Consider the following 58367-nt stretch of genomic DNA (forward strand, 5'->3'; position numbering starts at 1 on the left):
GGCAAAGGTATGCCTTGAGCTATTCTTTCACAGCAAACGCTTCACATTTGCCTGGTCCACTTACTACCAAACTGGCTATGACAGTCAAAACAAGAAATTACTTCATTTCGGAAGTCTTGCGGACATAATGGCCTCCTCCAAGGCTGGCTCTGCATCCCTTTTCCACGGCCTGTGAACAGTGCCTCAGTGCACCCTCTCTCCACATGCTATTTGAAAATCCTTCTCTCTTCTTCATGCCAAAGCCAGAAGCTTCCCTGATGTTCTTTCCCACTCTCTCCTGGATTTTATCTCACTTTTAGGAGAAAACTGATTGACTGGAAGGGATGGGAGCTTTTCTCACCCAGCATTTTGGAGCTTCTGATGGTGAGACCTCCAAAAAAGTCATAGGCTCACTCCTTGCTCTCTCCAGTGCCACTGTTCCCCCCAGTCTCCCTTTTTACCCTATATATATATATATATATGTATGGGGGAGGGACTGCCATGGCATCAGCTTTTGCTGATTCTCTTTTGTTTTAAAGGCCCTTACATACTGCCACCAAGATAAAGTCGTTTTTGAGGAATGACACCAGGAAAATTACCAGATTGAGTTGTCATCGCTTTGCAGTGTAATTCATTTTTGTTTACTTGCAGCAGATGTATCATGAAATTAGACTTCATAAAGCGTTTAGCAGGTCATTTCTAATGTTACTCCATATTTGTCTAATCTTTACAGGGAGATTTCCTTCCTTTCCCTGGGTCCAATTTAATTTAGAACAAAAATAGCCTGGATTTTACAGGACAGAAGCCCTAAAAAATTTAATTTTTTAGGGCTTCTGGATATGACAAAAAATTCAGTCAGGCACCTTGTGAGCACATTGGTCCTTCCTCTGCAGATCTCCTTTGCCATATGACAGTATAATTTCCAGATACTCCTGCTTGGTTGGAAAGGAGTGAATCACATGGAAAACCAATGTAATTATTAACATACAGAATTTTATTGTGACACCATTAAAAAACTTTAATCTTTTATAAATATTATATATATATTTGCATTTATTATATATAAATACAAATTTAAAATTAATAAAAAATAAGTATATAAAAGTATATAAACAATAAAATGAAGCCATTATAAAATGGATAGGCTTAGCAAATGCAGGCAGTGGAATGTGTATGTTATGCACACAAACTTTCTGCTGTCATCTCCCCCTTTCCCTGCCTCATCTTCCCACTCCCCCCTTTGTCCCAGTGGGGCTGGTTTCAGCAGCAGGCAGCCATCAGCCCCCCAAGTCCTGTGCAGGAGAAGAGTACATCAGTGGTGATTTCTTCCTTCTCACTTTAGGATCTGCTTGGCATCATTTCTGTATGTGCTGTACGCCTCACTTTCTTCGTCAGTTCACAAGGCTAATTAGCATCTGAATAAGCTCTATATGGTGTGTTTTACAAGGTGGATACTTGGTGGCCCACATCTGCACTCCTCCAGGCTGCATTTTTATTCTACAATCACAGATAGTTCACTCTGCACAGAATAACCTCCTGTCACTATCAGCTACAGAATTATGTAAAAGCTAAGGAAAAGCTAAAAAGCAGCAGGTTGTAGTTACCTGGTCATTAGATATTTGCAGCTACAGCTGGCACAAGTTAAAACAGAACCCCAGGTGGGCTGAGATGAATCTGCAGAAAGCCAGGGGTCTGGAGGACTGTGCAAACGCTTCTCACATCTCTGAGCAAAAGCTAACTGAAGGTGTGCTAAGAGGCATGGTATTGCCTCTGCATTTCAAGCTCAGCTTTCATAGTTAACTTGTTTTATGTATTTACAGAAAGACCTGAAAATCCCAATTAAAAAGAGTAATTCACTTCTATTTCAGTAAAAATGTAATTTCATCCAAATGGTTTGGAGCAGAGTAAGAGGTTTATTAACAAGCATAAAACCCTGTTTCATTTTTCAATAGGAGATCTGCAGTGCCCTTTTCAGAAAAAAGAGGCTATCTTGTTCACGGCTCCCTGTGAAGATATTAGACTCTTGCTAGCAAAATGTAACATAAGCACATATTAAAAAAGAAAACTTTTTCTTAAAACAGGAGAATTTGTTAATAACTAGGTGCAAATGTAGCCAGTTCTAATAGCTCATAAAATCATTGCTTTGTAGCATTATTACTGTATTTATCTACTTGATATGCTACCATTATATTGCTAGTATTTTCCTGGATTTATGCTGCAGTTTGCAGCTTTTCAAGTGCAGTGACGCTGTTCCTGATTTACATTGCTCAGAGCAACTGGAGAACAGGCTTTTAAAAACTCTCCCTGTAACTAAACGTATACCACATGGCTTCTAACACTGCTACATGAGTGAGCAATGGTATGTTTCTACTCACGAGGCTTCAAATTTCTCCATAAACTGAAAACGATGTTACAAAAAATGTTTTCAAGTAAGCTTTTTGCAGTTGGCAAAGCCCAAATTTCTTCCACTTCTATGGCATGAGATTGCCCTAAGAAGTTTTAGAGATTGCTTTGCATCCAAGAATTTGTGCTTTTTCTGCTTTCTTTAGGACAGGAACAAGAATTATCCCAGAAAGCTCAAATATTCACTGTAATACCAGTAAGTGTGTTAAAGATGCTTGCTTTCCAAAACGTACATTTAGGATGTTACAAGGCATGGCACTGAGAGTTGTGAGGATGCTCATGAAAAGTCTGACAGCCATGAAACCGAAGCAAATAGTGTGTGAACACAGGAAGCAGCAGAATAGTTGCATATTTCAAGGGCAACTGCAGTCCTTGTTGGAGAGCTTTGCCTCTGCTGGGAAAGCAGTGATAAAGCGCTGTATTCTTGTTCTGGAGTTTAGGCTCTGAGCACAATAGGCTTAGAGGAGAAGTGTGGTGAGTTTTCTACTCACCTTTCAGGCCTGATAATGAATTACACACTATTTTCAGGCACCACAGACTCAGCAAAGCCTTCACTCACCTGTTCTGTTCCTGGGTGGGCTTCTTAAGTTGTGGCTTTCATTCTGCAATAGACCTAAAGCTCCTGCAGGTGTGAGGAATATTCATGGACCATGGTTCATGCACCCACGGTGGTCAGCTATTCCCCTTCCCTCTGTCTCTCCCTCCTCCCCTGCACAAATACCTGTTGCATTGCTATTGCAGGGAACCAAAACCTAGGTGAGCCCCCCAGTGTCATGTAATTCAGACTGCCCTGGGAAGTGTGGTTTGGATGCTCTCCTAGTAGGAGATATGGGTTTCTCAGCCTGAAAGGATCTCCCCCATCTCCATGTTAGGGCTTTCATATAAAGCAGCCCCTGCACAGCTTTGTGCAGTCAGGTTGCAGGTTTTTGCTTATCTGTCCAAAAGCAAAACCACAGATACTTAGAAGTGTCAGCACATGGCTACATCTCGCTACTCAGAATTGAAGCACTCGCTGAAAACTGGAAGTAGATTGAACATCTCAGTAATCAATCATCAGAGGTTTGTTAACTATGAAGAGTCTTTCAAGGATGGGAAGATGATTGATGTTACCTCAAGAGCCATCTGGGAAGCACTGTAGGCTTCTAGAGCCAAGAACTATGGCTAAGATTTCATATTTTGATTAAAGACTGATTAAAGAGCCCAGAGAACATGAAAGGAAGAGCATCCTCTACAAACATAATTGTTCTGGGTAATCAGAGCAGCCTCAGAATTTATTGCTGGTATTTGCATGCTAGTACTGTAACTAATACTGTACCTTTATTTTCTTCTTCATTTAATTTGTTGGGAAAATACATCTATATTTCTCAAAGTAAAACCGTATAGATACCTGCAGCTGTCAGGTGAATTCCTTCCCCTCACAAAGCAGATGGTCTCATGCAATTTTTTAGACTGGAGACAAACACAAATCAGAAAATTGTGTGTTTTTTTAATTCCTAGTGAGTGCTAGCTTGACCTGCTTGTATGTTGCTGCATAAATGCTGATAGAATCCATAATTATAAAAAATCTGTTTTACTAAGCTCTAGCCTGGTACTAGTGTGAGTGATTTGATTGATTTGGACAGGGAGCTGGTCCAGTCAGTTATTACTGAAATAATGGCTCTTTATTATGATGATTGCTTTTTATTAGGGTTTTTTTTTTTTCTGTATTCAGGTAGTGCTGATGTTGTGTATATGGCCACAATACATATACAGTGAAAATGAGAGTGAAAATGTCTAAGAAATAATATTAATTAAGAAATTCTTGAGCATATTTTAGGTTGGTATGGAAGAATTGTAAGTATGCTAAAGTTGCTAACAAACCTTTAGCCAAAACCAAACAAATGCAAAATTTTAGAAAAGAAATGCTTGACTTCAGAAGTCACACAATTATTTGGAATTAATCACACAAATTTTGTGCTCAAATGTAGTCATCCTATCCTGGTGTTCAAGCTACAGTATTGCACCATGTGAGACAAGGGCATCATGTCTAATTGGAAAACTCTTGTCAGAATTCATTTTATTAGAAGGGAATTCAAAAAGTCAGAGAAAATGAATCATTTCCTAAATTAATGTATCACTTACTGTCATTAAAACCTTGTTAATTTGATCCAGTGACAAAGCTAATTAAGAAGATATACGTGCTTCTAAAAACTAATCAATGTTTTAAGCACTTTGCTCTGTTAACATCTTCCACTATTGTTTTAATAGACAGCAGCAGCATCATGTCATCCTGTGCTGGCCAGAGAAGCCTTCGGTGACCCAGCACGGAGCGGTAATGAGGTGCCGCCGGCAGATCTGGTAGCAGGCAGCCCTTCTTGGAAGTGACAGCTCTGTTGGCAAGCCAAAGGGGGAAAGCAGGACTCCTGAGCTAGGGCAGATCTTCCTCATCATTGGCACATGGCTGAAGCCAGAGACTAGTAATAAGTTTGCTAACTTAAATGCAATAAAGCAGCTACGGAAACAGGAGAAGTCTTGTCTCCCCGTTTACCTATTTAAAATGTTTTTGTTAGAGGATTTGTTCTGTTGCCAGCAACAATTTCAACAGCCATGTTTTCCTATGGGATACAGGTCCCTCTCGGGTGCCCAGCCTTATGCTCTTCGATTGCCTTGTAAAATATTTCTTTTACCTGTCAAACCGTACAGTCTAATTTGGGATGTTTTGTCAGAAATGTAGGTGGAGATTTTACTCTAACAGTCTCTCTATGTGATTATTTTCATAAGAATTTAAATATATTTATAAACACAAAAATACATGCGACTAGCAAAATCTCATATGCAGTTTTGCAGTGCAGCCATGTAGAAATAATACAACTATTAAAACAAAAAAATTCCCTTACTACATTTCCACAATAATTTAAAAGCCCATTCTACTATTATTCTCCTCTTCTCCTTTGCCTACTCTTTTTCCACCCCCCCCCCCCCCAAAAAAAGTAATGCAACTCCACTCTCATCAGTCTTACAGGTATTACTTATTGCTTCCTGAACCATTTTTTTGGGAGATTTGATATTATTTTGAGCCTGATGGTCAAATTGCAGATAGTCTTCACAAAATTTTACGTACCTAGAATAGCTAAGAGATTATTTTTATACCACATGCCTTCCATCTTGCTAACATCTTCAGGCTTTTAGTCCAAATGTCTTCATCGCCACTGGCTGAAAATGCTTTTTAGCTGGTGAAGGTCTCTCCACAAAACTCTGAGTGCGTGAATGTATTGTGAAGTGGATGTTTAAGAGAACAGCCTAACACTAAGCAGAAGTGTAGGCTGTTTGTTATCAAGACAATAACAAGAAATTAGTGTAACTGTTACACACTGAAACCAAGAGAATTTGGCCATTACCTTATTAAGGAAGTCTTAGAGGAAGAAGTGAATGTACAACAAGGAGGATATCCCCGTGATATAGATAAAATGCGATAGTGAATGGGTCACTTCGTTGTTTGTGCCATATGGCTGGGGGATGGAAAGGTCTGGCAAATTGAAGTTCCTTGACACTTTTCAAGGTGTCTCACCAGGTAACCCTAGAAGTCAAAGATGTAACTGGTCTCCTTGAGCTCTAAATCAAGAAGGTGAGAGAATGGCCTACAAAGCCAAGAGTAACACCCAGCCAGACTTTGATCCAAGCGCGGTGGCACTCCTGTGCTCTCCCAAGAGCCTTCCACCACTCTGCACACAGGTAGGGGCAGACAGGTCACGAGCAACCTTGCAGTCAGGGCTTGACCTGTAGGAGCATTTGAGGTCTGCTGCTGCTGCAGCATGAACTGCAACGTGGGCCACAAGCTATTTCTGCACTTAGTCATCAATTTCTGAAAGCAGTGGATTCTACCCCGCTAACTTTCTATATGCCACTGCAGAGCATTTTATAAGACTCTAGAGCATTACAGAGATAGCTGCAAGCCAGAATCTGTAGAGTTTTTAGGTTGAAAGCAATTGTGTTTTATTGAGAAGTAAAATAATAAAATGCTTTCCCCTGTGAAGCTTGTCAACATGCATTTAGGCAAATTAGTTTTAAAACTTCTTTGCTCATTAATGGAATGGAGAAATTGTTTTTAAGTGCTCAGCTTTTCATTAATCTGGGGAGTGTTTTATTTTCATGTCATTGTTAGATTTAATGCTGAAATCCCACAGACAACTTTAGAGGAATTTACATTCTTCATCTAACTTCTTTTTTTCCTTAGTAGCTGTTACTGCTGAAATGAAAGTTGTTTTAACTTCACTCATCCTAGCACAGCAATAGCAAAATGAAGATGGCAGGGTGCTTCAGAAATACCACTTGGGAAAATGTTCCCAACTGTTCATGTGTCTTTAAAAGTCTTCAGTACTTTACGCATCTTCTATATATTTACTGATTCTGCTGATTAATACTTTTGTGAGTCTGATTCTTATTGACCACATAAATCACTACATTCCACTGTGCAGCATTTTATAAGTCTCTAGAATGTTACCAAGAGAGTAACTGAAAACATTTTTGCTTTATTGAAGAGTAAAGTAAGAAAATCCTTTTCCCTGTGAAGCCTGTCAACATGCATTTAGGCAAATTAGTTCAGAAACATCTTTGTTCATTAATGGAATAGAGAAATTATTTTTAAATGTTCAGCTTTTCATTAATCTGGGGAATGTTTTGTTTTCATGTCGTCATGACTGCTTTCACAAAAACAAATACAGGCTTGACAGACAGGATTTTTAGAGATGTCTGTACAGTCCCTGGTGGCTTTAGATGGGAATGTGGCTGTTTGGTGTAGCTGAGACTTCACCCAGCTTCAGAGACTAACACTTCTGCAGGAAAGTGAAGAAAAGAGGCTGGGGTCTTACTATTTACTAGTGAAAACCCCTAGGCTCTTCACAGCACCCGTGCGCACACACACAAATATCCTCAATGTACAAAGACTGAAGTAAAAACTAGTAGTATAGTCCTTCTTTTAGTAAGTATAAAATAGCGGAGAACAAGCACTTTAATTAGAGACAAAGATTGTAAACAAAATGAATATTTACTAAGTTATTAACATTGCACATATACAAATCTAAAAAACAACTTGATGCCAGGCTTCTATTATATGACTGCTGTGTCAACCAGTATTATATCTTAGCTTCCTTGTTCTCCCTGAGTGTTTTTTTATTTTGTTTCTTTGTAATTTTTCCACTTTCAAAGTGGAAGTGTTTCACTTGCCACAAATCAGCCCTTTCCAATCAAAACAAATATTCCAGACAAAAATAATTGCTTCCTTTCTGATTGTCAGCATTTCAACTATGGACCTTGTTTGTTTGGCACTTGTACGAGGTCTTGGAAAATGGATCAATTGACAAACCGAACAAGAATTACTGCACACATTGAGACACTTTCCTAGGTCCTCCGGCATGGGTTGTGGAGTGACTGCAGCTTCTCACCATGGCTTCTGCTACCAGTTTTCTCAGCAGATGATGCTTTGTGTTGTATTGTTCAAATGACTGACACGTTCAACACTGACTTCAAACTTGCACTACTGCATGTCTTAGTTCACTATATCATTATGCCAATTTGTGCTAAATACCAAAACCAAGTTTTGCAAACAATCCAAATGCTCCAATCTAAAAAAATTAAAATGCACAAAAACATTTGTGTAATTTATTTTTTTGTTTTAGCTAACAAATGTGATTGGTATAACTCCCTGGAAAATAAAAGTTGCACTATTTTCAACATTCCCACCTTCCCAAAACAAGGCAACATTAATAGATGTTTAAATACAGATTTTGTCTAGTTAGCTTTAAATTAACAACAAATCATTTATAAATTAAATTACTGAATATTTTAAGGACTTCACGAGAAGTAAAGGAGAAAGAGGATTTACCACACATGAGTTTCTTACTGGTGATGGCTGATAGCTGGGCATACATGTCACAAGGCAAGAGCAGACCATCTCTGGTTTGTGTTTCTCTGAGCTAGCAGCATGGCAGAAGTATAAGGTAAGCTTGAACAACAGGTTTTTTTTCCTTGAAAAAGTCATTTTAATTCTTTGTTTCCATTAAGAATGTTTCCATTGACTTGTCTTAGCAGTTCAGCCAGGTTGGACAGTTATCCCTTGGAAGCTGTGAGATGCAATGTGTATGTTGAGCAGTGCTGATATCTGCAAGGTCTGAATATGGAACATAAATAATGTAGCATGAGACACGGACTGAACAGCAGAGGGCAAAGGGGTTAATAACCTGGTGGCTGTCATTCTCCAAGACACAGCTGATCAGTATGTGCTAGTGGTTCCTGGGGATCTGCAGCTGGAATCAGTGAAAGAGCAAGCAGGAAGCTGATTTCTGAAACCAGCAATTCCCATCACAACACTACTGTTTTAACCCTCCCATCCCTGCAGCTGAGAGGTTGCAGAGTGCACCAAGAGGGTGCTGGATGGCTGGCCTGGCCTCTTGCTCTCAGTCCCCAAGTGTCCAAGAGAGTCCGTCTGAAGGCTCGCACAGCACAGCAACCACAAACCAGGTGTGAATCGTGACTTCTAGATTCCTGTTGTACCAGTCTACATCTCTTTAAGTACCCTTGAGGCTCCTTTTTCCTCCTCTGCACTGTGAATAAATAACAGCTCATCCAATTAATGTGTGAAAGAAAATTAGGAACCATCCTACTTCAAAATAACATTTTCTTTGTTTCCACTCCATCTAGCATTAGCTTAGCCTACCTCTGTAGGGAGCCATAATACCTTCCTAACCACCACACTTAAAGCACCTTGCTGTGCTGGTTTAGCATCTCAGATGTTTCACATGCAGTTGGAGACATATCTAATGCCATGTGATGGATTTCTGAGTTAATTGCTGTTTGGCAGGTAAAAATTATTTTTCAGTTATATCCCATTCACTATTTTATATTGTCAGGTGCAAAACCATCATGTAAGTGCATCATAGCCTCTGTCTTCACTGCCTTAGGTTCAGACTCTGTACGTTATGTCTTTATTTCAAAGCAGTGCTGTGGGTATCTGCTTCAGGCAATCACTGGGCTATCCCACCAGTGCAAATTGTCATCCTAACTGGGGAAGAATCTGACTTGCTGAGGTCAGCAACATTTGGGGTGGATCAGCATTTGACTACACTAGTGGTTTGCTGAAGTTACTGTAAATGAACCTACAGAAGCATAGTAGTTATAAACGGTGATGTTTATATATGAACTACAGGAAAAATAGTAGATTTTGTCCCAGAACATCTGTGCTATGTGAAAATACTCATAAAATATCAGTAACTGGAAACAGGCAATTTCTTCCAACTTATGAAGTGAATATTTCTAAAAAAGGACTTGTGTGATTTTCTGGGAGAACACAAAGAAAACTGAAGAGACTTGGAGAAGAATTTGATGTTACTAACAGTCCCCATAATAATACAACAAAGATGGAAATAATGAAAAAATACACATAAAGGTCACCATTTTGAGGAAACATTTTTAGAGCTGGTGAGCTAAGCTAAGACACTGACTTTTCTTGTTCTAGGTGGAAAAGTGCTTTGATTCATTTTGTTTGTGCACCTTGGTTGTATTAAGCACTGGAAATTTCACATTGAAGGATGAGAGATAACCAAGGAATTTATGCACCACTCTGCAGAGATGCCCTTTTCCTTCTCATGTTGAGCCTACAGTCAGCCCACTCTAGCTTTTGTCTGTATTAATACCATGGATCAGGCTTCAAGGATTATCAGGAGTGGGGAAAGAAAAATTTCATAAACCTACAAATATTTCAAAAGCCTTTAGAACAAGGACAGGAATCCTCATGCCCCACAGTTGTAGCAATCCTGTAAGCAGAGGGAACGGTCACTTGTCTCCTGTAAGCCAAAGACCTATGAAAGGGAGGTCTGTGAAGAAGCTCCTGGCTCCTACAGGTTGCTTTCCCTGGGGCTGCTCCATGGGATATATTGCTGTAGAGACAACTGATACATAATTCAAGAAGTCAGAAGTGATTAAAAAGACACCCCACAACAAAACACCAACAGTTCCCACATGTCACATGATTGCCAGGTATCCCAAGAACTGGCCGATATAATTGACTTGAAGAATGATAGAATAAAGTTGCAATTTGAGTTAAGATGGACAACAAATATTGCAATACACCCATATCAATTAGTTGTCAACAGCTCACCTCTCATGGCGCCTGCTATGGATTGCAGGTTCTCCCACTTGTCTCAGCTACATTGGACACCAGTTGTTGTAGTTGGAGTCCAACCAATTGTTGCAGCACAAACTAGTAGGCTGCAACAAGGCCTTTACCATCAGTCAGATTCTACCCATCTGTGCTGTTTCTCCTTCCTCCAGAGGCCAGACCACACTACTCCTCCTCCATCCAACCACCTCTCCTACTATCCTTAGGGCTATTTAACTACTTGGTGGAACAAGCTACACCTGCACATCATCCATGTCAATCAACCCACTGCCTTCGAGGCAAGGCCACAGCTGCATGTTATCAATGCTAATCAACCCACTGCCTTCATTCCTCTACAGAATAAGACACTGAAGACCTTCTGATGGCCATAGCGCTGGGCTTCTGGTGTACTGCCCTGAAATCCCACGGAGCCTTGAGCTCCTTGCAGGTAATCCTGGAAATGAAATGCAATCCAGTGGTGTTGGCTCATTTGTGAGCAAAGCCTGGCTCTGCTTTCCCCTCTGTTTGCTGAAATGCGTAATGTGCATGTGGGACTTGTTCTATATGTTCCGGTAAATATATCTTTTCATTGTCTGGCTGCTTCTTGCACTGCATGGGCTTGTAGTTTGGCTGCAGACTGTAGGTCAAAGTTGTATGTGTGAGCTTGGCTTTAAGTAAGGTCAATGTATCTTCCAGTGCAGGGTGGGAGAGGTTTCTGTTCCATCATGGTGAATGTGAGTGCCCACTTCAGATCAGCCAAGGCTGAATCCTTCACTGCAGCTGTCCACTCTCTGCCCCCAAGCCATGGTCGATAGCAGTACTGATCTGCTAAGGGATCATATAGCAAGCATAACTCTCGAAATTGTATTTGTCTTGCAAAAGCACTGGAAAACCTATCTGTTTAATTTGCTACAAAATATTTTTTGTCTCTCTCAGGATACTGCAGATGCAAAAAGTTAAGGTCCTAGATACATGAAGTTGTTTGTCTTCCTGTTTGTGTATTGCCAGTCACAGTCTGAATTAAGTTTTTATTTTGGAGGAGATTTCTGTCCTTATTTACAACTCAAATTCTACTAAGACCAGAGGTTCATGTTTTGAAACACGTTATATCTGGGAAGGATGTAATGAAACAGGTTGAATCTGCAGGAAGAGAAAAGAAGAAGAGTCACATACATGCTCTAGTTGTAAATTGGAAGGACTTGGAAGAGCACTACATATTTAGTCTCAGGTAGAGATTTCCAGAATGTTATTTTCATTATAGTTATGATTCTAAGGACAAACAAATATTCTGGGGTTTTTAGATGTGAAGGACATGGGGAAGGTAGAAACTCGAATCTTTTTCCAAAACAGGAAACCAGAGCTTTATATTAAAATCAATTGTCATACAGATAAAGTAATACTATGATTAGAATTTGTTGTATAATCTAGGTGCACTAGGAAGTTGTGCATACTCCTATTTTATTGTCTATTTATGCTATTTTTGTGGTTTATATATGTTTGTGTGTGTTTTTTATTTGCTTTACTGTCTTATTTGAGCAAACCATCTGCAGCTTGTTTTTCCTATTGTCAGCAGCTTGAATTGGACTATAAAAATTCCCATACTTGGCAGTTGTCTACACATATATATTCAATGCAACATGCAGGTTATGGTTATAGTAAGATGAGAATATATCCTCGTGAATCGTCAGCAAACAAGCTGTGTGGAATTCCTCTACTATATTTTGCTTAAGCTGTTATTTTACAAACTTGTATGTGTGCTCTCCACACACTGCCCAAATACCATATGCCTTTTTGGAAATAATTTTTCAGATCTACTGAACTCCTGTGGGTGCATGTGTATGGAAATACAGTTTATGCTAAACTAAGATACAGTTAACAGACCATCATACTTAACTTAAAGCACGGCATGCTTAAACCTGAATAACCTCTTTAAGGAGCTAAAGAAAATAGATTTTTTTTTTTTTTTTTAGTTATTAACTTTAAGCCAACACATGATTTGGAAATGGGTGCTGACATAATGTTTGCAGGTTGTTTGCACAATTACACCTTCTCTAAAATGCACTCTTCATAAAATATGGCCTCAAGCACCATGGCTGGAGTCTCAAAGGCACGTACATGAAGATCCTTCCTGGGTTAGGAAGGTACACATGACTTCCAGTTTTCTAATATCTTCAGAAAGAGTGAGATAAACTGCTACCCCAGAGACAGGAATCATGTGAAACCAAGGCTTTTTTATGAGAGCCAGGAAAGATCCTGGGAAATTAAAAATCCATTTTCTTCACTGTGAATCAGTCCGTAAAGGTTATTTACCCCTTCAGGAAGGTGAGTGAACTTCTTAACAATGTGTAGCTGTTAACAGCTACTTTACTGTCATCTCTTGTGTCATGAAATGAGGACTACCGAGGCTGGAAATGAAGATTCCCTTGATTCCTACTCAAAGAATAGAGCTGCAGTTTCAGGATTTTTAGGCAAGTCCACTATGAGAGCTAGGGCAAGAGAAAAATTACATTCAGGATCCGCTAATGTGCCCCTAAAGATAATAGTACCACTGAAAAAGAGAGAACTAAATAAAGCCAAATAATTTTTTTTCCGATGAGGCCTTTAAAGAGGCACTTGAAGACATAGACTTAAGGAGTCTAATTCTTTTACAACATGCCTCTAGAAATACAAGGTGCCTCTTGAGACTTGTACAATTTAAAAAATTATTATTAAAGTATCCCACAGGATCATGCCTGCAGTAACAATCAGGAGAGACTGATTGATTAGTGCTATAGCTACTGTACTTGCTATGTATGTTCAATGCCCACAGGTGTCTACAGAGAAGATGACCCTAGAGAAAACTGTATTAACAAACCCAGCCTGCCTGATGGTTTCATGGTGTATTTGTATCTTGCGTGCATGCGTGTTTTGGGAAGACATGAGCCATCTCTTTTGTTACTGTTGCTGTTGAAGTCTCGCTGCATGCTTCTGTCGCAGTACATCCTCCTGTAGTCACCCTCCTGCAGCCCTCCCCTGTGTCAGAAGTTCAACCAGCAGTGAGGTCCTTCTCTTCAGCTGGAGACCAGCACTGCCACATCTAGGGAGGTGCAACAGCTGTGATGATGCTTGCTGCGCTTCGGCATACAACAGGAGCAGAATTTGCATGGGAACTCACCCATTCTTGCATCTTTCCACCTTCTGCATGCTCGGCTCCCTTAACAGTTAGGGTTTTCAGGGATATCATACCTCGTTACCTACAACATGTCCTCACATTGTCCTGCGTGTGCTTTTAATGCGAACTTTCAGTTTACTGTCTTCAATGAGGGAATATTAACAGAAGTTGATCTTTAAACAAGATGCTGCGGAAGGTACCGCGAGAGAGGCTTACCTCTTACACAGGGTACTTGTGACTGTGCTGTAGTTATTGTACACCATGGTAGGACAAGGGAAATTATATTTTAAGTTCATGACTTTATTCCTTCCCAGCTCCCCAGATTAGACAGGTATCCCCGCTGTGTCTTGAGCCCACAAGGAAAGCTAAACCTGCACTGATCCTCCGTTTCTGCTGCCTGAGAGCTGTGACCTAAGCGAGGCCAAGCCAGGGAGACTGGCGCAGACCCAGGGCCCCATAGCCAGGACCAGAACTCCAGTACTCAGTGGGGTAGAGACTGCTTTACACAGTTCAGATGCCAAAATCTCAAGATCTACCTGGGGAAAGTCTCCCAACAGCTGGCTGCACCTTTTTACTCAGCGAATGCTAATAAAAGCTCTAGGTTTTGACCTTAGGATAGGGATTACATAGCAGTTGATTTTAAGAAAGCCCAGGTTTTTTTTAATTTAAATACCCTGCTGAAGTAAAGCTAACAGCTCCATGGCTATGCTTGAGTGTGTTCATTATGTGAAATCAATTTTACTCAGGGTCAGAAGGACACTGAGCAGGCAGGCATGGGAGTTGTGCTACAGTGAGCTGCCGTGATGAGGCTTTCTGAGCTCTGGGGAAACACTGGAGTAGTGGGGAAGCATTACAGGAACTTCACTTATTTTGCATGTTATGCTGTAATTAGTATTCATGTAATTAGTAAAAGCTTATGCCAGCAGAGCTACTGAAGCGCTGGGGTGTGATGAGTGAGCAGTGACAGGAGTGACAGAGGTCCCCCATGTGAAGACTTAGTGCTGGGGCAGCTGGTCTGGTTCTGGGCTCCTGCCATGAAGGGTGCTATGGGTCGCTCTTCTGGCACTCCCCAGTGGTGCTCCCACCTGGTCAAACACTCCCAGTATGAGCACAGCATGAGGGAAAGCGTGGAAGCAGCTCCCCCAGGCTGGGCAAATGGAAAGCCAGCAACACAACAGGTCTCCTCTGGGACCTCTGAACAACAAACGGGCAGGCGGCTGGGTAGTACTGAAGCACAGGCTTTGGGAGAAAGCTTTCTGAACTTGAACGCTTTAATGCTGGTGTCACTTGTTTTACATGTTTTACTAGTTTACTGAATGTAAGTTTATTAGAAGTGACACAGTGTGAACATGTGAGTGCAACAACAAGAGTAAAGGAAAAGCTGCAAGTGCAAATAGTTCAGGACAACTTTCATACCCTGGTATGAACCAAACTCTGTTTTCTCCCATGTCATCTTTCTGATTTTTATTCTACAACAGGCTGAGGGCCATGTTCTGCTCTTTGTTGTAGCAAGTTAAAAAAAAAATAATCACCAAACCAAGCATGGGCTGAACTGAAGGCAGAGAATTTGCTCTGGATCCTTCATGCTGTGGTTAGACCCAGGGTTTGGGTATAATTCAGCAGAAACTGGCTTTTTGTATTCTGTTGTTCAAGGCACTTCATTTCACGTGGAAGGCACTCTTTCAGAGTTCACTGTATGGGCGTGTGTGTGGGGGGGAGCACTCCTAGGACACTCCTGGGTTATCCTGCAAGGTGCAGGCCTGGTCAGGTCCTTTCATCACAGATTTCTATGCTAATTGTACTACAGGCTTTTCTAAATCCTCTAAAGCCAGTGGCTTTTCCAGGGAGCCTGGCCCAGGATCTTTGGGCCCTGAGCCAAAAGCTTTCCGAGACATCAGCCACACGGACATCTCTAGCAATGCACCACGAGAGACCATCTCCAGGGTTAGCAGAGCTCTCGTGCCCCTAGCAGCACATTAGCTGTACGCTGTTTCCAACTGCTCTGCCCCAGGAGAGCCCTCTGCTCGCTGACTCCAGCAGCTCCTCTCCCTCCTGTGTTTTTTCAGGCTGTCTGGTGAGGTTTAGAGGCAGTTTTAGGATTTACCATTGCAGTTTTAGGGTTACTTTTGCAGTCTGACAGTGACCTTGCACCAAAGCCTGAAATCTTAGTGGAAATTAATACCTATTGCAGACTGTCTCGTGAAGTATTAAGTATAGGGTTGATGAGGCCTTATAGAGCATCTCAGGATGTTCAGTGGACAGTTTGCCTCCAAAACGCTGTCTCACATAGTATATCAAATTTTCCCTAGGCCTGTAGGGGAACGGGACTTTATTACACTTTCCTCTCTGTGTAAATCTGGAGGTCGTTTCATCATCTATAACTTAGAACATTCTTATCATCATTAAAAACATGTCTGATTATGGCATAATTTATTTACAGCTTTCAGTGTGGGACTATATTTGTAGATGGAAAATTCCTCATGTTCCTCTCATAAATCAAGTAATGCCCAATTTCTATTCCTTTTTAACTGCTTGCCACCTCCAGGGTAAAGGGGAAGAGGTGTGAAAGAGAAGCCCATCAGAATCAGTTGAGGAGCATCACACTCCCAGGTTTGCTAAAGCCCGTTGTCGCCTTAGGATCAAATGGCTCGTTGCTGTATGTGTGACTTGTGGGTGAGTGCATTCAATTTGTTCTCATACTGGGAAAGAGGAGTACAAGATCAAATGATACAGGCTAGATGATGAGCTACACCAGAGCTGGTCCAAAAAGACTACTTTTTCTACAAGGCTCTGGGTGATAATTAAGGTATTAGGTCTCACTTGTAGTGTCACTGCTTCATATATATTATCGTTAGACTGCTTGAAGTAATTTATTAGTAAGCTCAATCAGTTTAGGGGAGGCAAAATTTAAGTACTGGCTCATCTCAGACACCTGGGTGTGAGATGCTCGTGGCACAGCAAATTGCAGGAAGATGGTTCATAACTGCCTAGTTATCCTTGAAGCCAAATTGTACTTAACTAGCTGGGGGGGAAAAAACATCACAAAGAGAATTTAGAAAAAGGTTCTTAAGCAAACCTGACATCTGTTGTCCTCCATTTGAGAAAACTATTGGAAAGAAACTTGGCCTTTAGAGCTGTACGAAAACCAGCTATTGGAGTAATGTGCTGATGAACTTGTTAGCTGCTGTTCTGCTAACGATACACAACTGCTACCGCCACGTACACAGGATACCAAAAAAGCCATCTTAGCCAAGTGAAGAGAAATTAAATTGACCCATTCTATATTCCTAGTCATTATACTGTTAAATATTTAGCAGTTTGCTTAGGTGTCATAAAAGGGGAGAACATCGGTCTGGGGAATCATAATGATAGTTTTGAGCTGTTCTTTAGTGTCCTGCAGTTCCAGCTCCAACAACTGAAATCGTTAAAAATGTAAATGGGTTATTGTTAAAATCTAAATGTGTTGTTGATATTATGAAATAAAGGGATTTAAAGCAGGCTGAAGATGGCTTTTGCTTCTATTTAGATCCCTTATTAGCACCACTAAATCCTACCAACAGCCATATTGACAGTGTTTCTGCTGCCATACCAGCTTTGTAAATCTTCACCTAACTAAGTACGGTAAAGCACAACTACTTTTCCTTGGAAGTCAACCAAAAGCCAGCATGAAGCCTTGTAATGGATAATTCTTGCTTGCAGCATATAATTTTGTGATATTTGGTTAGAAAAGAGAGGGAAAACAAGGTTTGCTGTAGGACAAAGAAAGCTGTCTTAGCAGCATGGAGTTACTCACTTTTAAAGCATCTTTTGCCAGCACAATGTGAGCAGTGTAGGCCGATGCTTCAATGTCCTCCATTTACATGCCAATTAACATGAAGTAACTACTGCAGTACCAAGGTACCAGAAAAACAGTGCAGTAACCTAGTCTTTGCTGCACAGTCAGAGTTGATACACATTGGTCTTGTACTGGTGACCAGTATAACCATTTAATTTCTTAGCAGGGAGAGAGAGGGGCTCACCTTGCAACTTCATCTGCCTCTGTTTTCCTGTTCTGACAACAGTAACTGAACGTATGATTTTGAACTCAAATGGTTATTCACCAACAAATATACCCCTCTAATTGCAGAGATTCTACATCTCTCTCTCTGCCCAATTTCTACTGCCAGTGTAAAAACCAGACTGCAGGTACCTATGCTGTTCAGTTCCAGTTTGTTTGATTTGACCTTCTACAGTCCAGAGCATTCACTCCTATTGCTGGCGTCACACCAACTGGTGTCCTTGGAAATTATTTGGTGTGAAAATGCAAGATTACAGGGCAGATTTAATTTAAAAAAAAGCTTTTGTTTTGACAGTGGACTACACTTGGATTTGGTATAAAGGTGTGAAAACAAATATTGAGGTATCCACGCTTCTCCATGCATAAATTTAGACCAATGGCTCAAGTTTTTTATAATCTTTTTTTTCAATAATATTTTTCTTTTCAATAATAATGCAGCCTCCTTGAAGTCAGAGACTTTCACATCCTGCTGTTGTAAACATTGTTACCTAATAAGTGTTTTCATAATATCTTAAACATTTATTGGTTATTTCAACAGTAAAAATGGGCAAAATGTTGAGGTTTTCCAACATCCACCTGATTTTGGAGGGAGCAGCAGGGAAACTTGTAGAATTAATTCAAGTTCACAAGCTTTTGGAAAAAAAACCAAGAATGCTTTTTGTCATTTTCTTCCTTCTCAAAAGTGTTTCCTATTCCCTAGAATTCATTTGCTTTTTAGGAAAAAAATCTTGTTTCTAAGGTATTAGCAATAAAAATATGCATAAGACACGTTATTTTTTTGAAAGCTCACTGAATTGTTCCCTTAGGACTATATTGAAAATATAAAAGAAAACATCTTTTTGTTTGTAATAGGTGTGTGGGGTGGTTCTCCAGACTGAAATAAGGAGATCACGCTTCTTCTACAACATATCGGTGCATATTGTCGTAACCCAAATTTCCAACTATTTCTTCCCACAGGTATTACTCACATATCTGAAAATACAGCTGAGGCTGAAAAGCTCAGTTTAGAGCCCCAGTGCACATCACAAGCCTACAGATCTCGCTTTTTAAATGGCTTGAACACAACATTATATTCCAGTTCCTTGGGTTTGAACTGTTAACATCCCACTATCTCCTTGACCACACAAGGGATCTTAAGCAATATCCTGCATTCAGAAATGAGAGCTGCAGTGGCAAAGGCTGCAGCCCTTATAAAAGGTGTTTCAAACACTTAGCTCTGCCCAGAGAAGCAACATCAATTCATGCTTGACTTTTAGGATCAGCTGAGTTCAGAGGCATTGTTTTTTAAACTTTTTTGTGGGATGGAGATGATGCACAAATAACCTGACCACTCCATGTGTCTGCAGTAGCAAAAGAAAAAAGATGTGCTTTTACATTGTTACTGCAAGATCGAGAAATGCTCATGAGTATCACAGATTGAGAGAAAATAAGAGATCTGTTAGAAAACCTAACCTAATTTTTCAGATTCCTGGGTATATTTATTTCTAAGACCATTTTTTTTCTAAACAAAATTTGTCTTCAGATAGTGAAAAATTTTATGTAATGCCTATTGTAGAATGCATTACAATTCACAGTTAATCAGGACATGTAAACTGAAACAGGTAAAAAGGTTGTACAAATCTCTCTCTTACAGGTACTCCCTACAATCTATGGAAAATGTTTTGCAGCTACAGAATCATAGAATCATTTAGGTTGGAAAAGTTCTTTAAGATCACCGAGTCCAACAATAAACTGTAGCTGAGGACATATCAAAGAATCTCACAGAGACAGCTTATATGCTTGGGACTGCAGAAAGGGATGCTGCCAAAACAGGGGATTAGGTGGGAATCAAAAAAATTTTCTAAGGAAGGAACCTTTATTCTCAAATAATGAATGTATTATAAAACAGTATTCCTAGTGTTAGGTACTCCACCTGTTGCACAGGTATAACGTACCTATTGCAGTTGCTTTATGACAGTTATCAGTACATATATTTTAAAACCGGAAAAAATAATAAGAGTTTGAGTCATCCACAGTATATGGAATTAAGCCCATTTTGAGCATTAAGACTTTCTAAGTGTCCTTCAGCTACAGAAGGTTGTAAGTCTGTTTAACATAAAGAGGTATTTATAATTTTTCAGAACTTTAATCTGGAAATGTGCAATGTGATATGAATCAATTCAAAATGTCTGGAGTGTGTCAATTATTGTGGAAGTTAATATCCCAATGCCACTTCTGAATGAAACTTTAAAAATATAGAAAAAGTAGCACTTCGATCCCAAAACAGACCAAAAGATTAAGACCGGCAGTCATGAAATCATGCCCTCCAAAAGAGGAAAATTGCAAATGATAGTGAGCAGTTGTTCTGCAGAGGCAGCCAGGGCATATCAATCACTTGATATTACCAGGAGTTTCTTGTAAGTGCTGCCTGCCCTTCAAACGCTCTTGGAAGCAGCAAAAAGAAGTGTCTGCTCCGATTCCCGGGGCAGGAACCTCCTGGCTGCATACAGAGCCTTGTACCAGTGGAAGGAAGGAGCTTTTCATCCCTTACCTCTTTTTTGCCTCTCTGTTAGCTATAGCTAACTAGAGTGTGTTATGATTCATGTCTTCTCTTTTTGTCAGCTGGGGAAAGGCTATATGCTTGCACGTTTTGAAACAAGAGCCAAGGAATTCAAACCTGACATGGCTGTCCTGGTTGGCCTTTGATGAATAATTTCTAGCTTCGTTTTCCATATTTGAGAAAAGCAGGTAATATGTATTCTGTTTACCTTCCTTCTTGGGGAAGACCAGGAGTAATTACCCTTTTTAAGTACCTGTTGCTGTAAAATTACTATCCTGTTTGTCCATAAATTTTCAGGAAAACGTAGTTCAGAGAAGGAAGCGGGTCATGGCAATGTCTTTACTCTTTCTTTGAGAGTGTTTGGGTTAAAACAGCACTGCTACTTAAGTAATACATTGTTAATAAAGCTTATAAAACCACCAAATGTGTGACCATGATTACTTTATAAAGGGCTGTTCTTAGTCTTCCCTCAAATACATGCCATCGTCATTACCCTGTTCCCCGTGTTCGGCTGCTCTCTATAGGCTGATCCCAACTTCCTCCTGCTTCAGCTGGAGTTTAACAAGTTACATCTTCATTGGAAAGAGAGACTGAATTAATCTGCACCTTCCTGCAAGGGCCCACCACCACTTTGTAGGGTGGAGGAAAAGAAGAGCCTTGTCACCACGTTATGGGTGAGTGAGTAGAAGTTTGCAAACACTGGGGGCATATGGCCCAGTACTGCACCAGTGCGGGGGATGAGCATGCAGGAGGTGGGACATCAGTTGACTTTCTGCTGTGCATCCCCCTTTGGGGCTCAAACACCAGCCTATGGGTAGACAGCCCTGTAAATATCTCTTGAGCTGCTTCAGCTAGTGCATTAGTATTGAGTCTTAACTGTGTGTGTAATCTTTTAATTAAAAGATTAGATTTACAAATTAACAAGAATTTAAGGACAACAGCCCGTTGCCCAGGCAATTAGGCTCAGGAATATTTCCATGCAGCTTCTATGACATTTCACTGTTACTTTTGCCAGTGAAAAATAGTAATTTTGACTTCAGCTTCACAAGTTTGGGTTGTTATCATGTTATATCATTCTGCACATGGTGATCACTGCGTAACTAAAGGCTGGTTTCATAATACAGGGCAGTTTACCCCATAGCTGTCCTTGCCCTCAGCTATCTGGCCCAGCACCTTGGTCAGCTTTGAGTCGCCTGCTGCAAATTCCAGCCTGAGATGTCAGAGCTGGTGTTGGCCACTAAGGAAAGTCACTGCTGGTGCTCCTTTACTTTGCTGCGTCAGCTCAAAAATTTCTGTGGCTACTTGGGAGAAAGATGGAGCAAAATTCTATATGCAGATGCAATATTCTATGTACAAAATTCTACAAAACCTCTACCATACAAAAAAAAATAAAATACAAACCCTCTATATGCAGCATGAAATATTGCATACGCATATAGAGATAACTCTACATAGATTATTGTATACAAAGCTCAGCCCTGAGCCACCAGGAATTGAGATAGTCTGGAGCAAAACTTCAGCTAATATAAATTCAGATAACTCCACTGATACCTCTCCTCAGCATAACTGTGTGGTTCATGCCAACAGAGCTCCTGAAAAATCTTTCACTTTTAAATATTTTCAAAAGTCAGAAGCTGTCTCTAGATTCAGAATGTTTAACACAAGGGATCAACGTTGGGAGCTGTCAGGTCATGTATGTCTGGTGAAATGTTAGCTCTCCAGCCCTGACAAACACTGAAGAATAGCTTAAAAATAAAAATTTCCAGATCAGAATATGTTAACAACCGATTGGGCCTCATCATCTGTTATATCAGCTTAAAGTTAGTGTAGCTCCATTATTTTGCTGCTCCACCTGTGTCAAACCAGAGTAACAGGGCAATAGCTGCTCTTTCACCAGGGACTAATCAACTGATACAGCGGTGCACATAATTCTGCACATCTCTCTTCTTTTAAATTCAACTATTCGACTGGAAATTGCATTTCCATTGAAAAGTCTATTACTATATTGTAGTGCAATGAATGTATTTTCATTAATTGTGATCCTCAGTCTCTCACTTCCGTTGCCTTTTCTTTGGTGACATTTTTTCTTGTCATGGAAAGGTCATGACATTTCAAGGTGTTCACTTCCCGAAGCATGACTCCTTGAAGTAATGAGATTCAGTTGATCTGTCAGTAAAAATCTGCCACAAGTGAAAACAAGCCCAGCAAAAGCGAAGCTCAGAAGCATCAACTCATGGTCACTCCCGATGGGGCTGATGGTTGCTCACAGTGTTATTATGTGTTATTACAAGATTGCCCAGAAAGGACAAAAGAAACATGATTATATGTCACTGAGCACTGTTATTATTTGAACTCCTATTTTCAAGCATCCCATTAATTTACATAGTGATTCAAGCTCAGATAAACTTTGCTGTGCTTTAACCTTGAATGATGTTGCATCAAAAATTATTGGAAAGAGATTGTCGGTTCCTTAATAAGTATACATAGATTTCAGACAGCATACATAAGTTTGAATTTTCCTGACTGAAATTTTTATGGCTTTTTATGGGTGGTTGTAACTAAGAAGAGTAATACTGAGGACTTTAATCTCAAAGGTAGGTCCTTTTAATGCTGGTATCTCCAGAATGTAAAACCATAGTACAGTAATTTAAAAGTAGATTTGGGCCTGATTCAAAAAGTTCGCTGTTTTCTGTCCCAATTTTCTTACTGCAGAAAAATTGCATAGGGTTTCCATTTTGATTTAGCAGTGTTTTGTATTCACTTTTTCACTTGGGAAAGGCTGCATCACTTTATTTTGCAAAACTGTGCTCAGCCCAGGGCAAGCCTGAAACTAACCTTTACATCTCCCTTTTGTGCCAATGTACGCAGAAGTGGTAAGCCATCTTCTGCAGAGAGAAGTGTGCTGTAGTCTTTTAACTCCTACACAGATTCCTATCTAGTAATATTTGTTAAATAATCCTTGCTGAGAATTCCATTGTCTTATTTCTTGAGTTTTGAGATTTGGAGGGCGAAGTCTCTACTGATGGTTTTGAGCATTCTTCTGCATTCAGTGGACAGTATAATAAAAAAATAGTTGCAGGCTCTGTCCAGAAATAACATCCCATCAGGTAAGCTGCCTCGATGATTAACCTAGAGTAAGAGCAGCTTTGTGGTGCTGGAAGAAAAACGAAGAAATTGCTAGAATTTATTTTTGTTTACCATTATTTTGACATAACAAAATCTATTAATTCTTTTGCTTTCTCCATTAACAAGTATTATTTCTAAGTAAAATTGACACGTGCTGAGTGCTCTGGTCTTAGAAGGACAGTGAACAGGTATATAGGGCAAGCAGCAGATCACTGAGAACCCATTGCTTAACGCTTTAGAGAATCTCTGAACGATTCAGGCTGGAAGAGATTCAGGGGTTTTTAGTGCATTTTTCTAAATGATTTCCTTAGGGTCTTTTCCTTCAGACTTCCAAGCAAATGCATACATTTTAGATCTATGCAAAGAAATTTCCTGCAGCTGGAATTAGCTATACCTCATTAGCAAGCTGGGAGGAAACCTATGGTTTTAGACAATATATCAAATTTAGCCCTGCACTATATTTTTTTCTAGAAGCCAATGGGAGTTCAAAACTTCTGGCAAAATATATTGGCATTTTACAAGCAAAATTTTCAGATTGCCTTACTTCCAGTTGGATTTATGTACATACTGTGAATAAATTAGACTAAACCATTGCAAGGTCACATTAGTTTGCCTTTTTTTTAAAAGAGAAGTGATCCCATTGCAAAACCAAGTCATCTCACAGCCATGGGAAGGCAGGATGACATTTTCTAAGTGTCACTACTCATCCATCTTTGCTTCTTTCTTGCTTAAGGTCTTTTTAGTTAAAAGACCTGTAGATTCTGAAAGTGATGTTGAGATGTTATTATTTTATTAATTGTGTGTGAATAATTGACAGGGTGCTCAAAATCTTGTTTCCCCAGATAAATGTAAACATCACAGCCACTGATATATTTTCATGTGTTTTAGAGAAAAGTGAGATGGAAGTATCTTGAAGATTAGCCTTTTTAAAAGCAATTTATGTGACCACACTTCCTATATAGTAATGATAGTAGACGATTATTGCTTTCCTTTGAACAGAAATTTACATTTTTAGTACAATTGTCAGGACTTCGTAAAGGAAATAAACCATTCTGGTTCCAGGCCCATGTTTTGTATAGAATTAATGAGGAACGTTGGTGGAAAATTTGGAAAATGGTGTGAATGACATGGGAAAGATTTATTATCTGTGACCAGTTCCACCTATAAAACAAACGCAAGTCCATAAAAATGACACCATTCTGCTAAGTGTATTTCTTATGAAATCTGCTTACTTCAAAGATAGAGATTAAATACTATGGACTAGGCAAAGGGTGTCTAATGGAACACAGAGATTTTTATTTCCCTGGGACTGACTCAGGAACAACTCAGGATATAATAAATGAGATGAGGAGTCATGGCTTCTAGGTCTTATTGCAAGACTTAGTTACAGTAATTCTGTAAAAATTCTGTAAATTCTGTGTGTAAACTTTTTTTCAACTTTTTTCACATTGTTCACATCTACATATATGTTTATAGACCTATATTGCATCCCTCTCTAAGTTTCAGATTTCCATGCTGAAGAGTCCCAAACTTTTCAAACTTGCACTGAACTTACTACAATTCTCTGCATTTTCATCTGGAAGGAACGATGGGATTACAATTGCAGTAATCCACATTGAAAGCACTAGAGCCTTGTGCAAAGGCTGAGAAGTTAGTGTTTTTTATCATAAGGTTTTCCTCTTTTTTTTTTTTTCTTTTTTTTTTTTTTGCCACATCTTTATGATTATAGTAGTAGTAATAGTATTTTTTTCCCAGTAATTCATAACATCCTATTTCACTGTTTTTAACTTGGCTGAGAAATGAGCTGGTATCTGTGTAGAACGGTCTATGATGATTCTGGTATCTCTTTTCTATATGACGGTGGATAGCATACTGCCTGTTGCTGCATAGGTACAATAAGGGTTATTTTCTTCCACGTGCATTACTTTTCACATAGGAAAATGGATCTTTTGCTGAGACTACAAGAAATGCAGAGATTAAATTCAGAGAGCTCCTATCCTATCTCTAAGGGTTCCTTGCAAGCTAAAGGTATGAGGACAGTTAGTGCCCATGCTGTGTGTCTGAGACAAGGAGACATCAGCCTCCCTATACAGTGAGCCAAATTCAGCCCGCATGTAAATAGGTACCTACCATTCTGGAAAGATTATTATGTTTTTGCTGAGTTTGGTCACTGTCATCTTGAGCAAATTTTCTTTAGTCATTAAAGGGCTCAAACATGTCTCTTGCATACCAGGGCTTTTTATACAAAACATTCTGGGACTTTTGAAGGGAGTCCTGAACATCTGCTGCAACCAGTCCCATCGCTGTTCCCTCGTGGAGTCTCTCTTAGCCCGGGGCTGAGGTTTCTGTGCTCATTTCCAGTAGTTCACGTAAGTTCCCTCACTAGTTCATTAGAGGCTCCTAAGGTCATTTAAATTTTACTTATTCATAAAGGAGGAGCTGAGGCATTGTCTGGGATAAAACACAAAAAGAATATTCTGAGAAAATACAGGACCTATCATGCCTTATACAGCCTGGGTTTTATTATTTAATTCCTATTTGTAGGGAGATATCCCTAAAGGCTTCTACTGAGTGAGTATCTTTTTGTGTTAAGTCAACGCTGGAATAAAAGCCTGTTCAGAGATGCTGATTCTTTAATTGACTCTCCAGTCACTTTTCTTTTGTGGATCTTTTTGTGTTCTGATATAAACTTTACGTGCACTATTGGTCAGTAACATATGTGGAGAATGTCTTGAAGAAGTGCAATATCTGAGCAGGCGTTAATTAATTATTGATGCTTTTCTCCACAAAGTTTAATTCCCTAGAACATAAACAAGTAAGAAGAAAATCCATGTACGCAACTTCTTAATTGCACAGAAGGAGGAGAGATCTGAAGTTGTGAGAGACATCAGCGTGCTTGCACACACCGATCCATTTCAAGCATTCTCCAGGAAGTCTGGAATATATCAGTGAAGAAAGTGCAGTACAGATAAAGGCTTTCCTAGTGCTTACATTCAGATATACATGGAATGATTTCTCATCATTTTTATTAAAGTCATAGAAAAAACATATGCATTGACCTCTTCACAGGCTGTGTGTGCGTCTACACAGCAAGTGAATTCAGTGACATACCTCCTGACCTTGCCTTTGCTGAAGATGGAGAAGATGGTGTTTTCACATACTCAGCTGTTTGATTTCCTTTCCACTAGCCATAATTAACATTTATTGAAGCAACATTAGGAAGAATATAAATATTTCAAAGAAGCTAATTGCAGCATCCAAAACATCCTCCAAGCTATTCGTTTAATGAGGATGTGCTTTGTTCCTGCAATAGTGTAACATTAATTTCATCAAGCAATTAAAACAAAACAAAAACAGATACAGTGGAGAAAGATGTGGTTTTTCTCCTGTTTACAAGAACGCTTACTTGCGTTTCAGTGAGTTCCTTGTGCAAAGGTAACCACCATAAGCTATGTAAACCTATAAACTGAGATTCAAGCTTTTGCAAGAGAATTCGCTCTTTCAAAATTCACACAGATTTCAGTTGAAATATTGTCTTCGTATAAACTTGAGATCAGGCTTAGTGCAAATGTACTTTTTTGTTTAAAGTTATATTGTTTTTTCTAGTATATGGCTAGGAGGATTACAGTTATGCCCAAATCGGTTTACTGATATATCAGAAAATACAAAATTACACTGATACTCTTACTAAAAAGGCATAATCTAAAATGAAATGCCTTTCATACTGGGTTGGAAGCACTGGAAGACAGTAACCTGCTTCAGTCAGAATTCAGATAATGCAACTCATGGCACAAAAAGCACTGCATGTTTAATGGCTACTGCTTTTGCCCATTAACAGGAATCTGCTGAAAACAAAATTCAGGTTTCAGATGAAAGACTATGGAGCAATACAAATCCAAGCCTAGAAAAAATTATTAAATGGTGTTTGTTGGTTTTGTTTGGTTTTTTTTCTAGTAAACAGAAGACCAAAATTTTTCTACCTGCAAAATTTTCTCACCATCCTAAAAATATCTTTTAATATATTTTTGTGTGAGCAGACTCAGCAAAATCTTTCAGTCTGCAGTATTAAAACACACTGCACAAAAATGCAATTTCTGGGCTAACCAGAACTCTTTCAACTGAGAAGAAAGTTCAAGATATATCTTTTTTTCAATATTCTTAAAGCACTGTACTATTTAACAGGTGCAGAATGTTTACAGGTATCTCACTCTCAAATTATAAAAGACTCTAATTTATCTTATGTCACAATCTATTAAATATTTAACAGGAAGATAGTAATTACAATGCATAACAAATTAAATCCTTAGGCCAAGGCTCAGGACACCGATTCATGCATTTGAATCAAGACAGATTAGGGAGATACCTTTCAGTACTGATGACCTCCCATTTATAATAATGTCTTCTGAATAAATGTCTTCTCTTTTTATTAATAGAAACCAGAACCAAATGCTGTTCTTTGATTTGGATTGTTTTGAAACAACTCTTTTAATTAGGTAGATATAAATACAATAAAATATACAAAATATAGGCTGCTTTAATTTATGTACTGGTCTGATAACTGGCTTTCCATTGGCACAAGGGTTAGCTCTATTCCCGGTCGTGTTAAGGAAAGCTTTGCTACTGAATCTGGTAGAGAAGATACTTCTATTACTAAAAGAATTTTATAGCATCTTATCATGCTGCTTGGTAAAGCTTTCAAAATTTTGATGGCCTGTCAAAGCATCAGGGTGGCAGAGCACAATTTGTAGCACATACAACTGATAAGGGTAAAGGCAAAGAGCAGACAGCAACGCTGTGGTTATAAATTAAATTTATCTTTTGTTTCACAGTAACAGCCACTGCTTTTGTCAGGCAGCTTTATTCTACCACCCATCGTTCACCCCGCAGCCAAAACCCACTGAAATGGTCAAAAAGAACTGAATGTTGTTTTGGAAAATAACAATCTCTAATATTTTACCATTGTCTCACTGCTGGACCATGGATGTAATATTTCCTTTGAAAGTCAGAAAAAAAGCAACCAAGCGAAAAAATAGGAGTGAATAGAAAAAGAGGAAACAAATCATAAAGACAGACTGTAAATTGGGAGATGCTGGCCTGAAGTGCTCTCCGTAGCATCTTGGCATTGGAGCAGCACCTCAGTTGGGCAGGATCCCTCTGGAGAAAATGGTCAAAGAGCAGAGACAGTTGGACACACACCTTTGGAGAAAGTTGGATCCTGCTACTGGGCTGGGTGTGGGGAGCAGGTCAGCACCAGCCCGAGCATTCTGTGGGCAGTGAGAGGCACCGGCAGACGAGGGTACCAGGTCTGGTGGGCCAGGGCTCGCTGTGTTTCAGGGATGGCTGGACTAAGCTGCCCAAGAGTCTTTACAGATTTGGGGTCTGTGTGCTTTTGAATATCTTATAATATCATGTAGTTGCTTTGCTTATCTACAGGCATAACACCTGGGAGCAAGGTCTGCAGCTGTATTTTAAGTAAAATGCCTTGCTAGGCAGAGCATTAGGATTTTAATCACCCAATACCACCACATTACTGAGTTCTATTTCATGGTGTGGCATTTTGTGTTTGTGTTTTCAGGGCATAGGGAAAGTCGGGAAGCAGGCACACCCCTGCAGCGGGGCTCCTTCGGAAAACTCAGCGATCGGCGGGTCCCAGGGCAGGCAGGTGCATGTCCGCAGAGCCCCACATCCCAGCCACCGATGCCTTCTCCCGCATGCGAGCTCAATGCGTTTTTACTCCCAGGCTCAGCTAGTTGGGGGCAAATCTCTGTGAGATGTCCCCATTTTAAATCGTGCCTCTGTTCCCCCCCACGCTGGGCTAGGACAGTCTCTGAACGCTCCCCTTGGCCACCCCCATTCCATTGCCCTGGGCCGCCGGGGCTGGCAGGGCGGAGCAGCCCCTCCTGCTGCCGGGCGCTGGGTGTCTGAGACACGCGTGTTTTCACACACGGCCTTTTTCTTAAGGAGGGGGTTTAAACGACGGGCTGGGCAGGCTGCAGGCTCTCTCCTCGGTGTCCCACCCGCCGCCCCAGCCGGGGTTACAGCCCGTGTGCCCCCCGGGGGAGCGGGGCCGAGCTGCCCGGCGGAGGAGGAGCCGGGTCTGCCCGGGGGGGCCGCCGGGAGGGGGCAGGGCGGCTGTCGCGCCCTCCCCGAGGCGAGGTGATGCTCGTCCACGTGTCAGGGAGATTTAAAAAGTTTGGGCAGGGAGCGAGGGCATGCCCAGAAGAGTGGCTGGCAGGCAGCGCGGGGGACACCGCGGGCATGGCCGGCCTCTGCCAGCAGCCGCCCGCAGCCACCCCCCGGCGCAGCCCGAGGAAGGCAGGGGACGGCGGGGCGCTGCCGGGGTCCCCGCTGCTGCTGCTGCTTCTCCTCGCCTCCTCCATGTCTGCTTGCAAAGGTGAGAAGCACCCTCCCCGCCGCCCCTTCCTGCACCGCCAGCTCTGCAGATTTTGTTTGGGGGGGGGGGAGGGGGGGCTGCAAAGCGAGCCGCTGCCGCTGGGCCGGGGTCCCGTGCGGGGCTGGCACAGGAGGTTGGAGCTGCTGGGCACGGTTTCGGGGATTGGTCTGGGGGGGGCTTCTTCCTCTGTCCCGGGAAGATTACCCTGTCCTGGCAAAATACACACCAGCAACTCGGCGAAGTAGCTCTTCTTAAAAGCGATTTAATTTTAAATGTAGTCTACTTTGATTTAAAAGCTAAGAGAAGGGAAATGAGATATATCACAGGCTTGTACTAAAATTTAGGACCCTCTGGAAGTCACCTAGGCTGACCCGAAATAATATTTATTGCATGAAGAATCCCTGGGGGTGGGGTTGAGTGGGAAAGGGTAGAGCTGCTGAGTTGCTTTAGGCTTAGAGCTTGATTATCTTGATTTAGTTTAAAATGTCTCACACCTGAAAGTTGCTATTTTTGTAGCAGGGGGCGATTGCGACAGGAGCGTAGCTAATGGGCTTTCTAACAAAACACTCTCTTTTCTTTTCTGTTCTGTTTTCCCACTCCAGATAGATTAGCTACTTGCAGCTTGTGAAGTAACATTACAAAATCAGTTCCTGTGCAAGGAATATTTGTTTTGTTTGTATTATATGTGTGTAAATTGCTTTCATCAGGAGTTTTTGTTCTGATCTGTTTTGGGTTTTTGATATCACGAATCAGACAAATCTAAATTCAGTATACTTAATATTCTGTTAAAAATAAATTTTGGGGATGTGGAAGAGTGGAGGGAAGGAAAAGGAGGGCAAGGAAAGGCCATGGCACACAGTATTTCGGCGTTGTTCTTATAGAAATGATTGCCAGGAGCTTGTGCATTGGAGGGAAGAAGATATAAGAAGTGAATCCCAGGTTGAAAAGTGACTGAAACTGTGCGTCTGGAATTCTGCTGCCTTGGAAGTTTAGGTTTTAGAAGTTGGCTGAATTGAAGGATAAGAGATGAACATGTCATGGACAGTGTCAATTTTGTAGGAGGATTTCCTCTTCCATGTTCCTTTCCTCAATAACACTCTTTTTTTCCCTTTTTTTTTTTTTTTTTTTCCTCCCTGCTATGGTTCTTTTGTGTATATTACAAAATAACTTTTTCCCTGTGCATGCTGGTGTGTGTGTATGTAAATGAATGAAGCCCTGTAAGGACTGCAGCACTGTTCTGGATGGGGTGATGAAGGGACACCACTTGGCACTGGGAGGAGCATAGTCCTAAGTTTGAGCACAAAACAGATGAGACTGCACACGGAATAAGAGTGTTGTGAATAAGTGGAGAAGGGTTAAGGATACTTAGGTAGGAGCTAGTGAAATAATTGCATCTCCTCTGTCCAAAAGTATACACTTCAGGTGAAATAAACCTCAAAACCAAACCCAAGCAAACTGTAATATTCAGGGTTTCTTGCCTGCTGCCCTAAGCTTTACAGACTATTGGATTTCTTCTACTCCCCCTGGAAGCTTTGTGAGCCAGGCAATGGCAGAAGCAGCACTCAGAGATGGGTGAGCAAAGGTTTAATGGGGAAAGTGTGTTAATTTGAAGTGTTGCCCAGTTCCTTTCTTTGCAACCAAGATGCCAGTCCCAGGCATACTTTGCTTTCTATTCTTAAACTAGTATATTCAGATTGGAGTAAGAGAATTTTAACACCTTTAATTTATTTAGTGTTTTTCCTTGAACTAAAACAAACATCTGAAGAAGCAAATTTTTCTTTAGAAAGCAGTTTTTTTGTTATGTGAACGTCTCAGATGTAAAAAATACCTCACTTCTACACAGTGTGAAAATAATCTGATTATTTTTTGGGGAAAACAAGCATCCAGAATAATTAGTTACCTTAAGTTTGTACCAGTACCAAAATACAGTTTTGAAATGAACCCCTTAATGCCTGGAACTAACTAGTGTTGCAATTATTGTTATTAGTGATATATGTAAAACAAATGGAGATGAGGGGTATTCATACCTTGCTTACTTGGCCATTCTAGCTAAGTCTACCTTCACTTTTGTGGTTTTGGTGGGGGTTTTTTGTTTTGTTTTTTTTTGTTGTTGTTGTTTGATTTGGTTCAATTCTTTGAAAAAATGTGACAACAGGTAATTATAGATTGTCTGGGAGGTTATAAAATATCTATTAATCTGAGGTCTTTAAGAACAGTGTATAAACTGGTTAGGAATGGCTCGTGGGCAGCAGCTTTGGGCAGGAGGATAAATAGATGACTTTGTAGGGTTTCCTGCAGTGCTAGGAGTGTACAGGTAAAGCACCAGCCTCTCCAGCACCTGTCTCCCTCCCAGGTGAGTTACATGTCCCTTCACTGATACACTAGCGTCGTGTCTAGTGTACTCACGATTCAGTTATGCTTATTTCTATTATTTACAGAAACTCTAATAATACATCACCATTAGAAATATACTGCCAGATAAAATAATAATGTGGAAAGGTGGATATTCTGGGTGTTGAATTGAGAGGGACCCAGAGACACTGGCTTCCAGGTCTGCAGCCTGGGTGGGCAGAGATGGAGAAAGGAGCTGCCCCCAAGCCAAGCATGGCATCTCTGCAGCATTATGCAATTAATACCATGTTTTGTCCCCTAAGAGACTGATCTCCATCACATCACATATGCCAAACAGAGGAAATAAAGCCAGTTACACATGTAGTGTCTTACTACTTTCTCAAAACCACCATCTTCATATCACAGGCATCATTCATGTGCAAGTGTACATTACAATCAAAGAGTTAAACATGTGCTATGTAAATACAAGAAAGCAAGAGGTAGAATCCAGATCCTCAACTTGCAATACATGTGCTGGAGGCGAGTCAAGTTCTCAGAAAACTTGAGGTTGTGGGTGCTGGAATGTGTTTTGCTGAGCGGATCTTAACGTTCAAGAGCTGCCATGCAAAATTTCTTGCCTGCACTTAACTACCGAGAACAGACTAATGGTAGTCTGACCCTCGGTGAAACCTGAGTAACTTCCACACTGTCTATTGCTAAGAGGTGTGAGCGTCCGTATCTGCTGTGAACTTGTGATGAAGCCTCCTGCTGTGTTGCTAACTTAGAGCAGGCAGAAACGATTGGACAAACCCCACAACATGCAGGGCAGCAGACTTCCTTGAACGACGCAGCTCTCAGACTTCACAGTTAATAAGCGTACTAGGTGGTATATTGTATTCAGAGTGTTTATTTAAATGACTGACACAGCATGGTTACACAAGTTACCTTTGTTGGGCAGTGTTGCTAAGCACGGTTTGTGCTTCTAGGTGCACCAATGCCATCTCAGGCACTTGAGGCAGATGAGGATTTGCAGCTGTGGAAAGAGGTAAGCATCATCTGCCCTAGTGTATGCTCCCATTTCTTCTGTGCCCATCCTTGCTACGGTCACATTCACTCTTCAGTATTTCCCTTGCATGGAGTTCAGGTGCTGCTTCTTCCAGTCCTTCTTCTCCTGTATGTCTCCTATCCTGACATCAGCGATGAGGTGAAACATCTTGTTTTCCAGATTTTCTGAATGGTTGTTCCAGCAGGAAGTTGAGGCTAGGTGTTGACGTGTCATTCCAGGAAAAGACTGCTGTGGTTCAATGGAGAGCTATGTTTGATAACACTTGTCATTTAACTGTCAATGACCACGCAGTTACTGTCCCTGGAAGCAACACAGGGTCCCATCCGGTAGTTTTATAGTCTGTACGTGATATGCAGGAATTATTTCAGTTCATCCAGTCCTACCTCTTGCTGCTTCTGTTCTGCACACAGGGCTGGGACACTGTATTTAATCCTATTCCAGCCTCTCTTTTACTAGTTAAAGGATAATGTACCGTGTCAGTTAGCCCCTCTAACATTTTGCTACTGTTTGCTATCATAACTTCCATTCCCATCTTTGAAATGAACATTTGTTTTGACTGTAGGATATGACACAGGTTAACGTGGGGTCTTCCCTGTCCTTTTGGAACAAATGGAGTGGCAGGACATAACACAGAGAGGATTTAGCCTGCAATTCACATGCTTTAGTGTTGCTGTAACCAAGTATTCTGTTGACATTTAATTTTGTAGCTTCTGATAACATTAGAAAGCAAGTGACAAACTAAGGGTACAGATGCAGGGAGTAAATTTCTTCCTATTGAGGCCATTACAGGAGACACTTCCCTACTGTCAGCTCCCCTGAGTTCATATTGGAAGTATCGACTCAAAACCTAATATATTTCTAGACTGGCATTTGAATAAGTCCTGGTAATATTTACCTCCTGGGAGAAAGTAGTCTCTTGGGAAGTAAGATCCTGATAGTTATAAGGAATTTTTGGAAACAAGTTATTTACATTCTGGATTAGTAATGCTGTTTTATACATTTCTGCATTTATTGCTGAGATTTACTAGTTGTAACAGAATTTGGCCCTAGGGCGACTGGAAAGAAAGGCAAAGTTCATGTTGGTTTTGGTCAAGAAAAAATGCAGATACTAAATTCTGTGTAAAATTATGTAATATAAGTGATATAAAACTTACTATTACAGGAGGAATGATGCAGGACTGGAGATAGTCTCAGGAAAGAGAATTAGATGCATAGCTATATACCCTAAACCAACCTGACTACAAAATCGTACTGGTTCACCACAGTTTCTTGGAGTGAAAAGAATCGGTTCTTCCCTGTTCATTACTTTACTAGTGGATCATTCAGGAGAAGCCCTGCCTCTAAATGAAGGTAGTATTTTCCAGGAATGACTCTCGATTTTCTAAATATGGGAACTTTGTAACTAAGTATAATGTTCCTTTACTTGACTCACATCCTTTTGTTTCTTTGTTACTTAAGCAACCCCAAACACTACGCAAGCTCCTACCTTCAAGCCACGTTTCTGAGAGAGGAGAGGAAACTACGGAGATGATGCATCAAGAAGGATAGAAACCGCTCTTCTTTTTAATTCCTTTTAAAAAATAAATTAACAGAAGCTGTGGCTTTTCCTCAGCCCTTGCTTTGCCCATGCAGGTTTTAGCTGAGAGAAGCTTTGCCTTGTGTTGTGTTGAACACAAAGCAATCTCTGGCTTGTCCTGCTACGGATTTATGGTAGTTCTCTGAGAGTCGCCACCAACTAAAACCCAAGCAAATAAACCAATAAAAATCAAAACCAAAAAAATCCCTCATTAAGAAGGAACAGTAAATTTTTAATGTAGGCTTCCAAAATTACTTCAGCGTAGTGTATCTCGTTCACTGCTGATTTCTCCCTCTACGTTTCCTTACTCTGAAAGCAGTGTAGCTGAAATAATACACCCAGAGACAAACAAACGCAAGATGAAGTGAATAAGGAGGATGTGTTACCAATAAAAACTGTTTGAAAGGGTAATTCTGTGAGCTAATACCTTTCCCGCTGTCTCTGCTAATGCTTTCTCATAGATTGTCTCTAGAGAAATAAATCATTTCTTGTCCTGAAGTACTCAGATAGATAAATGTTATTTGTTTATTGCTTTTTTTATGTAATGTTTTCATCGTTAAAGAGCACTGTTTAGGGCTTTTAACCTATAGTAAAATCATAAGACCCATTGCATTGCCTACTCTTTATTCCAAAAAAAACCGCAGAAGACACTTTTTTTTTTTTTTTTTTAATGCAGTTTGTGAACAAGATGACTGGCAAAGCTTTTTGGCAACTGGACTAACAGTGTCAAATATTTAATGGGAAAAACCCCAACGGTGCATACCAATGGAGGTTACTCTTGATACAATTTTAAATTTATATAATGAAAAGTTAAGCCTCTTTTTTTCATTATTATTAAACTTTCGTTGAAATACTGAGGATTTTTTCTTTTCCTCACAGAATACTTCAGGCTTTCAGCACTGGTAATATTACTTCCATTAATTCAAATACCCTTTATTCCATTTCTTCTCCCTTCTCAATTAATAACACCAATAAAAATGATTCAGTATTATGTGATTCTTTCATCTTGGAAAAGAGACAACAGAAGAAGATTGTGATCAACTGTCCATACAAGGTTATGGGCAGTACGGAGAGGATGGGTAGCAATCATTTACTCATTACTTCTTCGAAGACAAGGTTATGCTAGCACGGAATGAAGACAGCCTTGAAAAGGCTGCTTAAGACAAACAGAAGAGGTATTTCATGCAGTATTTAGGAAAACCTTGCCACAGTGGTTCAGAGAGAGATTGGTGACATTCACAGCACATAAATCCACTGAGCTTTGTTACAAAGATCTACTTCCAACTCGGAATGCTTGCACTACAGATTGCTGGTGGTTGGAGAGCATGGGTTTTACTCGGGTGCTGATCTTGTCTTAGGCTCTTCCCTGGGTGTTGACATTTGGTGGTTTTTGGAGATAAGATGTAGAGCTAAATGGACATGAGTTTGATCCAGATGAAATGGGAGTTGGGACTTCTTGGTTTGTGGATTTGTTTGTTTTGGGTTTGTGTCTCTGTGTGTCACGTTCCATTCTGTGCTGACACATCTAAGTTCACCAGCAATGGCTTCTTCCACAGTTCCTTTTAAGTTCCCTTGAAATATATTTTATATATCTCTTACTAGTACTGTGATCTGGGAACCACCTCCTTTAAACAAAACCTTGTAAGGCTCTCCGTTTGACAAAGAAATTAGTGCAAAACTTGGGTGTTGGTTGCTTGGTGACTCACACAAAAGGACTGACATACATAAGATGTGCTGGCACCTCTCATAATCACTCAAGATGCTGGAATACAGTTGGAAGAGTTGTGTTTGAGGACAGCTCATTGAATCACTTCCTTTAGTTTTGTCATTTTCTTCACAGTTTTGTATAATCCAAAAATATCACAGAAGAGATTTACGTTTATAGTCCATACCCCAGGTGCTTAAAACCATAATTTAAAATATGACTTAGTCTGAGAAGGTTACAAATAAGAGGGGCATGAGGCAGGTAAGACAATAAAGGACACAGATATATAGGTGTTTGTTCAGATTAAGCAAGTGTAATTTTTTATGTGGTTAAGGCCTTTTTTTTCCTCCTTGAATGCGAAGTATTTCCTGAATGTATCTATAAGGATTCCTTATGGTGGACAAGCTTACCATGCTTTTAGCTGCACTGAACTGTTTCTGAAAATATAAATAGTTCACTTGTTTTTATTAATCTGACTTCTTAAAAAAGGACTGTGTGAACTTTTACAGATAGACGATGCATGTTCTGCCTACCTGTCCACAGATTCTCAGCCTCAGGTGAGTCAGACAGAGGTTACTTGATTATTTTGATACTGTTTGTTGTATGTAGTAGGGTTGGAAGCGTGATGCCTGAGTTCGTGTTTTCTTTGCATTAGACATCCAGTATACTGGAAGAACTCTGCTTTCTGGTAATCGGATTTCTCCAGAAACCACAGGTAACACACATGAAAGACCAGTAGCATTTCTGAAGCCTGATCTCTCAGTGTGCCAGTGTCTACAATGAATTCTGAGGACCCAGTATCTGAAGTGTCACTCAGTCCTGGAAGTAAAACTATAATTTTTTTACTTTGAAATGCTATGTGTCTTAATCCAACACCTATTAAAGATAACAGGGAGACTCCAATATTTGGAAAATAATCTCCAGGCTGGATACAAGGTTTTAGGTGGTTTTATTGCTCTGGGTTAGAAAAACTATGAGCTCTCAATGGAGAAAGAAATCTACTTAGGAGAGTCTAGGGATATACAAAAGAGCATCTACTAAACACAACTGCTCTTCTAGTGGAGAGTAATCAATGCTCTCTACAGAGTTTTTTCTGTAACTCTGTTAGTTCTGTAAATTCTTTTAATTATAGAAAAGAGTAATTACATTGACAAGTAAATGTCAATATTAGACAAACAGACAAATGTAATATGTCTATTAAGGGAGGATGATATTCCAATCCATTACTGAAAAGTTTATAAAGTAATCAAAATTGTTCATTGTTCTTTTTTTTTTAAAAAAAACCAAACAAATAAAAGCCTCTCTACTGATTATTCCCACAGGATTTAGATGAAAAAGACAACACCAAAAGGGTAAGATTTCTATGTATGTTTTTACGATCACACTAAAATTGTCAAGAAAACCATAACACCCTCGCCCTGTTTTGTAGTAAAATGACACTTTTAATTTTTTTGAACAGTTCTTATTTCATTATTCTAAGACTCATGACTCAGGCAACTCAGACATCATGGTAAGTGGCATAGCACCTCCTTGTGAGTACATGTATGCTTGTACATAAAAACGAGGTGATGTTCCTTTTTGCAGTAGTCTCTCCAAATGAATAGCAAGCTCAGAACTGGGAGATTCATGTTTAAGTTACAGAACATCTCTTAAGAATGTGGGAGAGGATCATCAGTACTGTCAAGGTGTAAAAAAACCCAACCAAACCTTAATGGGATCCCAGTTGCATCTTAATCTTGTAGTTTCAACATTTAAGAATAAGATCAAATGCTTTTTTTCTGGTACTAGAACATAACATGTGCAGTGAAACAATGCAGATTTATAGAAGCTGAGAACATGACCATAAATGCTAAGAACCCTCAATGACTTTTTTATTAATTAATTAAATTGTATCTATTTGTGCATGCCATAAATATGTATCAGGCAAAATAGTATTTGTCTCACTCAGACTTTGGATTGTATTTTAAATGAAAAATATGATTTTAAAAATAGTCCAATATTGTTGCTATAAAAACATTCTCATAAACCAACAAATAAACTACATGTGATCCATTCCTGCTTCTAAAGTGCAAGTATAATCTGTTATTTCTGTGCATCTACGTGCTTTTTCTGTGCATCATAGGATTTTGAGAAAGTTAAATATATTCATGTTTTCTCATTTCTTAACAGTCATTATTATATGTTAATATCCATTTTTGCCTTGGTCTTTACATTTAATCAGAAATACGTGATATATTTCCTAGAAAGTGACATTGCTGATAATGGTGTCAGTCTTTTCATGACACAGCTGCTCTGGAAGTTTTAATGGTAATCAGGGCACAGTGAAATGAGTGATTTCTGCTGCTGCTCCTGCTGAAGAGATTACTGCACCCCGCTTTGTCCCTATGCTGAATACCTTTTTGCCTCTGCCTGCCTGCAGTGATTACCACTTTCTCACTCCCTCTAGTTTAGCTGTTTAGTTGACTATTTTCTAGCCCAGTTCTCAGATACTAACCTAGGTGAGATCCATAATTTCCTGTCTTTATTAACCTCTCTCCACTGACTGCAAGACAGAGCCCAAGTGGCCAGCTGGGATGCCTTTTAACTCCTCCACTCATGTCAGACTTACACTTTTTTATATATTATGTCATATTGCCTATCTTAGGCTGACAGAGCAAAATTAGCTCCAAGTTGGCAAGTTCATTTTACTTATTAAGTACATTAACACTTTAATTAGTTATTCCGTATTTTAAAATTCTCTTCATTGTGCTACTTTTCTAAGAAGTACTGTATCAAAAATGCATTATTTTTTAAATTATGTTTACATGAGTTGAAGGTTTAAATTGGTTGAGCAAACTTAGATTGTTCTACTTTGTTTCTTGCTTGGACCTCTCTCCGCAAGCCCACGTGGTTGTGTTTTACCAGAGGGGTACTTAACACTGTACACGATGCCACTGTGCTTAACAAGGCTGTCTGCAAGTTTAAAGTCTTGTTGAACACAAGGAATTTCATGATTGTGGCTTGTTTTTTAGGTAGAATGACCAGTGCCATGGTTACAAATTTTACTTGAGAATGGATCCCTTCTGCACAGTATTTTCTAGAAGAAAAAAAAACACATTAATTTTTCTTGCTGTGATTTATTTTGAAGACAAATGAACTTTTCAGTACAATGGAGACTGAAGCTGCTAAGTTCCATTGTAGACAATCGTAGAAATGTCAGTAGGAGTACTGTATGGAAATATTCTCTCTACCACACACAGAGGCTGATCAGAGTCTGAATAATTGCATTTGCCTGGGCAAAAAGTCTGTAAACAGTTCTGAACTTTCAGTGAGTAAAGGTGAGGCTGCATAGCTTTTCCCTCCATCACTCTGTGCATCACATTCATAGTGTAAATACAAATGTTGGTACCTGTTTGTCGTCAAGTCAGAATGTTAAAAAAATAACTTTCTTAATTAACATATTCAGTCCTTTTTTGTCTTGTTTGGTCTATAAGCCAATACTGCAGGAAGAGACTTTTTTTGCATCATAAGGTCTGAATTTCATTGTTGCTCATGTGTGTGTGTTCGTGTCCTCTCAGTCGTCTGTCCTGCATCCTTTACTGCAACTCGTTCCCCAGCTTAATGAGAGAAGACTGAAGAGATACAAAGTGGACGTATGTAATCTTAAACTCTGCATGCTTGCATTCTCACACTTTGTGATTCATTAGCTCTTCTAAAAATGTCCTTGTGGGCCTTTCTGCTCATAATACTTTTATTTTCATGATTTAATATCACACTAGTGTATTTTCATTAGAAACATGAGGGGTTTCTATTATTTAATTAGTGAAAAATAATCCTGCTGATATTTAACATTTAAACCAAGAAAACACTGAAGTAATATACCTTAAAACAGAACAGTGGTAGAACACAGAGCGTATGTATCAAAATGGATCTGTTAATTATTTCATAAAAATAAAAATACATTGAAATTTATTTGTACCATTATATTGCAGTTGAGTTATATCTTCTAGGGAGTTCCTTGTTTTCCCTGTTTGGAATTCAAACCATATTTACTCCCTAAATGCATATTATTTATGACTTATTAAAGTAATTTATAGGCAATTTTACCGTTTAACAAGGTGCAGATGAAGTTCTCAATGGAATTAATTTTCAATAGAACAGTAGTGTGTTTTGGAACAAAAGTTTTGCATAGAGAGAAACAGCACCATTATTTCTAAGCTATCATAAAAAACTTGGTATATTTGCTGCAAATGCAACTTAGAAGTTCAAAAATAAAAAAGCAGATGGCTACTAATGTCCACTTCCTTAATACAGCTATGGAGAGAAAAATGCAGTCTGAGATATAAGAATCCTTCTCTATAAGAACACCGAAGATTCCTGTATAATATAGTATACTACAGTCTAAGACCCAGATTCTTGCTGTTTCACATTGACTTCGGCTTGGTTGTTCCTTAGATACGTTGATGTGATTTCTTATCTGATTCTTATCAATATCTTAATATTCACTGACACACAAGTTCAATTAGGTCTACAAATGCGATACTTAAAACTCGGATATTAGCATCCCCATAAGTAGGATTTTTCCTTTTTCAATCCAGATAAAGACTGTGTTGTTAACTCCCAAATTTTCACTGAACTCTTAATCCTATGATTATTTATGCCAGCTTTCTGCCCTTCTCTTTGGATCATTGCATAATCCCAACTATATGCCCTGAATCACATTTTTCTTATCCAGTGACAGAACCTGGCCACATATAAGAACTTAAAGAGTTTGTACTTCTTCTCATGGACTAAAATTGTTAAGAAAATGTAACCTGCTACATATCTGAAAGGAAAATATGGGGTAAAATTTACCTCGTGATGAATTTGATGTGAACTGTATTTATGCTATTGGACCTATATGCAGGCAAAAGATAGGCATTTAGACCTACAAAGTGAAGAGCTCATTAAATCCCAATGAAGACATGCATAATATTAAATATGTACTTGCATACATTTTCTTCTATACAGCTGAAGCCAAGAAAAGTAATGGCATGGCTGTCACTTACGGAATATAGCCATTTAAAAATATTCATGTAGATCTAAAGAAACAATGAAAACAGCTCTAAATTGAATTGCATTTTATAGAAAGCAACTTTTTTGATTTCCTGTTGTCAATTCCTGCTGTGAATGCCAGTCACCTTGTTAAAGATGTTATTTATTCCTGTATAGCCCATAAACACCAGACCTTTACAAAGCGCTCACATCTTGTGGACTCAGTTGCCTTTGCAGACTCTTTTGGGTTTTGTATTTTTGCATGCACCTTATTTATTTTAATGTTATAATAAATCTTTGAAATTCATCCCTATTACACTTATCATATTTGTTTATATGGCAGATTTCAGTATATTTTAGTATGAGTTTAAAACCCTATCCAAATGTTATTGCTGAGGGCCATAGATAATTACAAAACCACTGAAATACTTTTATTATTGATGGCAGATTATTGCAATTATTCCATGACTGTGAGAAAGCTATAAATATTTCTTTCCAAGAGACTCTACCAGATGGGCTGATAGGGAGATAGCATGGGTAAACTTTAAAGCCAGCAGAGGACCGGAGCAACCCTGCCTGAGATGTGCAGAGGAACTCCGATCCCCCATGGAGCAGGAAGCCCCTATGTTCCTGTGGGCTGCCCACCTTTGGTTGGACTATCTGACTCTGGTGTCACAGAACGTGCTTTAGAAATGGTTAGCTTGCTGATTTATTTTTTTTTTTTTTCTCACTGGGAAGAAAACCAGAACCTGTTGTACATAAACACACCCACCTCTTTCCAATCAGATAAGGAATTGAAAAGGTGGATAGGTGAAGAAGGAAATGCGTTTTATTAAATTTATTCACTCAGCCCAGTTTGGGCTGACACCAGATTTTGTCATGAATTTGATTCCTCTTGAGTTGCATCTTGACTGATAAAATAGGATCTAAGAAAGAAGACACGAGCATTTTGTTAGCAAGTCCACCCAAGAGACTGAACAAGATAACTTGTAGAGGACAGGCATTAAAATAAACTTTAAATAACCATACTTCTTCAAGAATATGTATGTCTGTGTGTATATATATATATATATATATACACACACATGCAGATTTGTGAATATACATGCACATATATTACAGCATGTATTTTTTTTAACATCTCCAAACCCTTGGAAGTTTAGAAGGTGGGTGTAACAATGAATACAGATTTTAGCTTCAGTTGTTTTCTAATACCAACCTGTCATAAAATCAAACAAGAAAACTATGTAGTCTTTAAGAAGTGCTTAGCTGTAAGCAGAGAATAACATATTAACATAAATCACAATTCCATATTAGTAATTGCACACTTGATTTCCTTTTATGCTCTAGATCAATTCCTTTAACTTGCAACAGCTGCCTGTTTTGGTCCTGGTTTTATTTTTGTTCATGTATTGAATAGAAAAAGTAGAAAAATAATGAAATATAAATACCATAAGACACTCCAATGGCAATGTATTTCTGATATTTAAGCTTTGCATTGTTGTCCTTCCGTGAGGTGCAGACCAACTCTACTTTGTAGAGATTCTGCTACCATGAAGACACTCTGGTTGTGTCTGGGTTGTGTCTTGTTAAGGGGCAAGACTGTGTGGTAGTACTGAAGTAATACTTTTAATATGTATATAAAAAATGCATTATCTATATGCATTAATTTACAAGAGTAGATATGATGAAACTGAAATAGGGTAGATTTAGATTAATTATTAGGAAGAAATTCTTTACTGTGAGGGTGGTGAGACACTGCAACAAGTTGCCCAGAGCAGCTGTGGATGCCCCATCCCTGGCAGTGTTCAAGGCCAGGCTGGATGGGGCTCTGAGCAGCCTGGTCTGGTGGAAGGTGTCCCTGCCTGTAGCAGGGGGGGTTGGAACTGGATGATCTTTAAGGTCCCTTCCGACCCAAACCATTCTATGATTTAAAATACTTTTTTTCAGGAAGAACTTCAAGGGCCTGGAGGGATTCAAAGCAGAGGCTACTTTTTCTACAGGGTATGGTTTGTTTAACACTTTTTTTTTTCTTTTTGTGGTGTTACAAAACAAAAAGTAGAGAAAAGAGTGAATTATGTTAAGAATTACTGTGATGGAGGAAACATTTTCAGTAAGAGCATTCCACCATATAGTACTACTCAAGATCTGCTCCATTTTCTTAGATTAAAATAAAGTAATAGTAGGGAGTCTTTGTACATATATTAATATTTATTAATATGTACAACATTATTATGTACAACAAATAATGTACATTAATATGTACAACAAATAATGTATACATGATACCATGCAATGCCTTAATAAGTTATTATGTCTGTAATTCTCAGAGAAAGTTATAGAAAACACAGCATCTTGGACAATTGTTCTAAAGCATTGTTCAACACGGTACATTTGCATGTGATATAAATACAATGCCATGCTTACACACTGTATCAAAACTGCTACTGAGCCTGCGTTCCCCATTTTCCTTGTAATTTGACCAGTAGGGTTAGAAACTAGATAAAAATTCTCATGAGAACAAAACTACTGTGTTCATCTTTTATGTCATAGAGCCTTTTTACTCCATTTTAGCACAATTTAGCAAGTTAAAGATGGCAAGTCACACTTAATAATAACTCTCTTGGTTTTGGTTAATGTTTTTTTCTATTTAAATAAGAAAGTGGCTAATGGCTTTGAATAAGAAAGTTACTACGGTTGGACTCGATGATCTTAAAGGTCTTTTCCAACCTAAATGATTCTGTGATTCTAATGAAAAGACTGCAAGTTTGTGTAGTTAAATTTCTTATGTATCATGCTTGAATCTTTAAAGTTGGGTAATACTAACATCGGTGCATTCACAATGACAGAGTAAAAAGCAAATCCTTATTAAGCTCAGTAAGAAATTTTTTATCAGATTTAGTAGAAATTGTATTAAGTCCAAGTAGTCTAAAATATTTCTGAAAATGACCACAGTGAAAACGGAGAAACTCCTTGCCTATGTTAAAGCACACAGTCAAAAAATAAAACTGAGAGTGACATATATTGGTTTATGAATTGCAACAAACACTTACAATGCAATAACAGCAAACCTGAAACCACATGTTAAGAAAATGCAGAAAGAATGAGGGATAATGGCTTCTTAGAGTGACTTCTTGTGGCTTTCTCCTCTTATAAAATCATACAAGATAGGCATAATGCATTCTTCAGTCTATATGTAGTAAATTTTACTGTATGTTCTCCAGAGGTGGATATGCATTAAACAATAAGTGGTCTCAGGTTTATCTTTAAGGAAGATGACATTGACAGAACTCGGAAGTTTACCAATTTCTACACGTACCAAGCTGTGTGGGGCTTTGTTACTGAATCGAGTTAGTTTTATAGAGCTCTATTGAATATTTGTCTTTCAGCCACGCAATGGAAGGAGATCAGTGGATTTTCGCTAAGGAGGTATTTATTTAATATTTTTAATCATTATCTACATCTAAATTAGTTTACTTTTATACAAATAGGCCACAATATTTTTGTTGAGAAGTAGTTTCAGAAAGCTGTTAACAGTGTAGCCAACTTAGATTTCCACAGACAAGCTTCTCCCAGATGTGTTAAATAAATGCAACTTCAGATGAAGTGAATAGAAGTAGGTACTCAGTTCCTAGAACAGAGAACACTGAGGTGTTTCAGGCAGCAAGAAATGGAGAATATCCCAGATTTGTAAACAGTTTGGAAAGTTTCCAATGATGATAAGTATATGTCAGGAAGAATTGATTCAACTACCTGTCAAATAGATACTGAGACGTAAACTGAATTCCTGGGGGAAATCCCTTAATCTCACATAGAAAAAAACCTCTCAGTGAAACTAAGGACAGACTTCAGGATTTAATTTCAAAGCATTCAACTATTTTGAAAGATATTAAAAAGTATAGCAACATAATAATATCTGTTTTCTAATATATTTTATACCTTTTCCATATTTTAAGTATTTAATGTTATATCATACCAACAGCTAATTCTTTTTCTTACTTTTCAGGATTTCGGATTCCTGACCTAGAGCTAATACTGTACGAGTGCCGAGTACATGGACATACTGTTTTCCTTAGAAAAAATAATCACTACCAATGTACAATTAAAAAACACTAGTATGTAAACATTCTTAAACTAGATTGTTAAGGATTCAAAAGTTTCTTTACTTTCTTGATTATATTAAAAACATATTAAAATTATTTGTTTCTTAGTGTTATGATGTTTACAATTGTGTGTAATGTATTTGTAAAAATGTGCATGCAGCAGATATTGCCTCTAACAACCGTTATGTACATTTATTTTCCCTTATAAATAAAGGCACTCAGAGAGTTGTTTTAATGAGAATGTTTGCAATGTAGATGATTGCATTTTTTCAAAATATGTTGTTAAGTGATTTGTGCAGTCTTTAAAATCACAGGTTATCTAGGAAGGCTAAACAAAAGGTGTGGTTTGGTTTTCAAGACGATGTTCTCTACCTCTGTATGTCATTCACTGAGGCCTGTGGACTTCTGGCAGTCTGCAGGGTCAGTCAAGATAAGTGCTCTGCAGGTGATCTACAGAACTAGGTTGATGATAAAGGGGTTTGGCAGTCATTAATGAGCCTTAAGGTTAACAGTTGTTCACTGGATAAAAAAATTAGAATCTCTATTACCTTAAGAAAAGGAAATTGAACAAGTTGCATTTTTTTAAGAAGTATCTCAATTTCAATTCAACTGAAATTGAATACAATGGCATAATTTTTTTTAGCTATTAAGAATGCAGGTGCAGCATGGTTCTCATTTAGAAGAGCACTTAATTGCATTATTTACATTCTTCCAGAATTAGTTTTCCCTTGAAAACTCAACTGGGTTTGAGTGTAATTAAAGAAACTCTACCAAAAGCATGTTAGCCTCACAACTTTCCTAGCTTCTCTCTCTTGAGCTTGTTTTCATACCAGGATTGTGTTAAAATACAAATTTTTAATTATGTTGAAAGTAACTAATCATTCAGTGTAGAAGGGAATTATTAACGTATTGGCTGGTCACGGTCTGAATTGATCTCAGCATTACTAATCCAGCTTCTGCAAGCTTGGATAAGCAGCTGAACTTCAGAAGATAGCTGCGAAAAGGGATGGCCTCAGAGGTGGAAACCAGCTGAAGTTCTTTCCCCTCTTCTTACCTGCTTCTTTTCCCCTCTGCTGTGTCTCCAGTTGGACTGGTGCAATTATTTGTGAACTGAGGATCTAGTTATATATGACCCCCGGTCAAAACTAATGCGAGGCCTGCCACAAAACGCTCATTGTATTGTATTGTATTGTATTAAATTAGGTGATTTGTTTCAGTTCTTCCCACAACTGCCTTACAAGCAGGCAGCGGGAGGCACAGGCCGTGGCTGGAGGGCGAGGCGGGGACCAGGGCTGCCCTTCAGGCACACCCGCGCCCCGCCGCCGCCTCGGGGGGCCCAGGCGGAAAGTGCCTCCGGTTTGAGGTTTTGTTTGGATTTTTTTTTAATTTTGCTTGGTTTCTGTTGTGGGTTTTTTTTTTTGTCTTCCTGAAATTCTTGTAAACGGGATCAGTTTTCTCAGCAATAACTTAAGACCGCTGGCTGGAACGGCCGGGCCGGCCACCCCGCCCCTCCCCGCGCTCCCGCCTCCCGCCGTTAGAACCGGTGAGGCCGGGGCGGCCCTGTCACCATCGGGTGAGATGGCGGCCGCCGCGGGGAGAGGCAGCGCCCCGGCGGCAGCCGTGCAGGTGGGCGGGAGGGTCACCCCAGTCCCGAGCTGTCCGAGTGGGGCAGCAGCTGAGGCCGAGGGCAATGAGGGACTTGAGGTGGGGCCGTCAAGGAAATGGGGCAGACTGCAGGCGGGTAGTGGGGGGAGGTGCCGAGCGAGCGCTACAGAGCCACGTCGTGCCGGCCGGGGCAACCGCCTCAACGGAGGCAGCCGGAGAGAGAAGGGGCCCGCGCCGCGGCGGGTGGCAGCGAGGTGGCAGCGAGGTGGCACCGAGGTGGCAGCTGGCGCAGGGCCCCGCAGGGCAGAGAGCCGGGCGGCCGCCTGAGGCCACCTCAGACCTGGCGGGCGGGAGGGCAGATTGTGGGGGGTGCCTGGTGCAAACACACCAGGAAACCTGTGAGTTTAACTGTCGTTACAGCCCTGTAAGAATAATGAAATATTACACCCTGCTAGCTTGACAATTATAGGTGTAGCATATTTTAAAAACATTGAGAATTTGTTTCATGTCATTTGCCAAAAAAACCACCCCCCCTGCAAATCAAGTTTATTTGAAGAGTTAGGATTGGCATTACCCAGCCTGTGGGTTTCCCGACTTTCTATGTGCATCACCACTGGCAAAGCTGGTGGTAATTAACGTTATCATTGGCAACAGTGACAAGTTTTGTGAGTTTTTTTGCTTGAGATTGTGGCCTGCTATTAGAGTAATACTGCTTCAGCGCTCTACCTTCAAACTCCAGTTTACATGGGATCACTTCTTGTCACTGCCTGGCTTCTTTGCACTCTTCCCATCAAATATCTTATGAATTTTTTGACACATATTTTCATATATTTCATATATTACTACAACCTTGAGCTAATCACTTAACACCAACTTTTTAAACATTGATTTAATTAAATCTGTTTAAAAAATGATAAAAGGTTTGCTGGTTTCTGATCTTCTCTTCCTTGACACTGGAGTTCAGATTTATGAGATGCCATCTCCTGTTACATTTACTGTGATATAGGATTCTTGATTTATTTTTTTTTTTGCTTTTACATTTGGTAGATCTAACAGCATCTAGAAAATGTCTAACGTACAACTGGTTACACAAACCTATTGAATGTTGCAAACATTAAATAGAAATAGTATAAAATAGCCCATTTATGTGAAATACTATGGAAAGATTTTATGTAGGACCTACATATACAGAAAAACACAAAGTGTCAAAATCATCCCTGGCAAAAACTGGCTAGAGCTTATCTTCTAAGTTACCTACATTCAAATTGTGTTTCAGTAGTCCTTTTTGTTGCATGGTTTTGAAATTATATGTCCAGTTATGATTATGTTTTTTATTATGTTTTATAATGCCTTGTGATTCTTCATAATCCTTCTACTGTGGAGAAAGATTTGCATTCTGTGAAGTGAGGAAATCTGATCTTGATTTAAGTCAAGACATCATACACTAAAGCACTTCTGAGGGTGGCAGAGTGCCTGTCACTCGTGTTTCTTCAGTGTTTCCCTTGGGGGAGTAGGGCTCTTAGTTCTGTGGATTTTTTGATACCCTGGCTGTACCTAAGTAAAAATTTGGCTTTGGTGAAGGGTTGAAAACTTGCAGTAAGACTCAGTGTAGGACTTTTTTATGTCCTATTTATCACAAGGCATTATAAAACATAATAAAAAACATAATCGTAACTGGACATATAATTTCAAAACCATGCAACAAAAAGTAAACCCTAAGGAATTACAGTGTAACAAAATCTGCATTTGGGTTTTTCCTATTCTAGACCCATTAGTGACCATGTAATTAATTAGAATATATATGGAGCTTCTCTTCTATTCTTTCCAGTGGATTATATAAATTACTTTTCAATCAAAGAAGGGGAAAACATAACTTATTTTTAGTTCTTCATCTATGTTTTCATATGTGGATAAAGTAAGTTTGCTAGTATATTTGAAAGACTTGGTGATGAAATAACCATGTTCTTAGAGGTAGAATGATACAGAAAGTAATTTTCCAAATAGTATAACTATTTACAATGGAGTTGTCATCTGTAGTCCAAAATCTGGATACTGGAGCTTTGTAGAAGGAACCAAAGTTTTAAGCTATGAAAACTCTTCCTTACCATAGCAATAAGGCACTAGATGTTTGCAAAGCTGGAGTGCTCTGCTAGTAGTGAATATTGGTAGCAGTACCCTTGCCTGCAGTCTGCTGAGCACATGTAGTAGGAGCGTTGGAGGAACTACTGCCACTTCCTTCCCACTCCAAATCCTGCCAAGCCCCGCTTTCTTCCTCATGGCAGAGAAACTGGCAGAGCCAAGTCTTCTTGCAAACCCACTGTACTTCCGTGGGAGTGATAGCGTGATTCCATTTACTCTCTTTGTGGATTTCCCAAGTATGTTTTCATCTACAGCACTCTTTTTAGCTTTGTGAAATTCCTGAGGCATGTGTAGCACTTGATCTTCATTAGAATTTGTTTTCATTCAAATTCTGTACAAGATCTTTGTTGGATAAAAACGAGTTAGCTGTAAGCTTGAAAGGCCAATGCAGTTCTCATGGGCATGGTAGTAATCCAATGGAAATCTTGGATGATTCCTTAGGTAAAATTATTGTAATATACTTCTTTTTCATTTGATGCTGCATTATTATGGAGTTATGAATAACACTAAATATTTCTGATACATACGTATTTATACAGAGATTTCTTTATGGAGGTTTTCAAACAAATCATTATTTCAGGGCCAAAAATACCACACTTTTTGATTAACAACCTGTTTTAAATTAAATCTGCATTACTACTTCTAATCCATATTTGAGGCCTCCTAATGTGTTGCTATTCTACCATTCTGACGGCAGTCCAGTTGCAATAAACAGATTCTTTTAATGTAATTTCAGTAGAAATGCAGTCTTATAAATAGCATGCAGTTCCTTTATCTTAACTGTTTAATTAAAATTACCACAAATGTAGACTTAACACCTACAGAAGTCCTGTGCTACAAATTTGGTGTATGAAGTAGCCTATGTTGACACATTAATATTAATAATTTGTATAAAAATATTTTTCTTCTTATTCTAGGCATTGTTTTACATGTTTATTCACAGTGTCAATACCTTGTTCATAGTAGAAGCATAAAAATACTGATACAAAAATCTTGCCTGTATAATGCTGTATTTCTTTAAGTATGTTTGACTAAGCAGCATATAGTTTTGAGTTTCTAAAGTAGGTTTCCATATATCTTTTAGACAATTTTTTAGCTGATATTTTGGAGACAGATTATTTTATCTATGCTTACATTTTGAGTTTTCTTTCTCTCTTATTATCTTGCTGTTTTCTGTTAATAAGTGAAAAATTACAAATGAATATTCATAAGAGAATGATTGTGGTGAGTTAACCTTGGTTGGACACCAGGTGCCCACCAAAGCAGCTCTACCACTCCCCTCCTCAAACTGGGCAAGGGAGAGAAAATGCAACGAAGAGCTTGTGGGTTGACATAAGGACAGGGAGATCACTCAGCAGTTACTGTCATGGGCAAAACAGACTCAGCTTGGGGAAATTAAGTTTAATTTATTACCATTCAAATCAGAATAGGATAATGAGAAAGAAACAAAAACTTAAAAACCCCTTCCCCACCCCCTCCCTTCTTCCTAGGCTGAACTTCACTCCCAGTTTCTCTGCCTTCTCGCCACCAGTGGCACAAGGGAACGGGGGTTCTAGTCACTTCATTACAGTTGTCTGCTGCTCCTTCCTCCTCCAGTGCAGGACTCCTCACACTCTTCCCCTGCCTCAGCATGGGGTCCCTCTCATAGAAGACAGTCCTCCACAAACTTCTCCAACATAAGTCATTCTGATGGGCTGTAGTTCTTCATGAACTGCTCCAGTGTGGGTCCCTTCCACAGGGGGCAGTCCTTCAGGAACAGGCTGATCTGGTGCAGGTCCCCCCCAGGGCCGTAAGTCCTGCAGCAAACCTGCTCCAGTATGGGCTCCTCTCTCCTTGGGTCTACAGGTCCTGCCAGGAGCCTGCTCCAACATGGGCTTCCCATGGGGTCACAGCTTCCTTTGGGCATCCACCTATGCCAGTGTGGGGTCCTCCATGGGCTGCAGGTTGATATCTGGTCCACCATTAACCTCCATGGGCTGAGTGGCACAGCCTGCCTCACCACGGTCCTCACCATGGGCAGCAGGGGAATCTCTGTTCTGACACGTGGAACACCTCGTCCTCCTCCTCCTCCTCCTCCTCCTCCTTCTTCACTGACCTTGGTGTCTGCAGAGTGACTGCTCTTACACAGTCTCACTCCTCTCTTCTGACTGCAGTTGCACAGGGTTTTTTTCCCCCCTTCTTAAATATATTATCCCAGAGGTGCTACCACCGTCCGGTGCTGATGGGCTTGGCCTTGGCCAGCAGCAGCTCTGGCTTGGAGCCGGCTGGCATTGGCTCTGTTGGACATAGGGGAAACTTCTTGCAGCTTCTCACAGAAGCCACCCCTGCAGCCCTCTGCTACCAAAGCCTTGCCGTGCAAACCCAATACAATGAAGGTCCGTGAAGGTACTGAAGCCTTTAAGTAATGGTGTTTTGTTATATTCTTACTATATTCCAAAGTGAAAAAGGGCTGGTTTTGATTTTAAAAAAGGTGCATAAGACTGATTTGTTGATTTAGTTTCATAATATCAAAACAGGATCCAAATGAAGATACTGAATGGAATGACACACTGAGAAATTTTGGAATTTTTCCTTCAAAAGAAAAACCGAAAGATGAAATTGGAGAAATGGTTTTACACTTGCAGAAAGAAGCAGAAGGCAAGTAAAATTAAAAATACATGCCATTATTATGACAAAATTTTAAAAGTGGAGTTATTTTCAATAATGCTTTTTGTAACCACCATCGTACAATAATTTTATGTTATTTTAACTATTTTCGTTTTGTTATTTTAAAAAGAATTCTGAATTAAACATACAACACAGTGACAAACTTTATGGCAGGTAACATATGGATAACAGGTTTTTAAAATTTCATAAAGAAACCGGTCAGTATAGGCAAGATTCACATTCTTAACAATTGGTAGTAATCTGCTCCTGTATTTTGTGTTTTCCTGTATAGTTATAGCTAAATAAATTTCATTTTTTTCTGTCTCTTACCCAGAGCTATGCCAAAGTTGACTAATTTCTGAAATTAGTAGATCTTTATCTGTCATTAGTTCCATGTCTATATAATACTTTTCATACATTTAAAATGTTTGCAGACACTTTGGAGAACTTCCTAGTGAAACCATATGAAAGAATGAATCTTGAAGAATTGAAGGAAGCTGAAGATGACTGATGACAATGATGATAGAAAAGCTTTTGAAATGTACAGGTATAGTAAGATACTTCTATCCAGATTAATAGTGCATGTCACTATTGTATGTGTACATGCTCCTGAAAAGTAAACTCAGAATCTTTTGAATAATAATGTCGGCTGACTGACACAAGGGCCTTTTTTCACCTTCTGCTCCTTTGCCAGCAGATAGAGGGCACCAACTTTCCTGTCCTACTTCTTTCTGATTGCCAGTGGCAAAGAGAAGCAGTTTACACCGTATTTTACCTTGACATTTTGTTAGAACAGAATTATTTATTCTGAAAGCTGGATATTTGAGAGAGAAAGAATAGAAGGGGCCACAGTGGAAACCACTGTTATACATCCTCAGTTCTGCTGAAGAAATAGTACGGTACTGTATGTTGAGAGGCATTGTATGTCCGAAGGGTTTATCTAAGTTACACAAGTACAGTTCATTCTCTGTTTGCTTGATTAAACTGTACTCCTCACTTCGCCACTCTGAAGATATTCTCTACCAGTCTTTAGGAGTCAGAACAACGATGATTAACGCTCAAAGGAGGAAGTTCTGTATCACATTTTCTCTCTCCTCTTCTGGATAGCAGTTTCTGTGGATTTCAAGCCAGGAAGAAATGGACAGAGGGTTGATCGAGAGTATCCTTTCTCTCTCATGTTGCACAAGAACACTAGAAAAAACAGGGTCCCAACATACATGGTTCCAACTTTGTGAAAGATACTGTTGTGTGTGTGGAATGCATGCCACCTATATCAGGATGGCATGCCATTAAAGAAGAAAACTGTATTGCAGTGCTGGAATCAAACTGTTTAGTATTTTTAATTGATAATTAAATAATTAATCTCAGTATTATGAGCAAAATACATCTTTTGTATAATTTTGTGTAAAGCGAAAATACTGCCTTTTGGATAGCACTTATTTCTGGCACAATATGCTTTCTAAATATATTATTGAAATAAAAATGCAATATAAAATGTGTTACGAATTACAGTTTCACTATGTCATTCACTGCAGTTTCTCTGCTAGAATGGTGGTAGTTGATAAACTTGTGTGGTTTTGAAATGTGTTTATCAAGTCAACCGAGGACTCCTAATACACAATTATTGTGTTTATTTTGCTTCTTATCCAAGATTAATTTTAATGGCTTTTATATTTCTGACTCCATGAAAATAGTCATTTTAAGTTTATATTGAAGGAAGGCTCAGGGGAGATCTAATCAATGTCTATAAATACCTGAGTGGAGCGCATAAAGCAGCCAGAGCCAGGGTGTTGCCAGTAGGGCCCAGTGACAGGACAAGAAGGGCACAATCTGAAACATGGGAGGTGTCCTCTGAACATCAGGAACACTTTTTTACTATGAGGGTAACTGAACACTGGCACAGGCTGCCCAAGGAGGTTGTGGAGTCTCCATCCTTGGAGATGTTCAGAAGCCATCTGGACATGTTCCTGGGGAGCCTGCTCAGTGCACACCCTGCTTGAGCAGAGGGGGTTGAATCGACCTCCAGAGGCCCCTTGCAACATCAGCCATGCTGTGATTCTGTAGTTCTGTGATCTATCATATCCTGTTCTTAGGCAAAACTTTACTTAGCTATTTATTAGGCGTACACCAATCATTTTACTTACAATACCATGCAGGGTCAATATGTTTTCTGAATTCAGGTTCAGAAAAATTTGACACCTTGTATGGAGACTTAGTAATTTTAGCTACACTGGACATACACATGTATATTTTTGTAGGCGTTTTACAAAGTCCTCTGCTGAGTTCTGCAGAGCTTTGTACTGTAAATAAGAAAAATGAGACATGCAGTTTACACAGAATAAAAAAGTTAATGTGATCAAAACTTTTCCTCTGCCTAGAATCTACCTGTACTTACTGCTCTTGCATTATTAAAATGACTAAAATAATTCTAATGCTAATGCTGTATATCTAGTGCTGTATTCTCACAGGAAGACAATAATTCACATAATTATGTGGAAGTTGTGAACCTAAATTGTCATGCATTGTTGTTAGAGTGTAAAACCATTGCACATATATTATTTAATCTTTTTTTGAAAAGCCACTTTTATAGTGGCTTTCGGTTAGTAAAATTAATAGTTGCTTTTAGTTCAACAAATCTCAGTAAGGCATTTCCCTTTTCTACCTTGCAAGTATTTTTATAGATGAATACTGCCATCTACTGTTTTTACATTCCAATTTTCTTGAATATTTTAAAAATTGTCTGGTGTAAGTACTAGTAGTTCTTCCTCAAACTAATCTCATTTTCAGAATCATAAAAACAAATAGTACCTGCTTTATTTTTTCTTGCTTTGTCTGAAATGATAAACCCTTGTGCAATGTTACTTGTTTTCCGTATCTGATACTGATGAACTAAGAAAATGTATTTTAATGTTATCTTAATTTATATAGATTAGCATAGAAGCCTTTCTAGCTCTGAAATTATGTTAGAAGACCTTGAGCTAAAGGGTTACTCGAAGTGCTTTTTAAGGTAATCGAGAGAAATGCACTAGATATTACTTTAAAATGCATTTTAAATGTTCCAAAATGCTTATTGTTATAATTATGTTTTAATTATGCAGAAACACATGCAGGAATGGAAGTGTCTTCAGAGGAGGCCAAAGTATGGGGAGCTAAGATAAATTTGTGGAGAGCAGTATGTAAAGGAAGTTAAAAATGCTCCAGGCGATGTTTGGGTTATAATTCATCTTTATTGGTCAAGGTAATTACATTCTTGTTTGTGTTGTTGAATTCTTCAATATAGAGAATTGGACTGGTAAGTAAAAAGCAATACCAAGAAAAATGAAATACAGTAAACTAATGAAAAAATTGTTTGGAGGCAATGGAATCACAGAGCATGGGACCTCCTTGATTTGTTGATTTACTAACTTGCAATAGTTAATCACTTTCGTTCAGTTATATGAAAGATTTCTTTGCTGTGTGTGCTTATCACCATGCACTTAACCTCACTGAGATTTCTGAATTTCACTGAGTGTTGTCCACTATCTGTGTTAAAGAAAGTTTGCAGATTCTTTTCTCAGCAGGAGTGCTCTAAAGGGATTATTCTACCTTTATTTCCCCTTCAACTCAAACAAAGCAAAAGCCCAATAGGAAAACTCTCAGTTATGAAAACTGAGCAAAGCTAGGGAATTTGTTAGTTTATCAGTTCCCCAATAAATTCTCTAATGATAGCAGAAGTTGTGACAGGATCCAGCAGAATGTCAAAGCAAGTCTATTAGTTTTTGAAAAGCACAGAGAATTATTATGGAATGTTGAATGCAGTTTTTAGATCCAGAATAGATTTGTCTTTTCCTTCTTTTTAAGCCTGCAGGGAGAAAGCATCTTTGATTCTTCTCAGTTGTCAGGAATTGAGTGTTATTTCCAGAGGCAATAGAACAATCAAATGAGATTGCTTAAATCACAATAATTTAAACTTACAGGTCTGAAGAAAGAAAAAAGCAGCTTTTCTTGCTTTTGCTTTTGTTTACTGGAGAACTAATTCTATACTTTACCATTGCATAAGTAAGAGTCTGTGAGGAAAATCGTAATTTCTTAGGAATGAATAGGAGATCTCTAAAGTCTCATATGGCTTGTAACAAAACTGCCTGCCCTGTCTTTGCCAACGAGAGGGTACTGCTGGGAGTCACCGAGGGTCCATAGGCTAAATCAGCTTCTCGAGCTTCAGTTAACAGTAAAGATCCGCACTTCTCAAAGGTTAACGGGATGCAGGGGATCAAAAAAATTCCATTGTTTTGGAGCGTGTGTTTCTTTTTTGCTGAAGTTGATACAGTGATCGTATTGCAAATAGTAGCTATGAAAGTAATGAACAAGCCTATGGTAGTAGTACGACTATATTGGTTTCCCCAATGTTACTTTTTTACTAAAAAATTCACAATTTCACTAAAAGAATGAAGCAAATAAATGTTAAACTGAAAGCCAGTTCAAATAAATTGAAGTAAAATGTATATTACAGATTAAAAGATCTCATTTGAACTCTACAATAAATGGGACGGAATGAGCTGAGGCACAACACTCGAAGCATCTAGTAGCGATACTCACATATTTGATAGATTGTGTCCATTATGTATCTGTACTTGGACAGCTCTTTAAATCACGATTTTAGAAGCAGTTAAATAAAACTTGTGGTGCAATTCTTGTAACAAATTAAAGGCAGACTATAAGAAAAGGTATATTTATTCTTCAAAGGCTTTATTTTTAATAACTTCCATTATTTTACAAATAATGTACAGCAGAAGTGTCATCATACTTTCTTATTCTTTTCTAGCATCCTGATGTGTTTGCTGGTTAATGAACATCTCAGCCTGCTAGCCATAAAGTTTCCAGAAGTCAAGTTTCTCAAAGCCATTGTGAACAGCTGTGTTCAGAATTACCATAACAGATATTTGCCCACAATACTTGTATATAAAACTGGTGAAATAAAAGGCAGCTTCACTGGAGTAGCTGAATGTGGGGGAATACGTCTTAAGGTGGAAGGTATAAGAAATATTTTAAAACAATTCATGTTATAGAAATTTTATGTTTGTAATCATTAGATCTAAAGATCATTGTTTAAAGGTGGAGAAGTTTTTTGATTACATTTGCAGAAAAAAAAGTCTACAAACCCCAAAGAATTCATGTAATTCTGCAGTAGGAATACTGGATAAGCATGGATATTTTGCAGTTTCATGGTTATAGATATTTTACTGAGATAAATAAGTTGTCGCAAGGGTGGCTCCATTTTTTGTTGTTGTTGAGATGGATCTTGGCCTTAATAGAAGTCTTTTTCCTCTTTTGTAATTATCAGAACAAATTGTAATTTGTTGTTACAGAGCTCGAGTCAAAACTAGCAGAAGTTGAAGCAGTAGAAACCGACTTAGAAGAAACCCCCCAAAGACATTATGAATAAGATGACACTATCAGCACAAAATATTTTTGCTCATGAAAACACCAATACAAAAAGCTGTGATACGAAACGCTGTGTTGCTTGAGAAAAATTGAATGCAGATCATTTTTTCTGACATAAATTAACTGAAATACTTTTTTTTTTTTCTCCTTTGGCAAGTCTGAAACAATAAAATTTTTTTGTTTCCATTGTGGGGTTTTTTGTGAAAGAAATTGACATAGTGAATGAAAGCCATATTTACCTTTAGATATGTATAGATGGCTGTCACTGACACAGAGAATCTGGATTCTTCATTTCATACAAACTCTGCTTAAATGGAATGGGATAAGGAGGGTAGTAACTGGTAGGTTCCAATTCATACTTTATTATTCCTTTTAGCCAGCATAAGTAGAAGATACTCCTTTAATTCACAGTGAAATGACTAGTGGAACTCTGCTCAAAGTACCTTCCGAGTTCCACCCAGTGAAAAGGTGACACAAAGACAATAATGTGTATAGTGATATAAAATCAGGATTTGGCTCTGAATCCATTGACTAACAGTTCCGTTTGTTTGACATGTGTTCAAGAATTTTCTCCAGTGTCTAGGATGATCTTCCCACTCTTTTAAAACACTGATAGTTGGATCAGTTTTTCCTTCCTAATAAAAATAAGTATATTCTTAACAAAACTGTTTACAACTGTAGATAAGCAAAACTACAAGAAAGCATGCTCCCGATTCAGGTAGGTGTTATGCTCCCATGCATGCAAGGTGTGAAGAGAGACAACACGCTATCTCTACTTTGTTTTTCTGAAGAATTACTACTAGTTACTAAAGATCTTGTGGCAAATTTGATATATGCAGCATGATGTTATTTTTAGCCTCCTGGCTTCTTGACTATATTCTAGTTCTGATAATTATGCATTTTTATTGAAAATATTCCTGCATTTTCTCCTGGATTTTTCCATTCCTGCTGTATCCTATTATCTTTACTACATTTCATCATA

The 58367-nt window shown here is 39.0% G+C and overlaps 2 protein-coding genes across 3 annotated transcripts; both read left to right on the plus strand.

The window, feature by feature from the left end:
* The first annotated feature begins 29366 nt into the window (after positions 1–29366).
* Positions 29367–45782, plus strand: NMU (neuromedin U). 2 transcript variants are annotated; one of them, XM_056357711.1, is made up of 10 exons: positions 29367–29780; positions 33098–33156; positions 36968–37015; positions 37114–37173; positions 37781–37810; positions 37918–37968; positions 40016–40090; positions 43422–43475; positions 44861–44900; positions 45478–45782. In XM_056357711.1, the coding sequence occupies exons 1-9, from the start codon at positions 29546–29548 to the stop codon at positions 44894–44896; spliced, it is 648 nt and encodes a 215-aa protein (XP_056213686.1). In that variant the 5' UTR covers positions 29367–29545; the 3' UTR covers positions 44897–44900; positions 45478–45782. The 2 variants fall into 2 exon arrangements, with proteins under 2 accessions (XP_056213686.1, XP_056213693.1); XM_056357718.1 differs by lacking the exon at positions 37918–37968.
* A 4751-nt stretch (positions 45783–50533) lies between these two features.
* PDCL2 (phosducin like 2) lies at positions 50534–57468 on the plus strand. Its single transcript, XM_056361156.1, is given in 9 exon segments — positions 50534–50542; positions 51835–51955; positions 52420–52472; positions 52474–52511; positions 53681–53684; positions 55063–55202; positions 56766–56974; positions 57310–57367; positions 57369–57468. Coding segments are annotated over 9 exon segments (732 nt in total).
* The last annotated feature ends 899 nt before the right edge of the window (positions 57469–58367 follow it).

Source organism: Falco biarmicus, chromosome 1 (genome assembly GCF_023638135.1).
Source record: "Falco biarmicus isolate bFalBia1 chromosome 1, bFalBia1.pri, whole genome shotgun sequence".
Classification (NCBI taxonomy): domain Eukaryota; kingdom Metazoa; phylum Chordata; class Aves; order Falconiformes; family Falconidae; genus Falco; species Falco biarmicus.

Coding starts and splice junctions, on each gene's coding strand:
- NMU (XM_056357711.1), top strand. CDS start 29,546: ATGCTCGTCCACGTGTCAGGGAGATTTAAAAAGTTTGGGCAGGGAGCG. Junction 29,781..33,097: donor CTCCATGTCTGCTTGCAAAG/GTGAGAAGCACC, acceptor TTGTGCTTCTAG/GTGCACCAATGCCATCTCAG. Junction 37,969..40,015: donor CAGGCAACTCAGACATCATG/GTAAGTGGCATA, acceptor GTGTCCTCTCAG/TCGTCTGTCCTGCATCCTTT.